The following is a 72,089-nucleotide window of genomic DNA, read 5'->3' on the forward strand; positions in this document are numbered from 1 at the left end:
GTCTAATACATAGTTACTTTTTTATTTCACTTCTTTTTAATTGTCTGAAATTCTTTAATGTTCTTGCTGACATGTCAGCAGATGTTGCCTCCTAGATGATGTGATGCAAGTAGCATGACATAATGCCTTCAAGGCTTCCAGTGCTCTTCGACTGCATAAACACAGAAACAACAGCTCAAATTTGTCAATGGTGAGGTGCTTCAGAGAAAACACAGTGTTATATTTTATTTATCTATAGTACAAGGAGCAAGATGTAAAATGTAACATCTTCATCTCCCTTTAAAAACAAACAAACTGAACATACCAATTGAAAACATCAATTACAATAACAAAAATCAATAAATTGATATAAAACTGTATAAAAATACAATAAAAATACAACTAAAAATCAAATTGGCACAAAATGTATAAAAATACAATTTATCAAAACAGATCGTTAGATTGTGGTGAAGAGAATCACTCTGAGAACCAGCAAAACTGGGCAAAGTTGCCAGACTGGGGTGTTTTGTTTCAAGTTTCCCAGTATGTGAAATTTTTAATAAATGATCAACTTTTGGAAGCTGAGTGAGTAAATACTCATAAAACTTCTTGCTAAGTACCTATTACAGACAGAGAGGTTTGACGTTCTTTTGAGCTTTTAGGAAAGAAAGCTATCCCAGATGTATGGATTTTCACATCATTTCTTATCTAATCCCAGCGTTTCCTAATCCACTATTTTGCATCCCTCTTCTCCTCTCTTCAGGAGCTAACTTGAGCAAATCCAGGCAGAGAGGATAAGGCTCTGCATAGTTCTTCTCTAATCTTTGTCTACTTGATGGAACTTGGGGATTCCTCAGTATCTTGTAAGTGGCTCTAGAATGCTGAAGGCACATGAAAGTTGATGGTATTGAAGCTAGCAGCAAAATATCATTTCCTGTGGCAGTGTCAAAACTTGCTTTGTTACTATTGAGCAAGCAAAAGGGGATTTCGTAAGAGTAAAAGATATTGAGATCATTCAACATATATATATATATATTTCCTGGACAGTATTGGTGATGTTGATGATAAAATGGCCTTAAAATGAGTTTTTTTATTTAGTATCAGTTAGTTGATACATTACGTAGATAGGAATGCAATTCGTTCTAGAATAGCACATTGACTCTTAATTAATATGTGGTGAGCTTGGAAAATGTTTGAACTCTTTTAATCTAATTATGTATTTCAGAAAAAAAGAAGGTATCATGGAGTGTTTTTTTTTTGTCAAAATAATCTGAAAAACATTCAGACTTCAGAGAACATTTTAGATATGTGGTAACTGCTGTCATTAGCTCTGTTACTATTCAATTGTGTTTTATCAGTACTCTTACATAATATTTAGCTAAAATGCCAGACCAAAGGTTATGCATAAAGAAATACAAGATTTGCTTAATAATTGTACATCAATTCAAAAGAAGAAAGGAAATAATGAATCTTTTAAAAAACTAAACATTTCAGTGCAGTTATAAATCCAAGTCTAATGTGTTTTACTCCAGTGCTGCCCAAAAATTATTTTCAAAGTCACAGCTCAGTATACTCTAAAAATAATTCACCTAACTATAATCATTCTTTTTGTGTCCTGTGAGATTAATTAATTAATAATGATAATGATACATGCTTCCACATTACTTTGCCTCTGATTAATGAAGTGTTTCACATGTATTCTTAAATTAAATCTCCTAATACCCTGAGAGATGGGTAAACATTATTATTTCAGCTACAACGTACAAAAGAGAAGTTAGGTATGGAAAGGTTAAGTAACTTCCCTAGCACAGGGTGAATAAGGATAAATATTAAGAAACTGAGAGTAATTCCCACCCCTAGCATCATGAAATGGGTTTAAAACCATGTGGTTTTAATAGCTTAATGCTATTTTTTATTTGGTTTTGCTCCCCTGGATTTTGGCCTTCAGTTGTTCCCTAATAGTTCTTTTCAAAGATTCCTCTCTACAACAATGGAGTGTAGAGACTTTTTTTTCTTAAAAGAGAGAGAAAGAGATAGATAAAATTCTCACATAAAAACTCATCCCCAGAGGCTTAGATTTCAAGCAGAGCAACAGATAATTTGAGTTTGAAACAAAAAACATGAAACAAACAAACAAAAAAATCCAGTGCAACAGAATCAAAAACAATTTTTTTTTATTATTTTTTTTTTCTTGGTTGGGACATAAAGGTGAGCTTTTACACTTATACACAGGTGCCTACAGGAGTCACTTGACTTTTGCAAGCTAATTATGCACACTGTGGTCTTTCTTGAGTTATCTGGAATTTCATGAAGGCTCAGAACCACTGAGCACCCAGGCCGTTTTTGAGGTGTGTACTTAAAGGGTTCTGGGCTAAACTTTAGGTTCCAATTTTGGAAAATCTTAACCTGCATCTCCTGACTTTTACTCTCTTGACTTACTGGCACATTTTTCTTCTTCACTCTTTTATTTATATTGCACTTGTCACCATAACAGATTAGGGCAAATTAAATTCCACAATAATTCACCAAAAGCTGTGAGTTCTATTTTAAGATTAAGAGCAGTTGGTTCATTATAATAAAATATTTCCATGTTAACTGTATAGTCTAGGAAATGATTAAATTATTTTTATAACAATATTAACACTTTTGACATACACAGCACAGAAACCATAAGTTAAAGAGAAGTTAAATAAAAAATGTTCTTCCTGAAGCTGTAGATGCTTTGTGAGACCTTTGTTTAAACAATCCTTCTTAACAGATTTTTTTTCAGATGTTCTGTCTAATTAAATTCACTTACCTCTTTTGCAGTGTAAACAAAACACATGTAAATTTAGCAGGTTCATGATAACACTTTTGGTAGAATTGCTCAGCTTGACAAAGTCCTTTGGCCTCAATATTCCCTTCAGCCCTTCTATTGTAAGTTCCTCTGAAATAAGGAGCAGATAGTTTAATATTTTGACCTCCAGCTAAAGTTTGAACAGAAACTGCATATGGGCTCAAGCACAATTAAGCACTAACAGAGTTGCCTTCATATAGCAGAAATAAATTGTCGTTTCATTGTAATCCTTCTGTTTTATACTTGAGAGAAAGGCCAAAAAGGGGTAAGAAATGATTGCTTCAATGACCATATAGATCAAATACAAACTTTAGCATGTAAGTAAGCACACATCTAAAGGATTGTGCTCGTTGATTTACTCTTGGGCCTAGCACTGTCATAAATATAAGGTCGATCACTTTTTCAGTGCCTGAACGAGCCATTACTTTTTACTTTATGAACTGTATACTCCATCTCTGTACTGTACAGGACTAAACCTCATTTTTCTGTTTCCTAAATAATTGATACACTGCCATTATCACAACAGAACTCTTCCAGAAAAGTATTTCCACTGCAGTCTCTCCACCACCAATTTGACCTGTGTTTGCAAAATAGTGAGGTAATCTTTAATCCATTGAGCCATTTTCCCTTTAAATCAATATTATTTAAAGGCAATATAGGCCAGGTGAAAGAATGACTGTCTGGTGATTTTAAAATATTATATATTATAATTACATTACTCTATATTTTAAATTATTATAATTTCTTTAAAAACACGTTTAACTTGATTTCATTCTGAAAAACATGCTGTGCATAATCATAATACAAAACAGAGTTCAACTCCTTTAATTAATATTTAAGTGGACTTTACTTAGAGATTTCATGGGTATCTTCTAGTGTTCGTTTTGTTTTTTGTTTGTTTGTTTGTTTGTTTGTTTTTTTCTGCATTTCAGGATCTTTAGGGAACTGAGTTATACTCCCAAGCCATCTATTTGTTTCTTGGATATATTTCTTAGGGTGGGCTTGGAGTGTTTTCTGTTTGTTTCTTTGCTTGTTTGTTTGTTCTGTAGGAACTGTGGCAGTGAATAGAAAGCTGTGTGAAATAGAAGTTCAATTGAAAACAAAGATTGTCAACCTTTAAATAGGGAAACAAAAAACTTGGGTGAGTGATGCATGCAGCACTCTGTTCTCATCTCTTTTCTCCTTCACATACAGTTTCTATTGATCGCTGTTTTCCCTTTTTTCTTCTCTCTCCATTCCTCTGCTTCCTTCTATGCTCTGTTTTCACATCTGCATTTGCTGAATTTACTACCTCCTTCAAGTGTGGTAGCCTACCAAGAGAGAGAGTGAAATATCATTGTACCTCTGTTTTACAAATTATTGTAATTTCATTGCACAGGGCTCAAACAGGCCTTCCTGTAATACCGTAATATCACTGTACAGCTTGCAAAATCATCTACTGTACTGGCGTGCATATGTAAACACAAAATATCTTTCTAAGATATGCAGAGATACATTCTTAATAATGACCTCAGACAGTAGGATTAAGGAATGTGACTTTAACCTCTGTGAGTGGAACCATAAGGGAAATTTTAAAACAGAAATTTTTTAGTGTCATTAAAAGTGCATTAAATATGTTCTTACTATCCATACTGATAAGAACTGATATCAGGGTTTAGCTCTTAACCATATATACATACATTTGTTTTTCTCTTTTCTGTTAAAGTTTCTGCACTAAAACTCAGTCTGTGGAAGGGTAATATACATAACAGCATCAATAACAATAATTCTTGAATTTTGCTAAAGGCCAAACCACTGTCAGAATAGGATTTCATATTATGCTTTCATCTTCCTTCAGATAAAAAACTATCCATTTAATTTCTGTAGTACATTTATTGTCATTTGTTATGGCTGTGCTGCAAGTACAGCTGATGCTGTTTAAGCATTATCTGTTAAAAGAGTAACCTAGTCAGCTAGAATGGGATATATGTGCATATGCTGATGAACTATTTTTTTGTGATTTAGCTGTAATTTATTTCACCCAACATAGAAGGGAAAGGTAGAATATAGGACAATCTTACGAATGTATCAGCAGTTAGAACTAGATTTACCAAAAGCTCAGATATTTCTAAATGCTTAAAAAAAAAAAAAAAAAAAAAAAAAAAAAAGTTTTAATATGTAGCCCTATTTTCTCTAGGAAGCGTAATACATATTTTTAACTGTTAATGTTCTTAGCATGGAGTTATGTACATCTGATTCAAGGTAATGTCACCGTCTTGGATGTTGTACAAACATGCAGGAAACATGTACTTCAATCCCATCTAACTAAATCTAAAAAAAGTCTAGAAACAGAGGCTGGAAAATTGACAGTTTAGTCAAGCATAACAATTGAGATATAACAAACACGACTGGGATGTGATGAAATCTTTTCTATTGCATTTTTCTTCTTTGAATAATTTAACAATTTCTTTAGTTAATCCTTGATCAAGAAGGGGGAAAACTGGTAATGGTAACACCAGATGGGCATACAGACACTATGAAAGGGACAAAAGAACAAAGTTTGGCAGCCCGAGATGGTCTGCTGCTATATTTCAGTCCAGCTGTAGTTGATGTGCACAGTGAATTTTTCTGTTCCTACTAGCATTTCTCTTCAGTGTTGCTAGAAAAACTCAAATTGTTTGAGATTCTGGTTTAGTAATGTGGATAAATAAAAAAGCTGCTTGCAGTCTACCAGCTTTTACCTTTCCCACAGTCTTTGTACGTAGGCAAGTAAAGCCACCTTCTAAAGTGTCTAGATAGTAAGGAAGCGTTTTAATGACTACTCACCATCATTATGGAAGAAATTTGAGCTACTTTATGACTTTATATAAACTACAAAGAGTTTTTTTGAGATGTTTTTTTGTGGACAGTGCAATTATTTCTTATTTTCATCTACTGTTGGCATTAAGAGAAATATTTCTACAACCTACAGCAGATGCTCCTTAGTCTTCAAACTTAATTAAGCTTCTCTCCACTACCAGAATACATCAAAAGCCATTCTGTGAAGCTCTTCTTATAGTATACCAAGGCAATGGCATGAAAGGATCATTTCAGAAGCATCAAGTATGGTAATAGTGGTCGGTTTAAATCATATTTTTTTTCAATTAATTTTCTTTTTCAAATCAAAATCTCTGTATAAGGCCAGAAGTGATTTGTGATCTGATTTGTCATCCTGAATTACACAAATTGTTTAAACAAGGAAAAACAAAACAAAACAAAACAACAACAAAAAAAAAAAAAAAAAAAACACTCAAAAGAAGAATCTGAAAACAAAGGAAAGACAGAAGGCTGAGATACATATAGGTGATATATAGGTGTATGTTAATTTTACTTCTTAAAAAACAACAACAACAACAAGAAAAAAAACTCTAGCAGTCACTTCCTCATCACAGAAACCAGGATAGGCCAGTATACTGCATTCTCAAAATATCTATCATACCTCTCTCAAATATGTACAGAATGTCAACCTTCAGATTTTCAGTGCAAACCCTCTAATCCAAAATTAATGCACAAATGTGCCATCAGAAAGCAATATTTTATCTAAACATAGAACCACAGGTGTGAACACCAAGATGGATTCATAGTATGACAATATCTTTGTGAGTTCCCTGGATAATTCCATATACTTGAGTACCAGAATTATTCTGTGTGTAAGATACACAGATGACATCTTCACTATCTGAACCCCAAAACTGAAATTTCTCAGTCCAGCAGAAATGATGATGATTCCTCTGTGAAACTGTCTCCAGAAGACTCTTAACATAATCTGACTTTTCAAAATAGCCTGAGAAATATCAAAATGGGAACCTGAAAACTTAAATATACAGCAAAATTGTAGATGAAACAAACAACAGATGAAATTTAAGGTGAATTATATCAGAAAAGGACTACTGCATACAGCAACTGCAGAATGAAATGGTAGTAATAGGCTGTCTTAACATCTGGCATTTCTAAACGAACCTTTAAAGAATGTGAAGGTTTGTTTTGATTTAATATTCATGCCACAAAAGGTGGCATGAATATTCACCTGTTCCACCACACCTCCTGTCCCAGTGCTCTGCCCCATACCTATGTGCCCAGTACCCCGCTGCAGCTCAAGCCAGGTGCGGGCTATCCCTGGCCCTGCCTCCTGAGTGGACTTCAGCCCTGCAGTGTGGGTAGCTTGTCTCCTGGATGTATCTGTGAGACATAAATCATATCCTTGTCTCCAGCACTGCCTTTTGGCCCCATCTGTTTGCACCTGGCTGCGCTTGGATGCTCCCTGGGTCTGGTCTACCACTGTTGGGGGTCTGTGTCATCCACAGCTCCCAGCCCACCTTCCTTACAGAGCAGCCAGCCCTCACTACACCCTGACAGTCTTAGAGGACTGTCAAAATGCTTGAAGGTATATCTTGCCAGAATCCTTTTTCTAGGTGTAGCCTCGAGGTATGGAAAAAGGAATTAACCCAGTCTATGAAGCCTTTGTATTTAGATTTTCAGTTTCATTCGTTTCTAAAACTAATCTTGGACTACTTCTTTCTTGATCTTAATTTGAAAAACAGTAAACCACTAAAAAAAAAAAAAAAAAAATCTGCTGAATTAGCAGCAGGTTTATTTTCAGCTGTACTTGCTTATTTTCAGTGCTAATTCTACAGAAGTCAGTATGTTGGCTTGCATGTGTGCACTAATCGTATGTATTTGATGGTACACAGTATACATGCCCTGAAGATGTGCAGTCTTACACATACATATTAAACTAGATTAAGTTCTTGTGTAAAATGTTAAGCATGTAAATGAGTGTTTAGAGTGCCTCTTGGTGGACCATAATATCCCTAGAAAATTATATTAGTGTGCCTGCCCATATTCTAGAAAATTTTGTCAGCATTTTTCTCTTTTTGTCTAGCTAATTCCTTTTAAACACTTTTTTTCATTTCTTTGTCCTGTCCAGAAGGAATTTCTCCCACACTGATTCTAAGTCTTCTTTTGTTTTACTAAGCTCTAAAACTTCATCATCTTCTCTGCTGTTCTTCAGTACTAACCTTTATATCTCTACATCTTTCAATACATGACATTAAATTTATTCTGTACAGGTAATTGAACTAAACCTGAATCTACACAGTTAGACTTTACACAGACAAGTTGAGAATAGGGAGGTGGAGGAACTGTATTTTTTAGTTTATTTATTTATTTTTTAAAGTATTTATTTATTTATTTTTGTTTGTTTGTTTTTGTTTAGTTTAGTTATGTTTTGTTTTCCATTGTAGTTTTCAGTTTAGGTTTCTCCAAAACAAATCAAAATTTGACTTTTACACCATAGAAACAAAGCTTTTCTGAAGATTATTGAAGATTTTCATATTTCCAAAGTCAAACATAAGTAAAACCCCTTTTACAGTAGCTTTCTTATAGTTCAGTTTGTAGGACCTATTGCTAGGCTGGTAGATCAGTTTCCTTAGCCTGTACCTGGTCTAAAGCAACAATAATAGCTGAATTTTTTAGCTCATTGTCTTCATTTTACATACACAGGTTTAGTCCATTGTTCATTTTACTAGACTTTTCTTTATATACAACAGACCTATCCCCATTAATATGTTCAGAAAGATTTCCTGTGCTAACAAAACATAAATTGAGCAAAGTTGTTTCCATCCTTCAGATAATGTCATGAACCCAATTAACCCTACCTGCAAAAAGGAGAAAAAAATCTATCTGAACATTAAATATTGTTTTATTTTGTTTCTGATTGGACACACTACTGCTGCTGGTTTTCAACAAGAAGGCATTGTTTAGTTTTAATTGTGTAGATATGCACAGGTACTGTAGGACTCCACAGGTACTGTAGGACTGCTTAGAAAAATCAGTATTTTCATTTCAGACTTTTATTCTAGTCGTTCTGTTTATAGAAAAATGATCCAGATGGCATCTTTCTCTAAAGATGAAGCTGTTTCCTTTCAGTCTCCTTCCCACTCATTTTTCTAATCATTGGAGTCATGTAATCTACTGCCAGGTTCTGGAAGAATCATGAAGTGGGACAATTTTTTTTTAAAAAATATACTGGGAAATCTACGTTGATATAAATAGATCAAATTATCTCCCCCCATAATAGAATAATATCTTTTTTTTTTTTTTTAATATCTTTTTTTAATGGCCTACCAATTATGATATCCCAAACACCTGAAAACAAAAGAACACAAAATGGCTTGTGGCAGCTGTAATATAAATTATAAATTTACTTCTGTACTTGAGGAATGGCCAGAAGGTTACAGTTACTAGTCAGGTGGAGAACAGGTTCCTTCATAACACAGGGGAAGTGGCTAGATGAATGCAATACCTATGCAGTACCTACCACACAGCCTTCTCACCGCTTGCTGCAAATCCTGACAACTTGGAAGGAATAATGCTTCACTAGGAAGGAGAAAATGTCACCCTAATTCTGTTCCTTCTTGTCTTCTCCAACAGAATGTGTATGTACTTCTGCAGGTATTTTTAAGATCATGATAAGAATATTTGGTCTATGTTTTTAGAATCACCAAAGTTTATGTTAAAAAAAAAAATAAAAAGATAAAGATAAATAAAATATATATTAAAGAGGCCATTTTCGTTCAGATTGGAAGGGCCTTCAGGAGGCCACTGTTTCAGCCTCCCACTCCAAGCAAGGTCTGCAGTGACACCAGAGGTAAGCTATGAGATTGGTATGTCTCTATCCAGATCATCCACTCATACTGAAAACAGGATGCATTGCCCTGTTGATCCTCTCAGAATTCCAGGACTGTGCTTCTTTTGACAAGTGAAGTTGTGTTAGTCAAAATTATTGTCCATGTTCTCTTGTCAAAAGGCTCTGGCACAACACTGTAGCTTTAAAGCAAGTACGCTGAAACTTTTCCAAATCCTACACAGGGTGCATAGAATTTCATGCCGTGATTTTCACATTTCCATTTTGATAGGTGGTTGTTTTGTGTTTGTTTGTTTGTTTTCTTTTTTTAAAAAAAAGTCCATCATGCATTCTGTAGCATGATGCATACATTTGCTCCAGTTTTACTTCAATGAAACAGTGACTATTACTGTGTCCATTAATTTTGAAAGCACAACACCCAGTACGGTTGGTATCTAAAATCCTTTTAGGTCTCAAATGTTAAAGTATTTTTAGGAAATCTAACCAGGTGAAATATCAGTAACTTAAGATTCATGAAAATGGAAAAGCTGACAAGGAGCTTTGATATGACACGAAGTGGAACTTCACTTACGCCCTTTCTGCTTTCAGCAAATATATCGTCGTTTCTAGCATCTTCAGTGCAGTGTGTGCCAATCAATGCCATTGATAACCAGTAGTATTTTAAATATAAAAGTTAAGGTCACCTCAGTGTGTATATGAAAATGAGTGATGTCTGTCAAGCAAGAGAAATCCTTCAAAATGTGGGCTGAATGTTGCTTGGCAACAGAACGCTTGTCTACTGCTGGAAGAGCCTGTGAGACTTACGCAGTAGTTAAAACAGTGCCACTTAAAAATAGGAGGGAAAGTACGGTGCTAACAGTAATCAGCATCTCAGTAATCATTATTTAAACAGCCCATACCCATCAGTTCCTACTGAAAAAACAAGACCTGGGAAAATACGGCTGCTTTAAGTCATAGTCTGCTCTCATTAAGACAGCAGCTGCACTCATGGACATTATCAGAACTTTATTTTTTATTTTTTAGGTTTTAGATTAATTTGGTAAATCAGTTTCTGAAAATAATTCAACCCACAAATATTTGCTCCATTCGGGTACAATACAGATAACTTGTTTGTTAACCAAATAATATAAAGATTAAAAAAAAAAAAAAAAAGAAAAAAAAAAAACTCTGGAAAATGTTTTCTTGTTGTTCAGCACTTTATGCAAGGTACATTTTAGAGTGCAAACCCACAAATTACATTTAATTTCCAGTCAGAGAGGAAAGATCTCTCTCCTTGGAGATCATGGGTCATTTCTTAAGGCCTTGAGCTGCTGGAATACTTTGTTAAGCTGAGAAGATGCTGGAGCACCCATAACTTGAATGTGCACTGGGAGGTTCTCTTACAGGTCCAAATCAGCCTGGCTGGTTTCCAAAAGAAACATTTTCAATGGGCTTTTTAATTAATTCTAAACTGACTTAGCTCGGAGAGCAGAGAGACTTAAGTACATATTTTTGTAAGACATTTTATCTACATTGCCTTCTAGAATTTCAGATAAAATTCTAGCCCTAGGGCATTGGGGTTACGACCTGGGTAGAACTGCTAAAATTACAATAGTTCTCCTAAAATGCATAATCTAAATTTATCTCCATAATAGTTTGTGTAGTTCTAACACCCTAGCTTAAAATAACTAAATACGATCCAACTTAATAAGCTAAGAAAATTCTGAGCAATTTCCCTCTTTAGAGTATTTTAATTTGGGTTAAAAAAATCAAAGTTGCTTTTGAGATAAGGCTGTGTATGGCTTTAGAGAAATGCTCTGTTACAGTCCTAAAAGATATCAAAAGATAATGCATTCCTATAGATGGGAAAAATATGCTTTGTATACCATGACATAAATTTCAGTGAGGTTATACCTCTACAATGTCACTGTTAATGGAGTCATGAGTGGTTACAGAATTTCTCTCTTTGAGTTTATTTAAGGAAATTTGCATTTCTTTGTATTTCGTCAATATTTCTTCCTACCCGTTTTCCATGTCTTAATAAGAAAAAAAAAAAAAAAACAAAAAACAACAACAAAAAAAACACCTAAACACCTTTTACATGCCTTTCTGGTGAACCAAGCAATTTAGGGCTGAAATGGAAAAGCCTGTCTTACCTAACACTACATCATAAACTCTTCTAGAGTGATACTCACTTAGGTGAAGTATTGCAATAGCTACGTACAGCAAGCTCACTAAAAACTGAAATTTTGATTTCAACTCTGAACTTCTTTCCTCTTATAGGTTTATATTAGCCACTGTTCAGTATTACTTTGATGTATCGTAGGTATTTTTGGTGCTTCAGTTAAGTGACCATATGTAAGTGCATGTATATACAGCAGAACTATCCAGTCACGGATTACACACATCAGTCACTCCAATGGCTTCACTTCCAGCATCAGTAGGGAAATGAAATCATCATAGGGAAAAGCAATAATCTGTGGATACAGCAAATGTTCTGCTCTAAATACAGAAGTTTCTTGCCACGTACACTAATCTCTTCTTTCATAGGAGGAATATTTTGCCTGTGTGTGTTACTTGCCCTCCTTGGGTCATTTTTCAGTCATTTCTAGCCCTGCACAAAGAGCCTCTGCCAGCAAGATATATATACCTTAAAAGCAGAAAGCAGTTATTTATTGGCTGATGCACACAGAGATATCAACGATTTAACAAGCTCCTAGACCAAGTGCTAATATGCAGTCTGGCATGATAAGACACCCACAGTCTCCGCTGGCCAGGCAGGCACCAGCCAGGATGAGAAGGGCCAGCCTCCACTGCCCCTGAAGCAGATCCTTTTTCACCGACTCTTTTTTTCCTCCAGGATTTTATACCATTTCATGCTGATGTTTTTCCTCTTGAAACCTTGAGCTACTAATGATCCAGTCCCAACAATCCTACTCTGTCTGCAGTTTTACCTTTCTTATCTTGCATACCTCTACTCTGCCGACTTCCTCTCAACTTAGCAGCTTCCCCGGAGGTCTGAGGCAAGGTTACGAAGCTGAGCCATATCCAAGCCAGACCTTCACAGGCAGCTGCACCCTGTGGAGAGTGCGGAGGCGGTTACAGAAGGGATCACAGAGAGAGATGGGTACAGGCACAATTCAGTTCATGACCAAAGACAGCAGCAAAAGCGGGCCTGACCTCAAAAAGCTGTTAAAACTGCATTGCTTTCCAAAGCCTGCTGACTGGTTTTATACCCTCCAAATCCTCAGACAATCACCGCCAACAGCACTCCCCACGCTGGTGTCATCTACCTTGCACACACACTGAATCCCTTTCAAATGTGAGGAAACGCCTCGCCCAGAGGCCCAAACACTGGGCTTTGGCGTCGCTGATCTCTTGTTTGATTCCATTATTCCTGTTTCAAATATTGCCATGTGCACTGCAGTACCAGAGATTAAAGTCTGTATGGGAAAACACAGTTTCATTCCTTTCCCTTCAGAGAAGAGAAAGAGGAAATATTTTTGTTCTCTACCCTCTGTATGGCTAAGAAAGATAGTTTGGAAGTAATGAGATCTTTCATCCTTTCACCTCTTTCACCTTGAATAGGAGACAGGGATAGGAACAAATGGATTTATTTTTTTTCTCTTTCTTTTGGCAGAGTGTCAGTCACCTCTGGGATGACAACATATCTAGGGCTGCTGCAAGCAGCATAAATACATAATTGTATTTCTGGTTAAATATCTTATAGCTAGTGAAGGGCCAATTGTTTATTAGCTCCTAGTGAGTTCCACAGTGCCCACCCTTAAAATCTCAAGAAAGCTTGACCACAAGGATTTTACTAGAGGGGAGGTAAGTGGGTCACATTCCCCAGAATATCAAGTTTAGAGAAATCCCATTGATTCCATTAGATAATTTTCATGCTGACTCACTGTAGGTGAAAAGTAAACATTACGTCCTAGGTACATGTGCCTGTCTGAGTTCTGGGAGTCACAATGCAGTCCAGAGACTGAGGGAACTTTGTACAACTATTGTGTAGTTAAATTATGTTCATTAGATAGGAAGCAATTTTGTTTGCTTGCAGGAGTATCTAAGATCACAAATGAACTACAACAAGAGACCAATTATCCCTCCATACCTTCTCCCTTCCCAATTTCAGCAAATGCCAGACACTTCAGACAAAGACAACTGTGCAGACGGTACTTTCCCAGAGGAAGACAGCAACTTCGGTTCACATTTTTAGCTCTTCTTATAGATAATCAAATAATTATTGTATTACGCTTTATTTTATGTCCATCCAATTAGGGTTAGTTTGGACATGAATAAGTGGTTATTGACCAAATCAATAGCCTCAGCAATGTTACACTGCACATAAAATGGTTACAAGAATAAAATCAGTTGTTATATTAACCACTGGCAAAGAATGGTCAGGCTGAGCACTGAACTAACATTGCTTCATTAGGTTATATTCAGATTAAGAAGAAGACAGGAACAAAAGGAAGTAATTTTTTTAAAAATTAGTCTTCCATTTCCTTTCCACACTTTAGATTAATTAGAATTTACCACTAAAAGAGCCAGACAGTACAATTAAGTTTTACAGCAACCATATTAAAGTTTTTAAAAACTGAGCTTCTACTTCCCCATAAATCCCAGGGGCAGTTACAATTAAATTAAGCTTTGTCATCTGAAATAACAGAATGAGATACATAATATGCCACACACTGTCTGGAACAGGAACCCAGCTAATCAAGAGAGTGACCTAGCATATTGCTACTTCAAAAATACAGCAGCAGTACAGCACTACATATATATCTGGAAACACTTCTCTACTGAGAGTGCGTTAATGTGGAAGTTATTTCATGTTTCTTCTCCCCGATAGCAGTACTGAGCTAGAGCAGAATGAACAAGGTGTGACAGATAAGTTATAAAACAGATTTCACCTGTTTTCCCCTTCCAGTTTTGGCTTGTCCGTGAAATGGTCAAGTTCTTCCCACAGGTATTAGGTGCTAAATAGAATCTGAATAATTTCCTTCCCCCGATTTTCTGTTTTGAGCTCATTGACCAAAATCCGTGTTGTGTTTTCAGTTGACAGCTCTTCTCTTCATGAACACAACTGTTAGAATATCACTACATTTCACAGAAAATAACTAAATGAATAACTTTAAACAGAAATATTTTAGAAACTTGGTATGTGATTTTGGCTCTGCTACTTTTCTGAGGGAACCTTTTGTTTAAATGCTGGGTCATTGATGAGAATACGTGAGACAAGTCTTTTTGTTTGCCTCTGTTTAATATATAGTGGCCTGTGGCCTCTCTGCACTAAATTCATAAGAGTGCTGAGTATATCTTGGCCTTTACAGCAGCAGGAAAATAGTTACAGGTAAGGATCAAGACAAAATGATGAGTCCAATGCAGCCACTAGGAAGCAGTGTAAGTTCAGCTCAAATCCTACTCACCTCTGGGAATTAGCTGACCTAGTGGTAGATCTTTGTGTTTTCCTTCATAAAGAAAGTGAGAAACCAGATTTTTCTTTCGAAATGTGATCAGAAAAAAATTATGGGGATAGCACAGTCCCCAACATCATTCATCACTTCCAAAGGTGAAAAGGTAGAGCTGCTTCTTCATCTGATGAGATATTTCATACCTCACAGGAGAGTAACCTACCTTTCTGGCTGAATTATTCAGAAGCAGAGAGGTTTCAGATGAGCACTCTCTTGTTATTCAATTAATGTTCAATTGATTAAGCTATTCAGTTAATATTAACTTAGGCACAGAGCGATCTGAATTAGATTTAGGCATGATATACCTGTGCTGACCTGCTTATCGCGAGCAATTCTGAGGTATGTCTCAGTATGCCCAGAAATAAAATTTAAAGCATCTGGACGAAGGTACAGTGACTTCTGCAAATCTGAAACAAAGCAACAGCTCTCGATTTGAAAATCATAAACAGGAGCTAGGAGAGACAATCAGAATCTTGAATAATCTCCCCCCAAAAAGTCAGGTGTTGTACGTGCTATTTAGGCAATGTTTAGACATTTATGTTCTGATCTGTTTGGTTGTATTTTTGTTTGTGCTTTTCTGTTTTGTGTTCTATGGTTTTGTTTTCTTTTGTTTTGTTTTCTTTTGTTTTGTTTTCTGAATCACTAACACATATTCTTGTGACCTTGGAATGTTTCTGCCAAATGCTTTCCAAGCTTTTAGCACTATGCAATTGCACATGTCTAGCGCTACTACAGCCCCCACTCAGCTGCCTTTCTAGGCACTTTTCTTTTGTCTCCAGGTTATCAGAAAATAAGCACTTGAACTCTGCATTTCTTGGTAACATCAGTTTGCTATGCATGTTCCAGAAACAGCTATCTCTTGGAGTTGCTTTTGCCACTAATACAAAACAATACTAGGGCACAGCAAAGGTAAGTTACTTGCCTAAGAGTAATGTAAATTTCCCCAGAAGTGCTTGCAAAAGGACATTTGCTTGCAATTTGGATCCTAATTATTTTACAGACTCTTGCACAGTAAGTTTCATAGACCTCTCACTGGATGAGTGAAATGACAGTGAAACACAGCAAAGATTCAGTGCACTTGGTTCCTCACAATGGCATTATAGCCCAGATAGAAGCAGATACCTGACTTGTTGCAAGTGGAGTGGTGAGAGAGATCTTACTACTACGTTACATATTTGTTCAATACCATAATTTCAAGCACAGTTTGGCCAAGGCAGCTCGCCATCTAATAAAACATCGGGAGAAAGCACTGATAATTGGTATTAAAATTTAAAGAAACAATATATCTCAATTCCAGTTTTGTCATTTCAGGATGAATACTTGACACTTCACAGAGTAGCGATTTTTATTTAAACAGTTAATATCCATCATCCCTGAAATTACATTTACTTCATGGCATCTGACATGTCTCTTGCTTTGTAGTAGCTGTTTTCATTTCTGTAGTCTCAACGATGGATGGCAATGTATGATCAGCAATACAGCACCTTCAAAAGTGCCATAACCATGCACTTAGGAACTCAATGAAAGATGATACCGTTTTCTAGTGGACAGAGTGCTTAACTCCATTAGTGTCATAGGTTGATTAAATCATCCTACATCACATTTCAAATGCACTGCAACCAATTAAGTCAGCCCATTGGTGCTCAATACATCTTTACTTTTCTATGGTCATGAGGTTTTTGTGAAATTTTTGGAGGTAGCCTGTATGTCAAATGACTTACTGTGTTATAGTTATGCCTAACACACATTGTCGAAATAAAAAGAATTAAAATATATTCATTCTGGTGCTTTTGGTATAGAAAATCACTGTAAAAGAAAGTCTTAATCGCTTTGGACGGTTATCCCTAACTACAGCAGGGAAGTAAAGGACTATGCAAACCAACCAACTGGAACAGAGAAAAAAAGCTACATTCATTTTTCAGCCAGGTCCCTATTGTGGCATCTTCTCCTTGTAACTTTAATATTTCACCTGAATGATTATATCACTAAGAAGACACTGAAAAGGATGAATTTGATCCCTAGTGTAACATCTATCTTGATCCATCTAGCCAGCACTTTTCAAAAACATTTCTGATTATTCAGTTGTTCAGTTTATTTCCCCATTTCTAACACCACACAGTTGCTACAGTACTATCAGAAAAATTTTTACTATGAGAAAAATTACTGAATGTTTTCATCAGTATCTCCAGGATTCATCACATGCTCACACAATGTTATTGATCACAAGTTCCTGACAGAAATAAAAAAGATCACACATGTACATGCCAGACAGCAAAGACAGAAGTATGGCAACAAAGACATGCTAGTTTAATGACAAATAAACAATCCCTACATTCAATGCTTGAATTTTACGTGGCGTAGAAATTTTTAGTTCTTCCTCTGTCTCTCATACGTCTTAATTTTGCAAGCATCAGTGAAGGATCAACTTCTAAAACTTATTGGGACTCTGTATCTATTCTGGTCAAAACAGGAAGAGTAGAAATTCTCTTTTATTCCCAGACTTAACTGTATTTTATTATCAGTTTTCCACCATTACTTCACCAGTTTTTGACAACTGCCTTGTAGGATCACTGGAATATATTGCATGCAGGCTTTTCATTCACAAAGTTATTTGATCTTTCTTTGACAGAAACTGGATGTTGTGTTGGTTGTATTGTCATTGCTTGCTTCACATAAATGCATTTGTTTTATCTTTGCTTTTTCATAAATAAAAGATTGATACGTATAAGGTGTACTGGGTTTGACTGGGATGGAGTTAATTTTCTTCATAGCAGCCCATATTGTAGCAGCCCACCCCACTTTTTTTTTAAATTTATGACTGAAACAGCATTGATAATACACAAACATCTTAGCTATTGCTGAGCAGTGCCTGCATAGCATCAAGACCTTCTCTATTTCTCAGTGGCCCCACAGCAAGGAGGCTGGGGGTGCACCAGAAGCTGGGAGAGGACACAGCTGGGACAACTGACCCAAACTGACCGAAGGACTAGCCCATGCCATGCAGTACCATGTTCAATGATAAAATCTGGGGAGGGACTGAGGAGGTGGCTGATGGGTGCTTAGCTTCTGGCTGAGGTCAACCCACCAGAAATGGCCTCAATCCAGAATATAACCCTTTATACCATAGACATGGTTCTGTATTTCAATGGAGATGTTTAGTAGAAAGATCTTATGCTTGGATTACATTAAAACCTACCAAAAACTCTGAAATTCTCAATTATGATGTGATAGCTATATCATTTTACACATTAAAAACAGAATTGAAAGGAACTAGGGAATATACAGGAAGGTGACATAAGCATGGATTAGATACCTAATATTGTCAAAGTGAAATCTTATCATCCTTAAAGTTAATGATAACATTCAAATGGAAATGATGGAAGCCAGTATTTCAGCTATGTTGTTTTCCATCTCTAAATCTTATAATTTGCTCAAATATTACTAGAAGCAGACAAAAAGGGGAAAAAATCTCATGTATTGATGCTAATTCTTGTGTCCTAGAATAGTCAGTACAAGTGTCTCAATTTTCAAGATGCACACTGTAGCCTTGGCAATATTGGGATTTAGCAACACAATATTTAATGATACTGCCTGATGTACAAGAAAACACAGAAGTTCCTGATGAACATAGCAGTCAGAACAGAACTAGCATCAAAAAAAGGACACTTTCACGTTGTCTTTAAGTAGTACTGTGCTACTAGTGTCTAAGTAGGTCTTCATGGCAGCTGAGAATGCTAGAAAGTAGTTTCTTTGGTTGCAGAGGTAAGGCTTCATTCAACCTGCCCATTTCCCCCATGGTTTTCCTAGTTTTATAACTGGAGGTGCACAAAATTAATGTGCTGCAAAGGTAGTGATGGTTTCATGGAGACTTCTTTAGTTTATTATTTATAGCTTGCACTGTGGGCCAGGAGAGGGAAGGAAAGAGAGAACTTGCATACTAAAATCAATACAAATAATAATAGCCTCTTACAAGAGAAGCCTCAGGGGCTGAATATCTCTGGGTTCCTTTTTTTACATAAATGATCTCAGTGGATTATTGTTTCAATGTTTTGAGCTGTCAGTCACAGTCAGCTAGCAGCTCTCTTTTTGTCCCATGGAAATCTTCTCACTTCTATGTGCCAAAATAAAACAAAACTACATAGCAGCAGGTAGCCCATGATGGCTTCGCTGAGTGTCTTCAGCAGAACAGCACTGCAACAAAATCAGTAATCCATGCTGTTCATAGGTTCTTTTTCAGATACACACCCTGTCAATCACTGCCGAAGTGGCCAAATGTGTTCCCAAATTATATCCAAGCTTTCTCATACCAGAACAACTTGGGGCTGTGGCTCAATTATTTGTGGTGTTTTATTTTCACTTATTTTTAGCAAGCAAAACACACTGCAAAACAAAAATATTCATTTGGGCCATAGGAACATTCATATTTGATAACATTACTGCCAGTTTAATAGGAATGTGCATTAGGCTTCTGCAGAATTCTGAATACCTTGATATTAGGTAAACCAAAGATATTCAGGTATCTCATAACGTACGCATATAATAACAATATTCAGTGCCTATATTTTTCTACAGACATTTTATTTTGCCCGAGTAATCTACTTATTTGTGTTATTTTACTTAATATTGTACTATATACAGAGGAGAAATGACATTTTATCATCATGCATTTATTTTCTTATTAGTCATCTTTAAGTAAAATATTCAATGACAATATATTCAAACGGTTTTAAAAAGTTTATAGTTACTATCATTGTATAATTACAGTCTGGAGGTATAAAATCTTGCATAAAGTAAATAATCTCTTTAAAAAATAGACCTTGATTACTCCAGTAACTGACTTTTTCATTGCTTATAGCAAACATATTAGTCTGAATTTTTATATTTTTATAGTACTATGCTACTAAAACAATATTATTATTTTGCAACAAGAGGCATATTTTCATTGGACCCCTTTTGAGTATTTGTTCCCTTTCATATTTAGATAATTTAGGAACATTTGAGGAAAATTATTTAAGATGTCTGCATTTTCTGGATCTTAGAAGCTAAGCAGTTGGCATTTTGACTCATTTCTGACAAGTAAAAAGTTGTTTTCTCTCCAGCGAACTTTTAACGGAAACTATTCCGCTTATGACCGAAGTTGTGGGCCATGTGCAGCAGTGGCAGTTTTAGAAACCTACCTCAGCAGAAAATGGACAGAAAAGGTTTCGACCCACACTAGAAACTTCGCTGAAAGACAATGAAGGCAAGCCTCTCTGTATCACTTGTGAGTACTCACAGAATGTTATTTCTTTAAGACCACAGGAGCTAGAGAAATGGAGGAATTCATTGCCAGAAGCTACACAGTGAAACTAAAAAGTATGGAATAGACCAGACTATCAAAAACATTTTTGAACTTTTGCTAGATCTTTGAAACTATATTAATGCCTAACTTCCATTGCAAGCAGTACCTTAAATGTCTTAAAGAAGCAGAGGTCCTCTTTCTTGAAAGGGTCCATGCTTAGTTCTAGGAGAAAAAAAATAATGATACTAATAAAACACACACACACACACACACAGAAACTTCTTATCGTTATTATGTGACAGATTATGCTGATTGATGTTTAGGTTCAGTGTTTGCTGTGGCAGAAGTACACATGACTTTTAAAATGCAATTATGCTTTTTCCGTCTACATTGTTATAATAGCTAATTACACAATATCTGTTTTTACTTGATATTTGATGTTTCTTCCATTTACTGGATTCTTCTTCTCATGCAGCATAATCCTTGGTAGATTTAGTAGTCACGTTAGACATTCTATATTGTTTATACTAATCCAATCACAATTACTAATGTTATCACAAACGTTTTCTCTCCACTACAGTTTGTAATTTATGGTTATATACTATATCAAATTATTGATATTTATGTATTTGCTTGCATTTATGAGAAATTCTATTTTTCACGTTCTGTACAATGCTGTGGAGGTTGTTTGCATAAAGCACTGAAAGGTAATGTTGTTTTTCTCTGACTTAATGGTAATTTTTAAAGCTAGTAAAATAGCACTAATTCTCAGAGATGTTTTCAGCCAAGCTAAAACTAATGACTATTACTGTAACGTAATTGCTTTTATTTATTTATATTTTTTTTTACAAACCAATTGCTTTTCTTTTCATTTAAAGCCTCTTGTAACATCTTTACAAACAACAGATTTTTATTCTTTCAGGGCCTTTTTTAAATCTTTAAACAAAATGGGATAGTAATTTACCTTGTAGAATAAAGAATAACAAAACCTTTTTTATTACAACATTAGCTCTAACCAGTAAGTTAGCACAACTATGTCTTCAACTGTCATCTAATTTTCTATATCTGTAACACTTTGGGCTTTCCAGATGAGAATTTAGGGGTAAGATACACCACTTACAATTACATCCTTAATAACCAGGATGGCTCAGCTGGTGTAGAGCAGTTTCCAGTTTATCACTTGCACACATGATCTGTACAGAACACACTCACACCAGTCAGGGCCTCCAGTCTCTATCCAGCTCCATGGACTTGGGGAGCCAGTACACTCATTATGGGGAGTTTCACATCCTGGCTGGCATTCAGCAGTCTCACCTCTGGCTCAGCCTTTGGTACACTTGGAAATCTGTGGGCACATCTTCGATCAACCAGAGCTACTGCTTTTGTTATTTGCAGGCTCTGACTTAGATGGTTGACTTAAGTTGCCAGTGGCATTGCTGGTTACATCAGCCCAGGACAATCCCTTTGATTTTTCCTATACTTAAAGCCAACTAGCTGTTCTTGCTGAGGCTAGTATCACCTTCTAGCTTACTACCTCAAATGCATTATAGGGATATAAGCTGTGAAAAAGTTCACTCATACTTCTTTATTTCTGTGTATACCTAAAGCAACAGGAATGAGCAGATGTAGTTGAGAGCTTTTGGGCACACCTCCCCTGTAACCACTAACCGTGCTTGGTTTGTGTTCCCATGGCATACCAGTATCACCGAATGAATAAAGAGGTGAGCAGTTATAGTCATGGTATCACTGACCTGGCAGTGCTTTTTAGCTGAGTTCACCTTGTGGAAAGGCTGTGGCCAAACTGGGGAATTATCTGAATAGTTTGAACTTATAAAACCATTGGCCTTGAAATTTGACAGTATGCTGGTACCTGTGTAGAAACATAAATATTTATTATAACTGCTTGTTTCCCAGTCTGTGTCTTTCAAAAATTAAGGCTTTATTGGAATTCCTGGATATAAGTTAGTTCATATGTCTTTAAAAGAAATAGCAAATAACAAAGCTTGCTAAATATATGAAGTAAAATGGGTGCCATGCTAATTACACTCACTGGCAGAGTTAGGCTCTTCTGAGTTCTCAGCTATTTAGGATGTAGTCCCTCCTGTGTGGGCTTCTCCTTCAGCCTGCACACACAGCCCTGCTGTTGCCTGGCTGCTCCAGGTCTGGGGATCACAAAGGCAGCACACACAGTCAGGGCTGCAGCCTAACGCTTAATGATGAAACATGCGCACACCGATATTTTTTGGTGGGGAAAAAAAAAAAAATCTATATAATTGTAATATATTTTCTGCATCAACAACCTTTACTTTTCCATTTTTGGCATTCAATGAATGTAAAACACTTGTTGCTTAGGACCCTTCATACTCTCTTGGTGACAGCACAAACAATAATCATGTGCCAATTTACACTCTAGCAGAAGAAAGAGGAGAATGTTTGCTCCCTAAGAGCAAATAACTTCAGAGAGAGTGTATTTTAATTTAAAGTAGGGTGCAAAATAATTTTTAAATCTTAAAGTCTTTGAGATTTGTGTACTTCCATTTTTGTTAGAGAGAAAAACAAAATGACTGGAACTCTTTAAATGAGGCCACTCTGCGCTCCTAACTAATAATAAAGTGAGTAGCATTCTTACTTAGTTAATATTATCTGTTTTCTAAACAGATAGTATATCTCTAAATAGTACAAAGGCACTATTTGTGCCTCTAACCAGCCTGACTCACTATCTCTGTCCTACTTTTACTCCATGGGTTATTTCAGATAAGATGATAAACTTTTGAGTCTTGATCTCCACAAAACACACAACACAATGAATCTCTAATCCTAACTACAGCTGTTTAATATTACGTATAAATATTACACTAGTTTTAAACTGATATATTTAGTACAACCAAGGGCAGCTTAGGACTCTGTATATAATGTCTCTTTATTTTCATTTATTATTCTTAATCCTTAAAATGCTTTATATAGGAAAAAAAAAGCCTTACCTGAGCTTTCCTAAACCAATATTTATTATGATAGGTACTGTGATTATAGACAACTGAATTCAGGGACCTAAGTTGTCCCTTCCAGCTTACTGTTACTATGATTTTGATTATCGGTGTATAATTCCAAATGATTAATATTTGAATCCTGTGTGCTGGAGGAACTACTCTGTACTTCACAGGTAGTAGTGTCTATCCTCAAATGGTGTACATATGGTGTACAATAATTTTATACCCTTCACCTTTGTGGTTTTTGTTTTTAAACACCATTTCCTAGAAAAATCTTTAAGATTTTTTAGTTTTAACATGTATTCTCAATTACCTTATAATTTTTACTCTCATTAAAATTTTCTGTCCTTAATTTAAAAATGCATAAACAACGAGAATGTTTGTCTAATCATGATCTAAGATGGATGATTTCATACAAAAATAAAAAAAAAAAAAAAAAAAGAATAAATAATAGGATATGGTTTTCTGAGCAGGATAAATATAAAACAGAAAACCTTAGAAATATGGCTATAAGGTGGGATTGGATGTCTCTACATAACATTCCAATAGTCTTGCCATTTTTATTTTATGCTAATTCACTGCAACTCAAAAAAGTTTAGTTTTGTTGCTGCATCTTATCTCCAAGTGTCAATAGTATCCATATGTAATTTGAGCCAGTCTGTGAAGTTAGGCACTGAATTCTTTCTAAATGATAAAATGTCACTTACCATGACATCAGAAGGCTGCTAACAAAGAACCTGTATAACAGTTCTTTCTTATGTAGCTCTCATCTTTTGTGAGTTACTGAATTCAGAGGAAGATGAATTCTAGAAGGAGGCACTGGAATTTGCAGCACTTGAGAAAAAAAAAAAAAATCCATTCAGACAGTTGTTTAGATTTCAATACAGTCTGTTTGCTCAACCTTGCAAAAGTTTGCAGTTCACCCATGCTCTTTTTAGAAAGCTGCAGACATGCTATTTAATTTTTTTTGTTAAACCCCTACCAAGACTTCGTCAACATATTTTTATGATACCCTGTGTAACATGTTGAACTTAAAGATGATAAATGGCAGTAATGAGCTACTATATTTCCTGAATTAATTTTTTCCTGTGCTCTTACTTCTTCTTATTTAGCACACTGTACATTGTATAGGAAGTGCCACTGTTATCAGAAGATCGTCTAAATCACATAACACTGTTTTTTCCAGGAAAAAAATTCAAACTCAGTCCTTTGTTTGAAAAATCTTTCAGCTTATTAGTTAATACATAATTGCAACAGTTTTAAAACAATTGTGATCTAAAGCATCTTTCCATTTTAATTCAGAACATAATACAAAGTGTGCACAGCATTCTAATACATGCCATTTAGCATGATCTTTACAGTTTCTTGAGCCATGCAGTCTTAAGAGTAACAATCTTTGTTGACTAATCATCACTTGTTAGTATTGTTTCTGTGATCCCTACCCACTCAGGTTACAGCAGCAAACACTTAGGTGTGTATAGCTTTTCCTGAAAATGTTGCAAATGTTAGCAAAGTTACACTTACCCAATAATAAAGACAATTCAATTAAAAGAAAAAAAAATAATAATAATAAAAAAGCACATTTGAAAAAAATCAGAATGCAGTGGATATACCTGAAAAGACAAAACAATAATTCAGTGGAATTAGCGTTCACTATCTGTAATGACTTACCATGAAGACCTTACTTTACCTTGAAGGAGGCCTACCTTTCTAATTAAGATAGAATATTATATGCAAACGTCTTTGAAATTCTGTCTTGTGTCCCCTCAGGCTGTATCATCATAAAATCTTGTGGTCTCTCTTGCAAAAACAATGGTGCTGATGAGATAACGTTCAGTTTTGCTCAGGTAGCAGAGAGCCGGGCTAGTGAATCAATACACGAGCTCACGTCTCAGTCCTGCAACTGATATTGCTATTACTACAACTTGTCTTTTTTTCTTCCCTCCAAATGAACATAGTCAGTGAATACTAACTACAAATTCATTTTTCTGTGTAAGAATTAAGTGAAAATAAAACATACAATAGCTTACATTTGGTATTAACTAGATTGCCAGATGTGAATGTAGGAAACTTTGAACATCAATGTAGAAAAACATAGACAACTAGGGGAAAAAAAAGTGGGATTGAACTGTACCTGAAACTTCTGTAACTGATACAGAAGGAAATTAAAATATATATATATTAAAAAACAAAACAAAACTTAAAAACAGGGAGGAGTGTTGTGCAAATATCCCACCAATAATTGTTATCCTCAGTTTTCAGATGTTATTATGGACCAATATCACACCTGTTGTTTTCCTCACTTTCTCCCCCAAACCGCCTTTCTTTCTTATTCCACCCCGGCTTCTTTTTTATTATTATTATTCTTGTTATTTTTGTCAAATATTTATCCTGTATAATTCATTAAAAAGTTAATTGGATTTTGTCTACTCTCCGCAATAAAAATATTTACAATTTACCTCTTTATTAAAATACCTCTTTTTTCTTTTTTTCTTCCCAAATTAATGAAGCGCAGTTACCAACTTTGAGGGTATTGATAACAAAACCTTGTCCATTATGCCAGCGTTTATTTTATTAGTTTTTAAAGTTATAGTTGTTTGTAACTGCACATTATTCAGGTAGAAAGAAGTAAGGAGGAAGGAAGTTTGAACACAGGTAGGGAAGAACTTTGGAAAACTGGTTTGTCTCATAGAAGGCGAGTGATAAGTTGGTGATACCCAACAATTTCTCAAGTTTATGAGCTGATGAGTACAATACTTATAGATGCATACATACATAGTGATTGGTTGAGACAAACAAAGATTTCCAAATGATTGTTTGCAACTTCCTTCGTCTGCTCATTTTCAGGAAGGGTCTCGATTAAGTACTTACATGCAATTGAAATGCAAAATATTAACCAATTTATGCAATTACTTCAAACAAGTAATTTTTCCTGAATAATTCTAAAGAGAATAAGTATGCAGATACTGGGAGTCAAGATATATATTTTTTTAATGTTTCCCTTTTTGAGCAATCTTTACTGCCAGAGGTTAAGATTTACAGTTCACTAAATATCACTAAATATCACCAAATATCACTAAGTTTAGACAAGTGTAAGGAAAACAGAATGTTAAAGTTACCTTGATATAATAATGACTAAACAGACAAATCTTACTCTGACTTCAGATAGGAAGGGGTTTGTTCTTGGCCTCAATTTTACCATGCATGTAATCTAGCAGTATCAAACATTTCTATCTATTGCAAGAAGAGTTAAAATTAAGTTTCAGTGATAAATTGCATTTCAAGAAAGATTTTAAATCTGAAGAAAAAAGTATCTCAGGGCATTAACAAAATGTTTGGACTAATCCCAATTATTTTACTCTTTATGTTCCTAAAAAGGCATTAAATTTTTACTCAAAGTGTTTGGTTTAGAGTCATTAAAATAATTTAACAGTAAATATGCAACATAAAAACAGCATATTTTTTAATGTGATAATACAGCTAGGATATGAAATAAGAATGAGAAATGACCACAGCTGAAGTTCTGGCTACAGTCAGGGAAGAAAAAAAAAAAAAAAAAAAAAAAACACACACACACACCTCAGCTGTAAGGGAAGGAAGACAGATGTAGTAAACCCATATGAGAACATAGTGCCTTCAGCTGCTTAAAGGGCAAATATCAATACCTCTGTCTTGTGGAAGTTTAGATTTCATTTTACTCTTTGCATTGAACATGATGAGTCTTCTCGTAAAGAGAAATCAGTAAGACTACCCTTTTCTCAGATATTTTGCTTATCTAAGCTTACTAGATGTTTAGTACCTTTTTTTTCCCTTGATAAACTATGTTCTAAGGAGAAAGCGTTTCATGTTCTTGTCGTGTCATGCTTACACATTTGAAACACTGAAGAAAATATTAATATATATTCATTTTCATGCAACAAAATAAGTCTGTTCTTGAAAGTCTATAGGATGTCCTAAAAGACAAGGACTGTATCAGGCCAATAGTTCTGTTTCAGTAAGTCATAAGCACTAAACTTTTTAACCAGTTGTTTATATGCAAAAGAACTTTATCCAGTTGTATCCATCAACAAAATATGTCAAGCTCTAAAAGTAAAAGACAGCTGCTACCTATTCAGAGTAACAACATATGAGGTTTTTAGAAGGAAAAGAAAAAATTAGCGAAATGAAAACAGTCAAATTTGCTTATAAAAGACACTAATAAGCATAATATAAAAATCATATTAGAGAAATCCAATATAGACTTAAAATGACATTTTTCAAATGTGAAATTAATCAGGACTTTATGGCTAGCACTTCCAATTTTTATTAAATGTTTCAAGTAATCTTACAGCAAGACGTCATCTTGATTTCAGCTGGATATTTAAGCAGAACTCTTCTTTAAGACTTCTCCTGTCCTAATGGCTTGCATGCATAGTAACTCAGAAATGTTATTGTCTTGTTGAAATTTATTCAATTTCTTGAAACACCATTCTTCTCTTACTTTATTTCCTTTTGTTTTCTTACATTCTATAGGAATCAGTTTGTATTTCCTTTTGTGAAGATTCTAGTTCGCAGAGCAATAGCCATTCTGAATGCTAGAGTCTTCTACCCATTGCACCAATTACTGCTTATTACTCAAGTAAGCAAAATGAAGATAAATTGTTCTCATCTCAGGATGGCATGATATACAAGAAATGATCTTCTTTCTCTTTAGAACTAAGCTTTTAATCATTTCTTATTAATAAAATTCTGTAAATTATACACATAATCAAAAAAGCTTCACAGGTAATTTAGAAGATGAGGTGAGTTTTCCTTATGAGCGTAAAGCTTTAGTAGTTTATTTATACCCTATATTGTCAAAGGTAGTAAAGGAACCAGGGACAATAAGGTGTTCTAACTTGGGCACTGATAAAGAATGAATTTTCAATGGCATTTTTACTAAAAGTTAGTGCTTTAAAAGTTTATGGGAAGTCAGATTGCTTAGCATATCAGGGTACTGTATATCCTTAATACATTCATGGAGACTTCTTGAAGGGCACTTTCAGTGCATTGACCGGTATACATAATACAGCTTTTTGTTCTTGACATAGTCTAGAGCCCTGTGAGTATTTTTACAGTACATTATTTTTTTTTTAAACCAATAAATTACTCATCTGAACTATTGAAGTATAAACATGATGACTTTTTGTCAGGCTTGACTGTGATACTATTACAATGAATTATGGATTTTAGTGGTTATCTGCTTTTGATGTGGTGCAATAAATCATGATCATTTATGATTGGTTCTGAAGTTGATATTGGTTTTTCATATAGTCTGTTCTGCATCTGCTAGGTTCTTCAGAGTTTTAAAGATGTCAGAGTATTTCAGGATAACATCACACTGATTTAAAATTATTTGAAAAGCAGAGGCAATATAAATAAAAGAAACTGAAACATTTTCAGACCTCTCTTCTATTCCATATAGAATTACATATTAAAAAAAAAAAAAAAAGCGAGCTAAAAATTCATATTTTTTTGTTAAAGGATGAGAAAGTGGGAGTTTAAAAAAAAAAAAAAAAAAAAAAAAAGAATTGGCCTATGTGTAAGTTGTCAGACATTGGCAGTTGATCCATCTAACAGCAGTGTTAATCTTACCTTCTTTACATCCAATCTGTCAATTTTTCCTGTATCCTCTATATTATCCAGAAATGGAAGCACTGGACTAGGAGCTGAGCCAGTCCCCCAGTGAAACTACAATTTTACACTAATTCTATTTAATCCTCATTAATTATTCTCCTGTTATCAACATTTGAATGTAGAACTTTTTTTCTCCTGACCTTTTATACTATTTCTGTTTGGCAGGATGCATCTTTCTTTGCTTGCTTTTCTTCTCCCTCATTTGTCTACCTTCTCCTGTATTATACTGTTCTCTGTTATTTATTACTTCAGAGAAAGAAAAGCCTAGACCCAGTAACAATGAAGTTAGACTTAAGGGATTCATATGGTCACTCCATTTGATGAATATATATCTCTCTCGATCTTAATCCAACAGTCAAATAGACGTAATAAAAACCATTGAGTAACATTTTTTATGAACTAAAATAATACTTTTTATTTTATATTTTTTTTCCTCCCAGATTGAATAAATTCTTGTATTTATTTGAAGTTACATGGGGCACGTAGGACAGAGAAGGAGTGAATTCTTTCCCTTAGGGAAGATTTGCACAGGCACAAAAGAAAATAATTTTCTCCTTGTCTGTCATCTAAGAATTTGCTAGAAAACTCACTATTTTTCAGCAGTATCCATCACAGGTGTTTTTTGATCCTCTTCTTTTCAGATAGTACTGGGTGACTAAGTCACCATAACAGTCTCATTGCATTCATCTTTGTTCAGCACAGCTAAGTGCACTGAATGTAGATTAGAAGTTTTTTGGGGGGTACAATTTATCTCTGCTTTACTCTTAATATGCTTTACCATCATCTATCCTTGGAAACACGCTACCTGCAATTTCTGCAATGCAGGATTCTTTAAGGAAGGAAAAAGATGGGCTTCTTCTCTCTTAACAAGCCTCTTTTCCATTTCCTAATTTCATATTAATTATTGCCCTAATAACCAGAAGCATTTTTTACACTCCATTGAATGTATAGGTTGTAGACGTGTCTGGGTTCAAGACAGAAAACAAGATCCTCCTAAACCTTTTTCATACGCATTTTTTCTACTGTTTTTGTTAAGAGATTTTTGGTTAGAAAATTGTATGCTGGTATCTTTTTGAACTTTTATCAAAAAGAAAAACCTCAGTTCTTACCTTTCTTTTTTCTCCTTATTCTAAAATCGTTCACTTACTGTGTTCTTCTAGAATTTTATTAAAGCAGATCAGGAAAATTCTCTTTTAACAAGGAAATTACAGTTTATCACAAGGATCCAACTAGGTCAGAAATAGGTGTTAAACAACAAATGCCTATTTTCCTTTGTTACACATTAACACTTCTTTCTTAGTATTACATTGTTAGAACAGGCGTTCCCAGTGTTGTCTCAACTTCCCTTACTTTTGTAAGCCAATAAGGCTACTTGGCCACTTCCCCCCTAAAACCAAGCAAAGGACAACTTCTACAGCAAGGAGAAGAATAGCACTGGTACAGCTATGTACCAGGTTTGGCTGGGAGTTAGAGACTGAGCAAGGAAAAAAAGCACTTGCAGAACTCACACACATTATTTTAACTGCAAGTTAGCAAATTAAAAGACCATTTTCTACCTGGTACATCTTTTCTAGGGAGGATCAAACATAGGAAAAGAAGTACTAGTACAGTTAAGCACATTCTCCATTCTAACTCATTCCACTGCTGCCTACTTAGCACAAAAAACACCAAGAAAACAGAACACAATGAAAGGAAAACTCATGCGAGCAGACGCTCAGTCTCATCAGGAGAGTCAATATTACCATTGTCTCCAAGCTGCAACTGATAACCGACTGCACTGCTTGTTAAGCTAAAACCACCTAGCTGCAGGAAATAATCACTGCTGAGAAATAGCTGCAGCTCTGAGGTTGTGCTTCCTAGAGAGCCTGGTGTTTGCTCCTTCCCAGCTGGAGCACGAGCCTCACCAGAGACCCAGCTGCTGTATGTCAGACACAGGCTAAGAAGCCAAGTCAAGCACTCAGTGGGAGTGGATGAGCCTACTGTAATTATTGGCAAGCTATTCAACCTCTCACCTCTGTGGGCTTGAAGTCAGTTAGCAGTTCAACACCCCTAGGTTCAAGCCTGGGGAATGTAATGTTTCTTTTAAAGAAGAGCCCAAACTGCCACTGAGCAGTTTGGTTGTGGTTTAGCTTACTCTGCAATAATTTCTCCTACAGAGCCTGCAAAGTGTTATTTTACTAGTTTGATTGGAACCAAGCAGGACCAATCTTTAACTGGTAGCTTCTGGTAACTTTAACTTCACGGTGTTTCCTTAGTATGACTTTGTCTCTTAACTCAGCCTCCAGAATTTAACTCTTCATTGTCAGGCAGATATGTCACGTAGGTGATTATAAATGTAAATTATATTTATAAAACAAAATAAGCACTTTTAGATTCTCTTCATAGTGCTGTCCAACTTACCTCAATTTTTTTGTAGTGAAGGGACTGGTTTGAAGAATTAGCTGCCTTATAAAAATGCGAAGCTAGAAGGTACTTGGACTCCAAGTTTCATTAAAAAAATCCTGTAAAACAGTTTACAGTGCCCCTGTTTCTTCATCCATATACAACAAATGCTGCAACAATTTCCCCAAAGTAGCACTCACACATGTGACTTGATTTGGCTCAAGATTTAATTAGATTAAATATTTAAAGCTGACAATAAACTCCTGTCAATACTTCCTTAGAAAGCTGAGATTTTATATTATGGTTTGTATTACCAGGACCTCTGGTTCCCAACCTGAGCCTTCCTGATGTGCGTTGCCAAATGCACAGCATCTGTACCTCTAACGGCCTCCAACAAACATTACCATCAAAAATTGCTTGCAGCTCACATCTGAGATCCAGTGTGGGTTAGGAAAAGAGCTGAAAGAGATTTTTTAGCATTCTGTTGGCACTTGCAAAATATAACACATCTAAATCATGATATTCCCTTTGGAAGAAAACATGTATATTATTTCACAGTTTACAGGGACTATTGCAATACCTCAAATTAGAGTTTAAAACTAGAAGAGCCATGGCCATGGGCATCCTCATTTCACACAGTGCTAAAAGATGTTTACTACCTCCTAAATAAATACAAATAATGAGATTTGTATAATATGTAACTTTCGTATGCTGCTCTGAATTTTGTTCTTGTTTGCTAGCAGGTAGCCTAAGGAATGCAAGCGTGCCAAATGTACTTCATCTCCAGCTGCTGGCTGCTTTTACCAGCTTTTCTTTTTCTCTATCTGACTGGAAATTAAAACAAACAAAATAAACTAACAAACAAGAAAAAAAAAAAAAAAAAAACCTTAATCCCATATGAGGGCACAGAACACATCATGATGATTGCATAGTTAGTTATGCTACACATAATATGGAAACAAATGAAATAACCCGTGACTAAATGAATTACTGGGTCAACATATCTTAAGGCCAGTAGGGGCCCTCTATGGCTCTACAGACTCACATTAAGAGCCTGGGCCAAGATTTCAGGTCCTTGTTGTGCCTACAAAACTGATGTATGTGGGAAAGGTTGTTTTTCCTTCTTTAAAAAAGAGCTGCTCTTGCTTTTGGAAAAATGTCAAAACCTGAAAGCACACCTAAGCAAAGAAACATAAACATGAGCCAAAACAGCAGCAGCTTGCCTTCTAAGGATCTATTAGATGTCAATTAAAGTCTGTAACGTATGGCCAGTTCTTCAATGGGCCCTGCTGATTTCAGAGATGTGTATATATTCCCAATCACGCCTGATGTGGAAGCTTAATTTTGCAAACTGCAGCCTGAAGATAAGCTCATTTTGTGTGTGCAGTGAAAAGATAATATCAAACACATCCTGGAAACCATAAGGTGAAAAATATACAATATAATACAGACAATAAAATCTACTATTTTATGTCACTTTAAAAAAATCTCTATAGGTATATATATATGGCAAGAATGATAAACTCTAAATACTCCAGATATGTATACAAACATTAATCTCTGAGGGGTTCAGAAGAAGTTTGAAAACTCAGAGACATTGCAGAATGCATTAATCTCCATTGTTAAAGTAATCATAGCCATGAATTTCCTGGCAAAATCTTCCTAACTCACTAGGCAACACCTGCCACTCTAGAAACAACTTGATGCTGAGTTCAGGAGTGCTAAAGCTAGAAGCAGATAGTCTATGCTTTTTGTGCAAACCATCAGTTCTGAGATGTTTTCACTGATCACCTCTTCTGGTGGCTTCCATGGCAATTGGTTCAAGTAGGGTGACTAAAAACTAGGCAACAATTTCAGAATAATTAATCTCTCTCAGTACCAAACAGTAATGATACATTATGAACAAGAGGACATGTTCCTTGTCCATGAGTTCTTCTGGGACTCATGAAATAGAAAATGTTTCCTAAATGAACAGAGAATAATGACTGCAAGCAGAGGAAGAAATAGGAAAGAAGTACTGTGTTAGGAATGCAGCATGGCAGCAACAGCAGCAAGTGAAGTTACAGTAATACTGCTTCTTTTTTACTACTAATACCATGTTCTATTAGAATAGAATTCCACCTCCAACCTATTTTTCATAAAAAAAAAAAAAAAAAGCATTTCAAAACTTTTAGTGTTATATTTATACCAGTGAGGGCCCAAATCCTAGATACATTGAGACACTGAATTCCCAGGGGCCAGGTTATGTACCTATCCAGGAGTTTAGTACATTTAATAATTTGTGCACAAATTCACACAAGCAAAAAAGCAATAATGGCTTTCACATACGTGGCTATTTTCCCCTGAGGAAATATATATTTTTTTTTTTTTTTGAAAAATCATGGAACAAGTAGTAAATAAGATAGTAGGTAAGCTCTTAGTCACTTACTGGATTTTTTTTTTAACTTGTCTTTTACTTCCACACCAGGAATCCAGTGTGTGCTAGTACTCACACATTTGAGCTGATAGCTGTTATATTTAGTAAAACATTCTTGTGATTCATTACTTATGTTCTCAAACACCCTTAGAGATAAATTCCAGTGAAGCTCAAAGATTCATCTGAATGGTTGCTGAAATGACATTTGATAGTTTAGGAATGTGTTGTAGGTGTCTAGACAAATCTGATGGTATGTTACTATAATGCCCTTACAAAACTGGTAAGATACACTATTGCTAGTAAGATGAAAAACTTTAATCAAATATCTTCAATAATCAATAATCTTCAGAGGAAGAAAAGTAACCAAAGTGTGACAAGTCAAACTCATTTGCTGGAAAACCTGACTAAAAAAACTGTTGTCCATGGAGGACTGGCAAGATGTGCTAAACCCCAAGCCATGAGAAGCCTTATCAGAAGCAGCTGATTTGATACAAAACAAGTTCTTTATATTCAGTGTTTTCAGTGTAAAGTGGTATGAAAAAGTTAATGTAATATCTTTGCTCGCTTTGTCTTTTTCAAAGCTTTTCTGCCTTTCTATGAAATGTTTGTCTCTAGCTAGTAACTTCTATGGGTAGGCTCTGTAATTGTATCAAATATGTTCATCTGAAGGACTGTAGAGACTTTTTAATAGGCCCCAGGTTCACAATAAGTTTTATGTCTTCATTGCCCAGGATAACCTCTGCATGTGCTCTTCCAAACATGCATGTCAGACCTTGTTTATACAGATACAGACCTTACTTTCTGTCATCATAAATATGGATAAGCATATGACTCAGTTCACTCTTCGAACAAATGTTCTCATTACTTCCTGCATCTGTGGATGAATCACTGCCCTCGCTATTCCTTTACGTTGGACACTGAAGACTGGAATAGCTTTTAGCGTGGTTAATGATCTCAGAATATGGAAAGAAGATGGAATTTTTGCAGAATTGTGGATTTAAAATTTGCTGAATTGTGATCCTGAACAAGGCAAAGAAACATGAGGGATGAATATGATGGCAGCCTCAGGGCTATATCATAAGAAATCACAGTACACATTTTATGCAGGTCTATTTCTGTATATATGTAGATTTAATATCATCACAAAATACTTACATATCAACAAAACAATAATGATAAATTACATAATATATGCTATTTTTAATGTTGGCATGATAATTTGAAACTAATTTGAAACATTTAGGGGCAGATTGGGCTTGGGGTATGTTTAAGTGGAGTCAGTCTCTTTCTGAATTTTGATCTGCTAAAACAGAACTATTTTTAGCACTTTATAAACCCAGCCTTTATCGAGTACTTGCCCAATTGACAACTGTATGAGGAGTATTTGCATATATAACCATACACCTAGCTACAATTGCATTTCTGTTTTGAGCACATCAGCAGAACAATTTTAAAAAAATATGTTTTTAAATACTTAATGGAGAACTGTGTTCTTTTCCTATTGGAAATCTATTGTGTAATTTTTTTAGTGTTATTCATTCCCTCCTTCCTTTTAGATGTCTTCACATCGTCTACCTGTGGCACAAGAAAGGTATTTTAGATTAGTTTAAAATGCTTCTGTTGGCTGATAATCTCCATTCCCAGAAATGCACCTTAAAGAAGCACTGTTGGTTGAATATTTATACCAAGTAAAGACCAGTTCTACAGTGCTTCGGATCCTATCTTTCAGAGCCAAATAAAAATAATGATCTATGGTTCGTGTGAATTCATGAATAAACCAGTGTTGAATTATTTTGCGAATCATTCTGCTTAAAATCAATTGGAAGTTTAGTGTACAGAGCAATCTTGTTAAACCCAGCTCTCCAAGATCAATATTTCACCATTTATCAGCACTAGGTGATATGCTCCAAAGGATGGAACATGCCTCAAATGGCACAAAGTCTGCTGAGCAACAATGAAATTGTAGCTGGATAATCATAACTAGATATCTTGGGACCATCTGTCCCGTTTATATATTTTTTAAAAAGGATGGTGCCATAAAGTTATTAGTCTGCACCAGCTATGGGGTATTAGTTTTATAATATTAATATTTGTTTCTTAACAATATTTTTTTTTCCCACTGTTCATCTCTAATGCTACTTTGTGACAATTCATTGTGTATCTGCATACAAATTATTTATAGACATACCTGAATCGAACCAGTCATAACAAAATCAATTAATAATCACTAGTCATGATTACCGCTAAAGAAGTTCCATTTTAATTCATATTGCATTAAGCTGACATATGTGGGTACTTCATATGAAGTACTTCTGTTTAATAGTGAAAACTAATCCTTTGATTTTGAGCAAGGTGGTCCCTTTTGCCAGCAATTACTTCAGAAATTACCAGTTTTCTTTTATTGAACATGTTGTTATTCAACAAGAAAATTCAAGTTAACAAGTCAATAAAAGTGGTAGATATTTAGAAGTTCAAGTAGTCCTTTACAGGAAACAAACAAACAAACAACAACAACAACAACAACTTGCGATTTTACCAGCAAAGTATTATCTTTGAGACAAAAGAAAGGCATTTTGATATTACCTGATATTATGTTACTTTACAGTACATGTTTACCATGCCTGGTAGAGTGGCTTTTTAATATTTTTTGATTATCATTATTATTTAAGACTTCAGCCAAAAGCATAACCTTTAAATTAAGGAAACCATCAATCTGCTGGCATAGATATATTCCTTGACAGAAGTGTCTACTTGAGTAAGGTGCTGTATCAGTTAGAAATCTATTGCAAGGAGAGCTACTAGCCAAAGAGATAATTTAGCAATCGGAATATCTAAACAAGTTGAAGTGTAACTCTGGTACACTGAACATATTTAATATTTCTAGAACTAGACAGTCAAATGCATAAATTAATTCTGTTCAGAAATTAAATTGCCTGAAAAACTTCCAGATGCTCTCTCATGAGTGATAAAGAGTGTTGCATTCCTTTTGTTTCAACTCAAAAAAGTAAAAGTAGCTATCTGTGAGTATTTATGGAGAATACTGTTGCTCTGGAGACAGACTGAAAGTACAAGGATCGATTTTGTATTGATGTATTCAGATGACGTCTAGTAACTACCCTTTCTTTCAATGGCAATATAATAATCTGCTTCCACTGAGAACATTTGAATTTTATCATGAAATTTAGTCTAAACATGAGATTACAAATGTGGTTGCATCTAGTTATGTTGTGTAGATGAAGTGTAGATAATCATAATATTTTACATAAATGCATAGATGGAAAAAATTAAGCTTAGGCAGAACGGAATATTTCAGAGGTTGTAGAATCTGGACAGGAAAATGCCTCCTTTGAATCTCTGGTTGTAAAAGAAAAAAAAATTTGTAACTAAAATCAGGCAGAAAAGACAGTAAGAAAATTTAGAATAAATATATTTATCTGCAATAAAACAACTCCAAAAAATAACAAGATAAGCAACTCAAAATGTCGTTATTCTTAGGAAAGTATCTTATTTTTGAAAAATATTTTTGAAAATATTTTAGAGGAAGAGAGGAGTGGTGGGTTTTTTTGTTTGCTTGTTTTTCATATTAATTATAGTCCAAAACAAGAACAAAAAATATTTATGAGTTATTTTGTTCAAAAAATTATGTTACGGAATGCCTTAATGTTTCAGTAAGAACTGTGCAATTAAAGTGCAGTTTTCAAAAGGGATCAAAACTGACCTTTTCCTATAAAACAAACTGTTTTAATTAATTTGAATTAAAAAACCCTAGGTGGTTACCCCAAAAGAGATAATGCATTGCAAATCTTAAAACATGAACTTGCTTCTAGATTATTTTCTTAGGAAATAAATTGCTTTTACTTTGAACTTATAACTAGCTCACTAATGATGAAAGTAAAAGGTGATGGTAACTGGGAAATGAGAATAGACCTAAAACTGAAAATGTTCCAGTCAAATAATAGCACACACAGTGATTTATCTGCGTACCTTCTGAAAGATAAATCTCATTTTTTGAAAACACTGTTGGCTAAATGAGACTCTTTCTTCACAGATTCACAGATGGTTAAGGTTGGACAGACCATCTGGAGGTCATTTGGTTCAACCTCCCTCCCCTCCATGCTCAAGCAGGGCCACCCAGAGCAGGCTGCCCAGGACCACGTCCAGGTGGCATTTGAAGATCTCCAAGGAGGGAGACTCCACAGCCTCTCCGGGCAACCTGTGCCAGTCCTCAGTCCCTCAGTCACCCTCACAATGAAAAAGTGTTTCCTGGTCTCCAGAGGGAACTTCCTTGTTTGTGCCCACTGCCTCTTGTCCTCTTTCACTGGGCACCACTGAAAAGGGCCTGGCTCCTTCCTCTTTGTAACCTCCCTCCAGATATTTATAGACATTGATATGTGAACATCAGTGATCATAATTTGTACTTGTATTGTAAATAGGCCTAAAACGTTTGGGTAACAAATCCTGATCTGAGCTTTTAATACGGATATAATAATAGATAAATTATTCTGAAAAAAAAATCTGAGGCACCATCTTCACAGATTGTAGACTATGCTACTAGTTGTTCTCTCCTTAGCAAGAGAGGAATGTGTATTTCCTATATATGGAAATACTGCAATTGAGAAGACTTAAGTAATTAGTGGGACACAAGTTAGATGGCAGAACGGTATCAAAGATCATGGCTGTAATAAAATCACCTTCCATAGGCTTAATAGTGCATAAATGTATCACACGATCATAAGAATGGTGAGGGCATCAGCACAGGATGGCACAAAATCTGTCAATAGCTCTAATGAGCTCAGCACAGGTGCTGTTAAGTTGCATATTGTTGAAGTAAAAAAGGGATAGTTAAAACTATTTAACTTTTTGACATTCAAGCTGTTAAAGATGATTAAATGTAGTGTAGCAGTAGCTATAGGGCATGTAAAGATCATAAAAAGATGAAAGAGACATGGCGTGATAACCCAACAGTGCATCAGCAGTAATGGCAGAACAGTAATAGTCTACATATTCTTCATACAGCTCCCTTGCTGCTCAAAATCCTCTCTGTCATGGACTAGATTAATGAAACTGAGAAGAACTTTATAAAGGTAGCACTTTGCTGCTAAAAACTGTTAACTATCTAATCTTTCCATGACACTAATGCTACCTTTTCACACGGTGGATTTTTTCCTAGAAGAATTCTTCATTTTCTGTGTACTTACACAGACCTTGATTGTTATAAATTACTTGTGCTGTATACCTGTAATTTCATTTAATCCTTGCTCCATGTTCATTCATCAGTTGACATTGAAAACAAACAAACCCTCCCCCCCCAACAACAACAACAAAACATGCACACACACACACACAGAGAGACATGAAAATCATGCAAAGGAAGAAAAACAGGGCTGGATTCTGACATCTTTCTTCCTCTAACTAGAAAATTACAGCCTGAATTAATTTGAATTTTCTGGATAACTATGCCCTCCTTATAGTTTATCTTTAAACAAGAACAATATTTTCCTGATAGATTGCTTGAAAACTGTGACATTTAAAAAACAACAACAGCAACAAAAACGTTATTGGTAGAAAATCATTCATTCATCTTTACTTTTCGCTACTACAAACACCTACCCTTTCTTGCACTGGGCTGTTGCTGATTTCTGCTCTGCAGCAGCCAGCTCCCTAGTTCAAGACTAAAGACTTGTCGCAGCCAGAAAAAATTATAAACAAGTAAAGAAATGCAACTGTTCATGTCATAAGGAATGGGTAATAAATGATTTAACAGTATGCACACTTCACGTAGATCATCTGGATACAGGAAAATATCAGTAAAATTCTCTATAATAACAATGCCCGAAGTACCAAGATGCAATCCTCTGTGTACTCTGTCATGTTTTTCAGGATATGTGGCTGTTAAACATATAGGCAATTACTTGTAGTGGAACTGCTCACGAAGCATGTACCACCGTGTAATGTGTACAAACCCATGTATGCTCCAAGGCATTTTGTTACGTGGATGAACCCAACTGAAGTGTTTGCTGCCACGTACTGTTTCTGATACCCAAACCATTAAAAGTAAATTTGTCTCACATTTCTAAATTGTTTTCATTTAAATTTTCTAGTTGCACTCTTGAAATACCCAAGGCAATTATTTTCCAATATGAACCAAATAATAATAAGAACAATAATAATAATAATAAAGAATCTCACATAGTCCTGAGTGATTTCATGGATTTGAGCTTCACCTGGGAGTAACACTCTTACCCACAGTTCCTGCTGACTACTGAAATCAAGGTTATAAACCACAAGAAGTAGCCAATAAAACAACCAAACAGACAAACAGAACAACCAGCACAACCAAACAAACAAACCAGCACAGGAGCAACAAAAGTGTAGTGGATGGCGCACTAGAATTTCATAGTATTAACCATACCTCCTTTAAACACTAAGAATTCTAATATCTGTTATAAAGTCGAACTATTTCATAAATTTAAAGTTCTGTAATACTTCCTCAAAATTTATATATGTTCATGGACTCTTACATGAGTAGTCCTTTGGACAACAGTGGAATTACTAGTTTAAAGGCACTGAGGAATCCAAGATTTGCAATGCGAGCCATAAATTCTTGTAATACTAAATCTCACTAAATACATAAGGCATTTAAGGGATTGACCTTAAGAATAAAAATAGAGAACCAGAACTGTCTTCATGAAGAACTGAATGTCAGCATTTTGGTTTCACTTAATACTCTCCCGGAGTCAGCATCTTTTCTACCATTTTTTTTCTATTGAGATTGTATCTATTAGATGCTTCTTCACTTCACATGCTCTGTCCAACCTCCTCTACTCTGGTATTCGACTCCCTTATAAAAGCCCTGATTACATAGGTATTTTCTTAGGGAATTAAATCAGTTGATTCTTCACTAGGACCCAGCAATATTGTAAATCACTGCCAGCTTTAGCAACAGAGACAGGAAGCATTGTGATTCAGTGAGGTGCACTGCTGAAGCCCTGGAGGGACTGCAGTCTTCCACTGATTTGTCCAAGTCCTTGCCACATCTCTCTTCCTCCATAATAGCACATTCCTTTAAGCATCTAATAGTACTGCATATGAAAGTGCTTTGTTTTCTCAAGAAACCTTAAGCACCTCATTGTATCAGTGCTACTGTATCAGGAGATACTGTCTTGGAGCTTCTGCATTATCACTTTCTCCAGTTTAGCAGGATAAACATAAATTACTGAATGTTTCATTCCATTTTCAGAAACAATACTTCTGGCTCACAAATCTGTATTAAATATATTCCCAAAAGATGTTGCCAGGATTTCTTCTCAGAGTCACACAAATTCTTCATTGCCACGGATAACACACTCCATGCCTGTATTTTTGAGTTTTGAGACTGATAGAAACAATCTACACAGAAAAAAAGATAAAAAAGTGTCCATGGAAGATAGCAATGTAGGAACAAGGACATCAGAATAGCTCTAAGAGACATTGCGCTTTGCGCTGTATAAGGATAAATAGATTTACAAAATTTAAGAGTATTCACTTAGCCAGTCATTATAGGAAAATGACTATTTCCCCCATTTTCAATTTCATAAATTTATCACGGAGAACCAATTCTCTGCTTATCTAAACCCTATCTTTAACCCTTATCTAAAACAACCAGGGCTAGTTCTGAGTAATGGAAACCTGTGAAACCCTTCAAGTAACATGGTCAGCAGGTTTTAAATATAGAATTATTCATCTGTAGTGAGCGTCTGGTCAGGCAGGCTTCTCAATGAGTTGTGTCAGCCAATAGTGATATAAAGGGTACATTATCCAGAAATCAAAAAAAAAAAAAAATAGTCTAAACTCAATACGTATAAATGGCAACCGTATTTTAAATTCCAGACCTAGCTGTGTACATAACCGTGCCACTGTAAACATAAAAATGTACTTTCAAACTTAGAGTGGTTATTGATGTTTGCTTTTTATGAGAAATTAAATTTTCCATAAACATTTAAATGTGTCTTGTACACATTAGATTAGGTGGGTTGCACAGCTCCTGGATGGGATTTTGGGTGCAAATAAGAAAGAATAGCACAGCAGCATCATGTTTCAGTACTTGAAGTGCAGGATATCCAAATTTCGGACTTTGTTCAAAATCATGTAGACTGGGGACTCGAAGCAGACTCTCTAACATTTGAGAAAAGACTTTATCCAATAGGCTACTGCAGAATTCAGTGTTTTGTGGGAGAGGGGGCAAATATTTTGGAAAGATCTTGAGTTTCACTTTGCATTAGATTAAAAGAAAAATGAAACTGAGAGGAGGTTTTCCACTCCAAAAAAAAAAAAAAAAAAAAAAAAAAAAAAAAAAAAAAGGACTTTTTTTCCCAGCCAGTATTATTTCTAATTCAGAAGAAATGTATTTTGAAACATAATTGAGTCTGAGGTGCACACATGTAATTCTAAGAATATATTAATCATTATTTGTCCAAATAAAGTTGTCATAAGCACTTTCAAATTTGATTACTGCTCCTAGACATCCATCTCTTGATATGGAAAAAGGTGGGATGGTCAATAGCTGTTAGCCCATTCCTAATACTAAATTTTAGGAATGCTTTGGGACATAAAATCCTTTCAATGTACCAATATTAAAATATTACAGAAGTACTATATATAAGTTTAAGGATGTGCTGAGTTTTACACTGAAGAAGATATATAATGACTTTTTAAAATTAATTTATCAACAAAGTACATCCTTTGAAAAATTACAGCTTTATTAAGTACACACCCATGTTTTTCAGATAATTTACAAAATAAAAAATATAATTAGTCTTTGGTAATTTAATTTAAAGATATTTAGTATTGTTTTGAATCATTTTTAGTCCCTAATGATCTTTGTAATAGAATAACCTGATCTTTCAAAGCGAATGCTCACGGGAAGTCTGTGCTATGGTAAGATCTCTTTCTCTCTCCATCCCCAAGTCTTTCCAACTCTCTGCATTTATGTTACAATTGCTGCTAATCCAGGTTTTCTTCTGAATATATATAAAACATTTTTTGAAAGAATAGAGAGCGAACTGTCCACAAAATTGCATTAGTACTAATCGATAAAAACAGTAGGTTAGGAATTCACATATATGTTTTCTTCCCTCCAAGGATAACTATTTGCATATCGCATAATTGCAATCAGCTGGAAATAATGTACTGTTTTTTTCAACTGATATTGAAACCTGAAATTCTGGACTTAGCAGTATTTTACATCAGTGGATTATTTTTTTTTCTTCTATTCTATATTTTATTAAAAAAAAAAAAATCATTGTGAAGTAAGCTGCAATGAATTTTTAGTTTAGTAAAAACAAGATCTGAGCTTGCCAAGGTAAAGGCTATCAGCTGCAGAACGTGGAATCTGGCCAGAATTAAACAATGACTATTATTTTCATAAATTTTTCATGTGTCATGGATGATAATGTCACCCTCTTTTCTTACAACTCTAAAGTTAACATTTTAGTTACAGTTTAGTTTTTAGATTTATGTTCTTGCTAACTTTTAACATGAAAACCTGTAGTTTATGCTCCTTTCTACAAAAAATTAAGCAGTAGGTTGACAAGCTAAGCAGATAAACAGAAGCCTATTTGGACTGTGAAACTTTTACTATAGCTGTTGTGCTAAATTTGCTTTATTGCATTTTAAATTTAGAAGGCTATCAATGCATAGCCAAGAGATACTGTCCTGCATTTCAAATGCATGTGCTGAGCAGTATGAATCTTGATTATTCTTAGAAATCTAGGCTCTAAGACTGGACCTACTTTTAGGCCTTTTGTCTGAGAACAAATATACATAACATATGAAAAATTCAGAGCAAACTGTTACTATTTCATCAGCTGCCACAATGGTAAAGTATTATAGATATTTCACACAGGAGGACATGCTGCTGCTGTGTGCTAACTGCTGATTACAGTGAGTTCTCCATTTGTTTTGTTTAGATAGAAATACTGGTTTTGGTGTCAAAGGAGTTGTGTATGTGTTCACCTGAGGTGTTGGCTAGGCATTGCCATGCACGAGGAAAACTACACTGTTCTTTCACATTCTAGGGGGGGTGAAATTAAAATGCCATGAAATGTAAAGACCTTGAAGAATATGTGTTGCAGCTTCATTTGACAAGGGAGATTTGTCAAGTCATCAATCGTACTGATTAACCTAATGACCACACTGTACCACTTTTTATCCCTCCTTTTGAAGAATTTATTTTAAGTAGCATTTTAAACGATTGTTAAAGAGTTTGTGCTGAGGTAAATGAAAAAAATATATATTATTCAAGAACTAACTTTTTAAACATATTTCTTGATGTTATTGTTACGCTCTTCAGAATTGAGTACTGTATGAGTTTGCACTTAAACTGCAGCAAGTGCACTCAGGCTGGCATAGTACAAAACTTAAATATGAGATATAGGAAGATATAAAAAGGTGGTGTTTTTAAAAATGGAAAGCAGACACCATAGAGCTTATTTATATTAGGCAATTATGCTTCTTATTACCTCTTCCTTTTGGTGCCAGATTGGCTGTTACTCTACAGAGAATACATGTAAGCACTGTATTTTCAGAATTGCCAGTTTGTTTTCAGGAATAATGTCAAGGTACATAGAGTTTGAGCAAGTGATGTTATAATTCAGCTGCTCAAAAAAAAAAAAAAATGAAATATTTTATCCCCGTTAGACCTCAACACATTTATGCAAAAAATAGCCCTTTATTCCACTACTATGACTCCTGTCAGTTACCTTCGTGTTTAAGACTGCAGGAAAATTACAATTGCATCGAGCCAGCAGCTACCCAGAAGCTGTCTTCCAACACCCAGCTGACACATACGTTAATGCCGGTACTAACTAGTCATCCCACAGACCCTGCCAAGGACTCCTGTTCAGAATTTTGAATACCTATTTTTAGAGACATAGCAGTGACAGACGATATAGGTCACTTCAGAATCCAAGTGTAAAGTCATCTTGCTAGTGTTTTAAAATCTGGTGACCTCAAGGGTGGTGGATGTTCCTGAACTAAAGCCAGCATTTCTTTTTTCTTCTGGGCTTGTTTTTGTGCTGACATGTACCCACATTTCTTGCAGGCTGGGGAATCTGAATTGATACAAATGTTGTAAATCTGCATAGTGGGTCATCATAGCTGCTACAGCTGTAATGTGCAGCCACTTTTCGGTAACCCATGCACCCTTCAGCAATTACAGCAGCAATCATGACAATAAACAGAAAGAATTCACTTCAGAAGGGTGCCCAGAAGTTTTGGCTTCTGTCATTAAATGGCTTCCCAACAGGGAGAGGTCCCTAAAATATAAGGTCCAGGGTCAATAAAGTATATAGGTATCTACTATTCATTTCAAATGGAGTTAGTTGCCTAAGGTATTTAACAGGCATCTGTGAAAATGAATGAGTTCCTTACTGTTAAGTGAGCTACTCAATCTATGCTAGTTCATGAAGGGTCGTTCCTGAGAGGCAGAGCATGTCTGTGGATTAGAGAAATGAGAATTAATGCAATTCTACTTAGTTCCAGTTTATCGCATCTCAAACTTCTTCCAAGTTTTAAGAGTATATTTTCATCCAGCAAACGTACAGAACAATCATATAATTACTTAAAAGGTTATAGCTTTAAGGGGTCTCTCAGCCTCAAGATCCCTTTCTGTCAGAGACAACAGAATACCTTCTAGTAAATATTTTACTTGCACGTTACATACAATTTTATTTTATTTGTGTGTGTGTGTGTCATGAACAAAGCACAATCTTAATTTCTCAAAAGAAATCTTAATTCTCTTGTTTACATTTCTGTCACTCAAAGAAAAAAGTTTTGTCTTCCTGCTCTATTTTGTGTTAAGAACAAATTACAATAACAAATACAGCTCCCCACTGATTTTTTCCCTCACTGTTTCCTCAATTCTTTCGTACTTAAAATGCTTGTCAGTACTTTTAACTGTTCCTTGTATCTCCAGCAAGAGTGGCCTTAGGCTGTAGTTTGACAAAGACACCCAAGATACTTCCATCACTTCATAGATGGCAGCTGTCACCTTCCCAATGCTCCTTTTTTTAGGAAAAGCGTGCTGCTATTTGGTCTTCCTCTATCTGTCATATAACCAGAATGCTTCAACATGGTAGTATTACACAGTGCAACTCTTTCACAGCTTAGAAATAACATCAAGAGTTAGTCTTACAATCAGGCAAACCTTGTTACTTAGGTTTCTAGTACATTTTATAAAAATGCTACATTTTAACTACACAAGGACTAACACAGCACAAGATACATAAAGTGTGCAAAAAATGCTGTTTAAAAGGAAATGGAAAATGGCACTGGTATAGCAGCAGGAAGAGGGCATATAAATATTACCTCTTTTTCCTCATAGTCATCTTTATCTGGGTATCTGCATTCTTCACTACATCATCAAATCTGGAAAAGGGAAAGGGAAACGGAAAAGGAAAAAAGGGAAAGGGAAAGGGAAAGGAAAAGGGAAAGGGAAAGGAAAAGGAAAAGGAAAGAAGGAGGATTTCTTGAAAATAATTTGCTCTAGACACCTAATCCAACATTAACAATTTTAGACTTATGGCAATTTATCTACCTGAGGCAATGATCAATAATGGTCCATTACAGTTTTTGAAGGAAAGAATCTGAAAAAAAAAAAAAAAAAAAAAAAAAAAAGTTATCATTCTTAGTAAAACAGTTCTCTAGATCAAAATGAGGGAGCTTGTGTGAAAACAAGAATATAGACCTAACTTACATCTTTTCCTGCTGCTTGTGAGATATCCCAAACTGGTTATGGTTGGAGATAGGATGTTGCTCTTAAAACAGTAGTGCCTTATAAATCTTCTCTTTGTTTTCTCTCTTTCCCACCACTGTACTAAATGATGGGATATTTAGCAGTATAATTCTTTGGGATACACCTCAAACCTAAAAGCATTACAGAGGTAAACATCTTTAGACTCTGTCCACAGCTGTTTCATGGAAGAAAGAAGGATTCTGTTATTTATACTTTCAATATTAGAAGTAAATTTATGACTGTTTATGTTTTAATGCCAGAGACATCTTTTTTTTATTATTATTATTATTTCAGAACTTCATATTTGTCAGCACAAACCCTGAAGGCGATTTTGTTATTGACAAACAGATGCATTAAGCTCCTTAAGCTTCCTTTCATCTCCTGAGTGATCATATCAACCAAAGATAACTGTTTCACCCATGCTGTCCTAAAATATCAAAAGCCTTTACTGTTTCAGTTTAACTTAAGAGTTCAACATTCTAATTGCTTCCGACCCAAATCTTATTTTAATTGAAGACCAAAGCTGAAGAACAGTCCTCTGAGATTCTGAGATGCCTGACTACAAATGATTCTGCCTCCCCTCTTGGTTCTCTGTATTCAGGATCAAGATACAGTCACTGTTACCACTGCTTTTTCATTTAGTAATATCGAGATATTATTTGAGCCTTAGTGCAAGGAGGGTTTTATTAAACTCTTCCCACAATAACTGGTGGAAGGAGGATGTGAGAGTTTAGGGGAGGAAGAGAGTAAGTTTCCACACAGCAGATGGAACAAATTGAAAATGAAAACCTGTTCAAAGCCTCTAAAATTAAAAAAAAAAAAAAAAAAAAAAAAAAAAAAAAGTATATATGATAAATCACATGATGTTATTTTGTAGCAGTCTGATGATTTCCTAATACTTGCTCTTCAGCTGGAGTCACAGTCACTTGATGTAAATGTGGCCCAGCATCAAAAGGGCCATCAAAGGGCACAATTCTGACAGGGAGGTGCAGAGCAGCAGCCCCGTGGCAGGGCAGCTGCTGTAGGACCTGTTTCCCATCGAGGGAAGACAAAGCCAAATCATGACAACAACCTGGACAGATAAGCATCAGTTGTGCTGCAGGGAACTGGAGTCAGCAGTGAAGTGGAGGAAGAGGAGTCGGTAAATCCAAATCCGCTTAGACCGGTGTATACAGACTTGTGTATACAAAGCAGAGTGAAGTGGAGAGGCATCAGTGCGGACAGCATTAGCTCACCCTTCAACATGGCTAGGGTGTAAAGCAAGCTTCAGAATTATGCAACATTCAGAATCCCCCTCCACATTTCCCCTTGTTTATTCCTAGGCTCAAATGCATTGTGGATTTGCCATTAAATGCCATATAAAGCATCGTATAAGCACATTGCACTGTGCTTCAGTCTGTTACTGCTCTGTTCCTACTTGTCTTCCATTCAGTGCTTCAGCTCTATTTGTCACATGAATTCTGTAAATTACATAAATCCAATTAACCTCTACATTGTAGTATGCATCTAGCAATCATCAATGAATACTGAGTAAGAATTATGTATGCACTCAGATAATACATACTCGTATACCAGGTACTGGTATAACACAAGGTCAAAGCCTCTAATCCATCAGTGATCTCAAAAAAAAGGCCCCACGTTTGCAAGAGTGGGCTACATTTAATTTTACTGAGTTCATCATCTCAGATTCAACTTAAAGAAGCAGCATGAAAATGTCTTAGCAGCAGAGCTCTGATGTTACTGAGTACTTTATTACAGCTATCTTCCTTATCAGAAAAGTTCTTTATAATGCTTCTCCAAAACCTCCAAAAATTGTTTTAAATTTTGGTTCATTGGCTTAGAAAAGTTTGTGCTTAGCTAGACAGGTCTCTATCACATTTTGTAAAACAGTTATAGGACAGTGCAACAGACTTAGAGGACTGTCTAGAAAAAAAGAAAAAAAAAAAGAAAAAAAAAAAAAAAAGAGTAAACAGAATCCACAATAAGAAATCCGTATTTGTGTATCTGTGCATTTGGTAAGCATAATGGCAGACTTGTTGATTTGGTACTATGGGGTATGAGTAAAATCAAAGTCTTGCCAGTAAAGTCTTTGCACATAACAGATTATACTAATTATCTTGTAGGTCCAATTATAAATTCTAAGTATTAACTCTTGTTCATCCCAGGTGGGAAAGATAAAACCTTTTATAAAGAGAGAAGCAAGAATAAGTAGGTTCCACAGAGGAGAAGCATTGGATTTGTAACTCTTATTATGTGCCTACAGCTCTGCATCCTCAAGTGGCTCTATACCCCCATGTAACTGAAAAAATTGCTTAATGACATCATTCTATCAGTAATGGTTTTCAATAGACACACTGTACTTCTGTGGATGTCAGTATGATATGATGCCATCAACACTGTGTACTGCTGCAAAACCAACCCCTCAGCTGTCATTAAAAAAAAAAAAAAAAAAAAAAAAAAAATGGAAAACCATCCCATTGAATGGCTTCAGATTCTTTTCATTTTTTTTCCCCTTCCAAACTATGATGGATCATATGCTACAAACAGACTGAAAAAAAACAATGATTTAATTCCTTATTCCTTTTACTCCAAAAAGCATAGGGCTCTATTACCTGAACTACCACATACTTTCCTCAATTCCATCAAGCTACTCGCACTTAAAACACACAAACGAGCAGATAGTAGGCACAATCTCTGGACAAGATCCTTGGCTTCCAGCTATATGGGGGAGGTATTAAACTCATGCCAATTTAGTGCAGCTCGCGCTTCAGCTCATTGCCAGTTTCAGAGTCTGGAGACGAAATGCATGCCTTGTGGCTTCTGTTTTCTGTCTCCAGGTCATGTATTTGCCAAGAACTTGGATCACCTTCATTTACTATCTTGTGCCTGTTAACTTCCTCTTTTAAACCTTTAATTGGCTTTGGTCTTTAAACCTCGCAAAGCTATTTAAAATATGTGGTGTGAGCCCTCTTTTGAAGTGATCAGAAGCAAGAAAAAGAAGCTTTGTTTGGTAGGGTAGTAAAGTGGCTTGAGTGACCCAGTGTGGTTTTCTTAGCTCCGATACTGGTAGAATGGAAAGTAGAAAGAGGAGAACAAGGAGGGTAAGAAAAGGGAATATTCAGAAGCGGAGAACAAAGATGAAGTTATAGCTGTAAGAGTGAGGGATTTTACATGGTGTAGAAGAGGGGGACGTATCTTTACAGACCTGTAATATTATGCATCTAAATATTCCTCACTTACAAAACTAGTCCTTTCAATTGGCCTTGCTGACCTGCCCCATGGCTTTCATTTCTCATGCTATCTGTATCTTTAATTAGATACACTGAGGCTGAGGGCTTAAGCTTTTAAAGGATTAGACACTTATATAGATAATGATGGCAACCACGGTTGCATTAGATAAGATTAAATGCTTTTGCTGAAGAGGCACAAGCTTCATATTTTATGGAACAAGTTCAACTGACAGAAAGAAGAAAACTTCCCAAAAGGCAAATTATTTCATAATTGTTCACTAAGGGGATTCTTTTGCCTTCTTTAAAGTGTGACGCTAGACTGCATCACAGATAAAATACCAGACTCCATGGATCCATCTATGTTTTAGAGCCTGTATTCAAAACACGAACCAGGAATATTTTAACTAACACTAACTTATTGCAGTACTTGATATCTCAAAACTTTATGACTCTTTTTTTTTCTTTTTTTTTTCTGCACTACAGCTAATTAAGTCTGTAAGATCCACTGCCTGAAGCCTATTACTATTTCATTGCACAACAGTGTTACACAGGTAGTAATAATTAAAAAGTATAGTGATGATGTTAAAGCACATAGATGGTAATTCTACCCATAAACATGAGTATATAATTTGAGTTTTTAAATATATTTATCATAATAAAAGGAATTAGTAGTAATTGTAGTGCATTTAAAGTGGAATTAATGTACATGTTAATTACATTAGTCATGTTAATTTTTGAAAAAACTGTAAAGGTCACCTAATTTTTCTCCTTCTTCCTCCTCCTGAAAACTTTCTTTTCCCGCATGTCATCAGCTGTTAGGTGGTTGCTTATCACGATGTTCAGACTTTATTGTTACATAGTGCTTACCCTTCTGTTTTTTTCATCTACTGTGTTTGGACTGAATCGATAATATAAAGATACATGAATAGAGCATTTCATGGATCTGTGTACTGGACTAAGCAGGGTCCCAAGTGGAACAGTTTTTGCTTCCAAATCTCCAGTATGTAGTCATGAAAACCATAATGAGGCAATGTGTCACTTGGTATACCTTTGACTGAGAAGAGGTAGATTGTTTTCTTGTCTTCAGCAAAGGGAAATATATCTATCTCTGCAAGTAAGCAAGCATCAGTTACCCGAACCATCTGATTTCTCTCTATTTTGAAGAGGTCTGAACTCAGGAAAGAAAAGTAATGCAATGGAAATGTTATATTCCAGTAAGAAATATGTTGAAGGCTACATCATCCTTAAAAGACCACTTTTGAAAATTTATATGGAAATATATTTATTGATAATCCCTTAAAATAGGTTTATCAGGCTTTCTCTTGTAGCATATTAAATCCAGGAGCAGAACTAGTGCCCAGATGGTCCAGGGGTCCAAGGATGGAGCAACTCTCTATACTAAGTTTTGTTTGAGGACTGCAGTTGAGTTTAACTATTAACGATAGGAGGCTAGCCTTCCCTTGTACAGGCCAAAGAAGAGAGGGGGAGCTTTTGGAGGCGCACTGCATCCAAGCCATGCACCCTGTTGATCCCAAACCTGACCCAGCCCTTAGGCTTGACTCTGGTCTTTTGGCTGATCCTAATTACTGTCCCTTGGTCTGAACCTGGTCTTTTGGCTGATCCTAATTACTGTCCCTTGGACCTGCTCTTCTCACCTTGCTCAGGTACCATCATCTTTGCTGGTAAGGCCACTCCTCTGCCTGCCTTCTTATCAGGCTCAGCTCACGGCACCACTTCTCTTTGGAGCAGCATGCCCTTGATGGTTCCTGACAGATAAATGAAAATAATAATAATAAATAGTCAAGAGATTGCATATTCTGAAGGCACTTGCTTAATGGATAAGTCTCCCAGCCCAACCTAATGCTTAAAATCTGCAAATCTTAACTGAAAAGGAAATAAAACTTAAGTTCCTTTGCCATGTAATTGCACTTATCACAGGCTAGCAAGCAAGTTCACCCTTTTTCCCCTTCTTTTCTGTGTACCAGGAGATCTTTAATTATTTTCTGTAAAGTATAACGGTTTCAGTGAGCAAGGTTAAGAGAGTCCTATAACCTTGTTATCATAGGAGTTAGAATTGGCATAGAAGATAGGATTGGCAAATTCAAATCACTTCAGGCAGATATAAGAAACTACAAGTGAATTATCTAACTACCTTTAGCTAAAATGGGAAGGCATTTCTCCTGTATCTTGGGATTAGTCTATTAGATGTTCTTTAAAAATACCTACTGGATTTGAGTCTGCAGACAGAAAGCCCAAAGCTCTACTTATATTCGTAGTAAAATGTATTTTAACAAAGCCTGACAATGTTTCAGGCTTATGTAGTCATAGGCATGCACAGAACCAGTATTGCACTGGTTAGACAATTTTGTCAGTAAAAAAAAAAAAAAAAAAAAAAAATACATGGTAATGGACTTCCAGCATCTCCAGGCTAAGGCAGCAATTGAAGAGGATTTGTGGATTTTTCACATGTGAATTTACACATTTCTAGGGAAAGGCAGAAATTAATTAATGCACTTCTATTTCTGATACACTTCACAGAATTGCACAAGATGCCTGCTGAAGTGTAACAGAGTTCTGCAGAAAGAAACTTTTTTTTTTTTTTTTTTTTTTCTTTTGATTCATTTGTGTTATTCTGTAGAAATATCTGGACAAAAAACTTACCTTTGAAAATGAAAACTGAGCTTTTCACAGAAGCAGTTGGTAGCATTAACACTGCAAGACTGATTAAAAAAAAAAAAAAAAAAAAAATAAAAACATGAACTGGAGGTAAAAAAAATAGTATTCACCAAAACTAACCACATTTCTAAAATTATTTTTGGTGACCATGATGAAGTGTAGTACTGCTGACAGAAACAGCAAGGTGATATTTTAGGTAGGTAGACTTTTATTATGCAAGTTGAGGTTTTGTCAGTTAAGCATACTTAATATTAGCATGACTGTTACATCAAGTAGCAATGCTTCTTATCCAATTATGTTGCAGTGTACAACCATATTTGCTTCTGCCAGGGCATGTGCTTCAAATAGCACAAACTAGGTATTTCTGTTCACAGTGGGAAAAAGGGGTTTTAGGAAATTAATGTTTTCTTTAAAAACAAAAACGAAGGATCTCTTTCTGTACATGCCCTTTCTAGCCCAGTCCTTGGATAAGTTCAGATGAGTTTTGTCTTTGCATATTATTCCTGCTCCTTTTTATTTCCTTGTAGCCCATGGTCCTGCATTCCCAGGCCAGCCACATGTATGAGGTTTTCTGCAACTACTAATGCTGAGTTTCTAACACAAAGAAGAACAGCACAGAGGAGGAAGGTTCTTAAGTGCATTGAGTTTTGCTGAACATTGGTTTGCTTTGGAGCAAAAGGCTAGGCTTGAGGTTCGAAGAGATTACATACAATCAATCTCAAATTAAGGCCATAAGGGTACTAGGCAGCGAGCTGGAAGAAAGATTGGCAGGCTGAATGAAAGAGGGAATTAAAACAGCTTCTCAGTAAAAGTGAATTGCTACTTTGTGTTGAATAGTTAAGTAATAGAGAAATGTGAAAGAAAACTAGAAAAAGGTGAGCCCAGAGTTCAAAGATCATCCAGAGCTAGGGTCCCTCTTTCTCTCAGCTGATAGGAATACATTCTCTCTGACAAATAGCAACTTCAGGCTTCTACCAGTCATGAATTGGGAAACAAAAGTTGACTTTTCTCACAGCTCTGTCACACACAGCTTTCCCAGTTTCCAAAGAATTGACTTCAACAGATGATTAGAGAAAGGAAGACTAGGAATTGTAAAGAACAGCATTGGATTCACAGCAAATAATTTTCATTCTTCCCTTCTTCATACCGTGCAATATCCTATGGTTTCCCTGTGAAAAAAGAGCTGCTTCTCTTTTACACTTTTCTCACCAAAATCTTTATATGTTCAGTAGAATGTTTTTCTGATTATACTTCTGCCTTTCACAGTGATCAAAACAAATGTAAATAGAGAAGAACAGGTTTCTATTAGCAACTTCTCTCTCTCTTTTCTTTTGAGAAGGGGATCCAGCCTGTTATTCAAATGTATCACTAAAGCCAAACCAATACCAAATAAATTTGCAGGGGAGTCTGACAACTGTAAGTGTAAGGAATTCTGTTTTGGATTTCATATGAATCCAACAATAATAGCAAGTCTTTGCATGTTGGTCTGTCAAGGGACTTGGTATGTAGTACTCCGAAAAATCATGTGCATCTATCAAGTCAATACTATTTTTTTCAGCTGCAGAACTGCCTTAGAGATCCCCTATCTACCTAGCAGTCAGATCTGCCTATTCAGTATGTCTGAAATAGTAAAATAATCTGTATCAGCCAACAGTTCTAATCTCTTAACTAACAGCTAACCAATTTGAGCTAACCAACCTTTTAAAGTTCTATCTTTATGAAGCTAGATACTGCCGTGATTAGCAATGATCTATTTATTGAGTACAAGCAATGCTCCATTCTACTTATGGGAGCTCACCAAAGAAAGCTGCGTTGCAAAGAAGTAAATAGAAAGTGTTTACAGAAAGACATGGATGCTAGAATGACTTTAAAAATGAAATAGTGACAGACAAAACAGAAGAAAACAGCATCAAACCACTGCTCATGTCCTTTCAAGCAAATTTTGATAGAGAGTCTTCAATAAATATTTTATATACAGATTAAAAATACAAGGCCATTGTATGGTTGTTTTTAAATCTAGAATTGTCTCCTGTGAGACAGGTAAATGCACTGGGCTACACCAGAGCTAAATTCAGAGTGGTATAGTAGGCTTTTTAAAAATTACCACAGTGTACATGTTTGATTGTGATATGTTTCTTTGTATATATATGTATACACACATACAAAAATAATAATTATAAATAAAAATGAAATTGGGTTCTTTTTTATCCCATGCTGGAGAACAGTAGACTATTTTAATGACTAAAAAAAAAATCACAGCTAACTCTACTTTAGTATTTATGAAAACAGTTGTGCCTCTTTGCCTCTTATATTTTACAAGACCATCATCCTTCTGTCTAGAAAAATAAATAAATAAATAAACCTGCAGTTCTGTGCTTGGAACCTGAGCTAGCCAAAATATATGACAAACAGAGATCACTGCTGTTCAAAGGAGATTAGGATAATTAATTTCAAACTTAAAATCAGGAGTTTTGCTGATAAAATTCTGGATCTTTTTCTTTGAATCTTCTGTATGTCTCTGAATTGGTGTGTATTGGCAAGTTATTAAGGCTTTTCTGTGAGTCATCCTACTCTTTAAGGAAATCTCTCTGGGATAAACATATAGGATCCGATTATCTTTCACGGAACATATGGATGTTCATTATGGATGTTCATCTGGATGTAATATGTCATTACATCCAGAAAAGAATAATTGTGATAAAACATAGAGGCTGTGCAGAGCCAAGTCACAATAGTTACGCAATGCCAAGAATACAGGTTTTTGTTGAACCCTCTTTGTTTCCATTTAGTGCATGCCATGTGACATGGTTCTACGTTCATACGTTGGCTATTCTGAGCTGTCCAAATATCACAGGACCTGGACTTTGTGCTAGGGGAACACAGCCTATGTGTAACTATAAATATTTCTTTTCTCTACAGGGTTTGTTTTCCCACAGTCTGCCTGTTGGTAGAACTTTTTTCTACCCTGCTCTTTCCATTGCTGGTAATTCCCTCTCTCTTTTAATGCCTAGATCACTTGTAGTCTGTTCCAAGTGTTGTCTTCATCCCCACTTCCAGTCCTGCACACTTTTTTTTTTTTCCTTTTTTTCCGACAGATATCTTTATTTTATCTATTAATATTCTCCACTTTAACTCCTCATTTTTCTCCTCTCACCTAGAAGGAAAAGCCTTTAAAACACAACTGAAATCTACCTCATTTTGGTACCAACATTGTTTCCAGGATGGTCTCCTAGCAGAGGGAGTGTTATTTATCTGTGTTTTTTTTGTTGTTGTTGTTGTTTGTTCTTTCTGCTTTCTCATTGGGTTTGGAGACAGTCATTCAGCACCTGCATACCTGCATGGTTTACATAATGGGCAGATGTGTTTTGTACAGGGAAAACCCTAACTGAATTTAGCTGTGAGAGTCCAATGACTCCCCCTTGATGCAGTGAGGTTCAGGCAAGAGCATGTTTTCACAACAGTGGGGAAAGACGCTTTTCAGGCCATATGCGAGTCAAAACTATTTTATGCCTAGACAAACCAATATTTCTGTTCCCTATAGTCCCTGGAAGCAAAAGATGAGTCATTTCAGCACATGAGAATGATTTTCCACATAGTTTCACCTGCAGAGACCTTTGTCTTCACCTTCTGAATGTTTCTGACCAAGTATGTCAAGTGTAGTAGAAATACAACCAATTGAAAAAAAAATCTTATAAGGGTATGTTAAGAAGCAACCTTGAAAGTAATCAATAAATGCTTCCTCAGTCACCTTTGGTATCCCATATCTGCAGATAATTTCCATGCAGAAGACAGCTTTGACAATCTGCCCTGAACTCCTTCTCTAATCCATCATCACTTTGCCACTTATGTATAGTTTAAAATATTCACTTCCTACCAATAAAAGTCAGAGAACACATCATAAAGGTTTATATATTGATATAGAGATTGATAATGATTGGCAGGCTTAAGCGTTTTCATTATAGTAATCCTTATTTCAGTCACAAACCTTTAACAATTTTTTTCCACTTGTCCCAGTGTAAACTATTGAGCTTGAACAATTCTCTTTATATTACACTATTCATGAGCATGAAGGAATCTGAAATTGTGGGTGCCTTCACCTCCAGTGAAAATGAATTGCTATCAACGTGCAGAAGCCCAGCAAACAAGACTCCCTCTTGAAAGAAAAATACTGTTCTGCTCAGTTAGAAACAACTACTTGTGTTAACAGAATAGCTGAAATAGAACTAATGCTTAATTTTCAATAGACAGCTATTGACCTTCCACAGTATTTGATCTTCAGAATAAAAAAAAAAAAAACCTTCATCTCTGATTACATATGCCTTCAACAGTAGAAACATTATCTAATCAAACAGAACATTTTGCAAAAAACTACTTGCCTGAAGAATAATACCCTCAAAATCCCGCTGTTGGAATAAACAGTTAACTTAATTACTGTATTACTTTTTGTTGTAGTCATTTTCACTTTCACAGATATTAGAAAAATGCAAGAACAAATAAAAACAAAATGAAATTATCATATTTTGCACTGATTGTAAGTCTTTTTCTATCCTTTTAATTTTCTCAGTGTTTCTCCAATATTAATCAATGAAATATTATGGAGTAGGCATTGTGATATTTACCAGTACACTGCACATAAATCATTGAAGTGAGGTTTCACTGGTTGTATTTCAGAGTTCTCTGAAGTCAAGAGCGAAAGTTGTTAATTTTGATGGGAGCAGAACTGATCCCATGCTCAGTGACTTGCATCAGAAAACTATCAAGATTGTACCACAACACTGCTACCTTGTGGCATGACATAGAGTAAAATCATTATTGCTTTTGTGACATGCCTCTGATTTCAGTAACGGGGATGCCATATGTCACAAAATGCTAACGCCTCACCTTATATTTGAATGTACTATTTCCTTTCCATTGTAAGTCTTTACTTGACAATTAGTGGAAAGCTATACCCATTTTACTCAGGTTAAGACTACAAAGTTTTAAAAGATGATGCCAAATTACTTTTCCATTAAAGTTTCAATTCATAAAGTATTCATTCTTAGAGATGCTAATTATCTTGCAAAAAATTTTAATGCTGATGTTAGGGAAATGGATATAGTTTTCCATTAATAACCTGAACGGGTTTGGAACTGGTTTGTATATGACAGATAAAAATACCCTTCCCTACTCCACTATATTTATGTCTCATTAGTTTATGGACCTAAAGCCCTCCAGGGATTGTCACTCACAAATCCACCTAATGTTTATGAGCTCTAGATTTTGCATTTGGATCTCTAATTTAGCCAACAGATATGGAAAATCATATAGATAGAAAACTCCCTAGTGACTACAAAGCTGTAGGTTTTAATAGAGAGAGCAGAAATAGTATAATGTGTAATATAAGCATTATGCTTAGCACATTAATGGTAAGCTAAATGTATCACCTAGGAGGAAAGACATTAACTCTATTTCAGATAAATATAATACTATCCCTTCCAGAACTGTTGGCTTCTAATGATAGACAGTTTAATATGGTTGTGTGTTAATGCCATCCAGTTTCTGTTGAAGAAGGTTTTTAATGGAGCATTTTCAACACAAGCATAGGCAAGTGAGGATCAGCTATTTTCTGAACCAGTAGCTCTAAACTTTGCGGACCGATGGGTCATTTCTCCAGAGTTCTCACAGGCCACCACATGTTCTTCATCAGTACTCTTTCTTTTAATTATTATTATTTTTTTTAATACTGTACAGTCTTGTCATAAATATACAGCAATTGCAGGGTTCAACAATACAACTCCCGGAATTCAAAGCTGCATAGGACAGTGCAAACACTGTTTAGTTATTATTACTATTCTCTGAAGTTTCTGTTAAATATGCATAAAAATAATCATTCTTTCTTCTTGCACATGCCTCAGCTGACAGATACTAACACACATAGAGAATTAGCCTCCTTCTTACTGGTTACATTGGGCATATAGCCTCAGAACAACTACTGAGGTACCTGTTAAGTAAAATATAAAAATGCTTTCCTCATCCAAAGAGAGCTGTGGCCTAAAAGAATATATATGCTTAAAATGAAAGGCTTGTAAAACTGAACTGGAAATGTGGGATTTTCCTGAAAGAAAAGATTTAGGAAAGAATAACGAGATATGTGCTAGATATTTAACAAGACTTACTAAACAGGTGGATTGTCAACAGCAGTGTCTTATCAGTGGCTGGTAAATGAAAATTCTTGATAGACTCTACAATTCAGAATTTTGATTAAACAAATAATACACAAATTTATACTTACATGAATCTATTCTGGCAAGAGGAATTTAGTGAGATAGTTCTGTCTCGACACCCTTCTTACTTTGGTATTAACAGTGTATCAATTTTTAATTTTCATATAAAATAAAATCAAACTAAATAGAATGACCTCAGAGATTATTTTTTTTTGACAGAATGTTTTTTACTCAATATTTTCTCAATCAAGATCTTCTTTCCTTTCATATATGTTTAATACCATAATGTTTTATTACTCTTTCCTTTACCCCACAAAGCACATCCTGGATGGCTGAATACCTGAATAGATATATCCTAGATGACTAAAGTTCTCTTTTTCTTAGAAGGATTAAAATTTTATTGGGATTATTTTATTCACCTAGAAATTTTGAGGTGAAAATGGTATGCCTGGTAAATAGCAATGTATCACTTGTGCTCACAGTTCAGCCCTGTGAACTTGAAGATAGATACTTACATTATTGTTCTGCCTGCTCTGTGTTAAGATGAATTCAAATATAATATTCCTGCCCTGATAAATACATTCTGAGTTACATAACATGCATAATATACACATCTATACCATAATTCTTTGAAACTAATACTGCAGCCAGTGGATTAGGTATTTTATAAAAGTAATATTTGTAATAAAACTTGTCAGCACTAGCAACCTAGGAGCAGATGGGGTGTTGTAGAGAGCATATAATGATGAGTCATTGCAGTAAGTACACGTGGATCCTTCAGATCTTCCTTCAGTTTAGTTCTTTCTTTGGTTTAAACAGTGATTACCTGGCTACATAATTATTTAAAAACCCAAGCAAAAGTGATGTCAGCTTATATCCGCTAAGCAGATATAAGCAAGCTTTATCTTCTGAAAGCAGGTTCTTTCCTGCAATGCCACTTACTGATGTGAAATTAAATACCCACAGTTAAAATGTTTCACCTGATATGCTCTCTATTGTTAAGTTGGCAAATGATCCTTGACTGATAAAATAAATTTCGGAAATATATCAGCAGGAAGAGAGGAAGACAATATAATGATTAAAATACTGAACTGAGTCTGAAAATCTAGGACTGCTATTCCTGAACTCCCTACTTGTCCGTAAGCAGGCGTCTCTCTCTCCATCTCGGTTGCTCTGACACGGAAGTAAGGCCCATACTGCTTGATGTCACAGACGCATGGTGAAGAAAAAAAACAACACATGAATAATTGATAGATGCTTTAACCTTCAATAAATTATACTTTGCTGTGTTGATCCCACTGTATCTCCTGATACAAATAAATAAATCAGTTCCCTTTAATTAACTGCAATTACTTTTCTAGATGAAAACAGCAGGAGCCGTATTTCAAACTACTGCAGCAAGTAAGAGTTCACTTGTGCTCTACATCCAAACCACCACCCTTCCTGGGGCTTGTTTTTAGCTTCTGTAACAGTGGAAAGTTTCCTGTTGATCCTCAGCTCCATCAAGAAGCTGCTATGGATGCTCTTCCAGACTGCTCCTCATCTGCTGCCAGCCTGCAGGAGGTTCAGCCAGGTATTTAAAAGTAAAAGCAAACAGAAATAAGGGGAACCCACGGACTGTTAACAATCCAGCCCTTGGTTTAGATTACCTTAGTCTTGATCAGTTTTCAACTCAAGCACACTGGCAGTTTCCCAATGCAATTTATACAGCCCCAAATATCTAAAGAAGTCACTTAAACAAGACAAACTATAACTGGTATGAAAATTTGAATGATATATTCTTTTTTTGAAGGAAGGGAAAGACTCTAAACGTCAGGGTTTTGCAGATGCTTGTTTCACTTCAAGAGATTTGTGCGCTTCCTATTTCGGGGTAGTGTTCATGGCAGCTGTTTACAGTGTGAAATCTTTCATATTTTTTTTTTCAGATGAAACACCACTAAATTATTTCCCCACTTCATTGTTACAAGCCAGTTTAACAACAGGTTTGAATTTATTATATAGATTTTCAAGACTGAGCTTGTTTTATGTGTGAAAATAAACAAGAAGTATGAATGCCACTTACCATTTTTCACATTTTATATACAAGGCATTAATCAAACTAAATGAAAAAGATTAAACTCACTACTAGTTTGATAACACTGATTTTGCTGGATTTAGACGAAAAAGCAGTTTGCTCCCAAATTACTACAGTGTTAAATTTTCCTGTTTCTGATTGATTCCCTATGTCGCAGTCTGTTTATCTCAATGTATGAGCATACCACTGAATTAAATGGTAAGTCAATCACAGATGAGAGATTTTTATCTGAAGACACGAGGAATATTCGTGACCTTACTGTGGTAGCAACGTACAAGAAGGAATACATATACCTGGAGTCAAATGCAAGAGGTTTAAGTAAATTGGCTCAAATTATGAAAGACAGTGTCCAAATAAGATAATTTAAGTTACAAATTTATACCTGTCTAGGGAAATATTTTTAAGAAATATATTTGATTATTTGACTAAGAAGAATTATGTGTTTAAGAAATATTGTTATGAACCAACGTCCTGCTCAGGTCAGCAGGACCATTCATCTTAGTCATACAAATGAATGGGTAGGAGAACAGGGGCCAAAGTTAGATCAGGTTTGATTTTAACATGCTTATTTATCATTGAATTATTTTAAATCAGCAGAAACTCAAACATGAAAATAATCTCAGACATGAATTAAATCTCTTCCACTGCTATTATACGTAAAAAAAAAAAAGCTTTTGAAATTCACTTGAAACCCCCTGAAAGTTTTCACCAAAAAGCAAGGTTGAGAAAATAAGGAAATTAAAATTCTATCCTTACCAACAGTTGCTTTCCAAATACTCTACCTAAATCTGCTAGTATTTTTGTTTTGAAGCATACTTTTTCCTCCTGGCTAATGAACAAGCATATTGTTATCATGTGTTTCTGTTATCAAGGCTTTTGCCACAAAAAAAATCATCCCACTATCCTACTTCATTTGATCCCTGACCTCACAATATATCCCCTTTTATTATGGGATAATGAGCCTACTTAAGTATGAAGAGTTACCAGCTTTCCAAGGTGAAATAATCAAGGATATTGCACTTAATATCTACACCTGTAAATTACTTGCAATTTCATATACAGGATGCCTATAAAATAATGCAGTACAAATAGACACTAAAAGATTGTTCCTGTTTTATAGGAAAACTTCACAATCAAAATGACATGTACAGAACTAAGAAAAAAAAACTGGACTCACAAAGTTAGTGGCATAGCAGTTAAATCATCATGTTAATACCATATTAAAATGTTTATGCATTTATTTTTGCATTAGTCCACTTCAGGAGGAACAGGAAAAGGAGAAGTTAAGCTGAGGAGGGAGGAGAATAAAAGACGAAGGTGGGGGATGAAACTGAAGTCAATTATCTGTGTGGAGGGGAACTGAAGGCGATGGATCTGAGAAAGCAGTATCAGCTGGCACAGGGCACAGAAAATCTAGTTAAAGCTGTTGAGAATTCAGAGTGAATCCTTCACAGGGTGCTCAAGGCTACTGCCTCTGGCTGACAGGCCAGTTTCTGCTCAGAAGACTAACTATCAACTGGCTCTAAAGCTCTTAAAACCTCTCCTATATATCTCTGGATCCGTAAACAGTGTGGTCAAGTGGAGAAAACACAGCCCCAGAATACAAAGATCAGCACTAAGTTGTTGGACAGTGACTGAAGAACATGGACACAGTTCCTCATAATCATGTCTCACTTACCTATCTTTGAAGAGAGAACCTGGTACTGTATCACCCGACTCATATGGAAAAAAAGAAATCTAGTTAAATGATATTACTACATGCAAAAGCCAAAATAAAATCCAAAAGAGCACCAAAATTAAGAGAATGAGAATACAAAAAAGCTTTTTCATTTTCCAAATTAGAAAAAAAAAAAAAAAAAAAAAAAGTCTGATTAATTTGCACAATAATCATCCAGAATCAGCTTCAGAACTCTGCCTCAAGGACTGAATGTAAGGCCATATGAGACTGATACTTATGCAGCACAGCTGCCAAAACACCAGGCATTGATATTACCAAAATTATGAGAGTCTTAAAAAAATACTGGAATAATAACAATAACAATAAGCTAAAATAGATATTTATGTAGAATGGGGTGCATCCTACTGCTAATTTCTTAAGCAAATATCCCATCTCCCTACAGAAAGGCACGTTTAACTTCATTTGTTGATTGATTTCATTAGTACCTGGCAGCTACAAGGTCACAGAGAACTCAATGTAAGGGTGGGATTTCTATTTTTCTGGGAATTCAAACCAACTCCAACATAAGGTCATGTGTAGTTGTCTATAAAAACAGTGCTCCCCTGCTGTCATTAAAATGTGCATACATTAATTTTTCTTCCATGGTAAAGAATTTTTTGGAATAGCAATTTTACAGAGAAAATCTGCATTCTGGGACTTTTTGCATCTGTTCCCTACACATGTAAGATACTGTGTATGTGTTTGCAGAACTGCTTGGAAAATAAGCATTAGCAGAATGTTATTGTGACTAATTTCTATTCTCTGAAGAGAAACCAATGACAGTAGCACCAGAAGAGAAGGGGCAGACCACCACACATAATTCGATGCACTCTAGTTCACAAATCTCAGCTGCTCATCCTCAGCCAGGCAGTCCAAACTGGGTGAATGCTTAAGCTTTGTCACAGATCAAAGCCAAAAGAATGATATAGTGGAATTCTCCAGGGTGATTCAGAGCAATGTACATTCATGGTCTCCAAAACAATTGCGAATCCTTCAATATTGCTTATAGTTTCCCTCTATTATACTGTTAATCTCCACTGTGTTTGAGCTTTAAGCTTTGCCTAAAAGCTCTCATTCCAATAAGCCTCACTTATTTACAAAACCTGAAACTATGCTGTTAAAAAATGTATATGCAGGCAACCAGGAAAAAGTGTGATTTTCCCATAATGGCATAGCATTGTGTTTGAAACTAGTATATTACTGCAAAAATGTTTCAGCATCTCCATGCTGGAATGCAAAACAATGGTTAATTATTCAAATTGACCATTGCAAAAAGTGATTGTATGTTTAAAGAGCTACCTTGTAAAGTTCTGCTTTATTTTTGGGTGTGGACTTCATTCTGTATCTTCCTATAAGGAATTTATATGGGTGAAACCTATGATAGTCCAGCTGTTCACCCTTATTTGTAGGAATACTCCATCTAACTTACTGTAGCAAAATATAATCATAACGGTTTATCAAACTTCTTAATCAAACAGTAAAAAATATAAATTTCTTAAATGTAAAAAAAATGTGCATAATTACTTTTTATCAATTGCCATTGTTTTCCAGACTGCAAATGCAAAATATAGTATACACAGAATTTACTTTTTATTCATACAATAAAATCTGCAGAAACAACTTAGAGATTGCTTGCAGAGAGATGTCTCTTTTGTAGAAATAAACCTAAAAAGACCTCTTTGTTCAAGCTGCTTTGAGTATTTTTACTAGTAGGCCTTTGTATTTACTAATAGGAAAATTTCCATACAAAAGCACCAGTAGAGCTGATCACAGCTAAACACAGATTAAGAGCTTTATATTTAAGTATTTCAGGGTGTAATATCAATTTCTTTAAAACTGCCTTTATATTTGGATTTGATAATAATGTTCACATTTCCTGTTCTCTTCTGCTCCATGGTAAGAATCTGATGAGGCATTCTTGCTTGGTGCCTTGGACAATTCATATACTGAGCACAATCCATCCTTCCAGGGGGATACTGGAGTTTCTACATCCCTTTCAAATACTAAGTTTTGTGTTTGTCCAAGTAGCAATTTCAAAACTCTTACTCTATTCAAAACTCTTACTCTATTCAGCTAATGGAGATGTGTTCTTTGCTGTACATAATGGTTGAGTTTAGAAACTGAGAAATGAAATTTCAGTTTATGAGGAGATATGTTACAATTTCAGACAGAGAAGTCAGCTATAGCAAAAAGATACCATCCTATTTCAAAAAATTATGTGTGTGATACATAAAAGTCCATTAGAATGTTTGATTCTTCCTTTTCTCCCTTTGACAGATGCAGTTTTCATCGAGAAAATGATCCCCTGAAGAAAAGAGATGGAGATGAATCCAGTGATTCAAGAAGGTTTAGGAAATGTCTTGTGCAATGGGAGTAATTCATATAGATAGGTCCTTAAGGAGAAATCTTTAAAAACATCCATATGTTTAGAAAGACATTATAAACACCTGTTTTAAGGAAAGTTGGAGACTTAGGAGTTTTTTAAAGTTACAGCTTATATTATTGTCAAGAGAAGTCCAGATCATTTCAGGTCACTCCTTATCTCTACTGCCACATTTAGCATCCACTCTGAGCCAGGCTATATGAGTAGGGAAATTTATTTCTGTAGTTAAAAGAGAAAGCCTGATCTTCACAGGAGAAAAAATAGTTCACTTGTGTTTGGTGTTTTCTTCCCTCTGTCTTCGTGTGTAACCTTACTCGCAGTTAAGTTAAGCTTTAAGGCACTCTAGATCATAGAATCATAGAGTCATAGAGTGGATTGGGTTGGAAGGGATCCTAAAGACCATCCAGTTCCAAACCCCCTGCCACAGGCAGGGATGCCACCCACTAGATCAGGCTGTCCAGGACCTCATCCAACCTGGTCTTGAACACTTACAGGAATGGGGTGTCCACAGCCTCTCTGGGCAACCTGTTCCAGTGCCTCACCACCCTCTGAGTGAACAATTTCCTCCTAAACTCTAATCTAAATCTCCCCTCTTTTAGTTTAAAACCATCCCACCTTGTCCTGTCATTACCTAATTTAGCAGAGTCACTATCCACCTTTTTTATAAGCCCCCTTTAAGTACTGAAAAGCCACAAAGAGGTCTTCTTTAGGCTGAACAGCCCCAGCTCTCTCAGCCTTTCTTCCTAGGAGAGGTACTCCAGCCCCTTGATCAACTTCATGGCCCTCCTCTGTTAGAACAGGTCCACATCATTCTTGTGCTGGGGGCTCCAGACCTGGATGCAACACTCCAACTGGGGCCTCACAAGGGCAGAGTAGAGTGGGACAATCACCTCCCTCCACCTGCTGGACACTCCTCTGGTGATGCAGCCCAGGATGCAGTTGGCCTTCTGGGCTCCAAGCGCGCACTGCTGGGTCATCCATCAGAACCCCCAAGTCCTTATCTGCAGGGCTGTTCTCAATTAATTCTTCTCTCAGTCTGTACACATGTCCAGGATTGCCCCAGCCCAGGTGCAGCACCCTGCACTTGGACTTGTTGAACCTCATTAGGTTCACCTGGGCCCACTTCTTCAGCTTGTCTAGGTCCCTTTGGATGGCATCCCTTCCTTCTATTGTATCAACCACACCACTGAGCTTGGTGTCATCTGCAAACTTGCTGAGGATGCATTCAATCCCATGGTCTATACCGCTGATAAAGATATTAAACAGCACCAGGCCCAGGACAGACCCCTGAGGTCCACTTGTCACCTGCCTCTACTTGGACATAGAGTTACTGACTACCACTCTCTGGGTGTGACCTTCAAGCCAATTCCTTATCCACTGAATGGTCCACCCGTCAAATACATATCTCTCCAATTTGGAGACCAGGATGTCATATGGAACCATGTCAAAGGCCTTGCAGAAGTCCAGGTAGATGACATCAGTCGGTCTTCCTTTGTCAACTGATGCAGTCACTCCGTCATAGAACGCCACCATATTGTCAGGCATGATTTGCCCTTGGTGAAGCCATGCTGGCTGTCTCGGATCACCTCTTTGTCTTGCATGTACCTTGACATTGCTTCCAGGAAGATCTTTTCCATGATCTTCCCAGGCACAGTGGTGAGGCTCACCAGCCTATAGTTCCCTGGTTCTCCTTTCTACCCTTGTTAAAAATGGGAGTGATATTTCTCTCTTTCCAGTCACTCAGGACTTCACCCGTCTGCCAGGACTTTTCAAATATTAGAGAGAGGCTTGGCAACTACATCTGCCAATTCCTTGAGGATCCTGGGATGCATGTCATCAGGCTCCATAGACTTGTACATGTTTAGTTTCATCAGGTGATCTCGAATTTGCTCTTCACTTACAGTGGGTGGGACTTTGCTCCCCCAGCCTCCATCTACAGGTTCAGGGAAACAAAAGACTTTGGAAGCCTAACTGACATGAAGACGGAGGCAAAGCTGTTGAGTACCTCAGCCTTCTCCATGTCTGTTGTTAACAGTTCTCCCTTCTCACCTGTCAGAGGGGGTACACTCTCCTTGGTCTTTCTTTTCTGACCAATGCACCTATAGCATCTTCTCCTGTTATTCTTTACATCCCTTGCCAAGCTCAGTTCCATCCGTGCCTTGGCTTTCCTGATCCCATCCCTGAACACCCGGACAATATCCCTGTGCTCTTCCCAGGCCCCATGTCCCTGCTTCCACTGCCTGTGCATTTCCTCAGTTTGAACAGCAGGGCCTTGCTCAGCCATCCCGGCTGTCTGCCCTCCCCGCCCGTTTACTTACACAGGGGGATGGAGAGTTCTTGTTTGATCTTGATTGATCAAGAGATCAATCCCCTTGTGAATATATATGTACTACTGCCTTACATACGTTAGTGCACTCAATAGCTGAGATACAGTATATACTTGCATGGAACCTATAATTCAGTCTAACTCCCACAAAGATCAATAACAGTGAAAAATTTAAGTACACTTTACTTCAAGTCTTATGAGTTACTTTCTGACTTCAGTGAAATCTTACGAAGTTTCACCCAAAATTGACTCAATCTAAGATAACCACTACATCATCCGCCAACCGCAGCACCTTTTCTTCCTGAAATCATGTTACATCAGGATTTTTAATGTCAGTTTCTATGCAGAACATGAAAAGAAAAATAAATTATACAGTGAAAGAAAGAAAAAATACAATTATAAATTTACACAAAAACAAGTGGATATTTTAGATAAACAGGGTTAGTAATGCAAGCATTTCTTCAGCACACCATGATTTTATCTTTTATCCTTATTTTATTCTTACTCTTTAAAGGAAATTCTTCACATTGTCTGTAGACAGAATTTCTAACATTTTAATTTTTCAAAAAACAGCTAAGACAAACATCTGGCAGGAACAGATTAGGTAAGACTGACCTTGATTTGGCAGAAGATGAGAGATGCATTGGCTGAATAGCCACTTGATGTCCCTACTCATTCTATTTTTCTGTGATTTCTATGAAAAAAAAATGTGAAGCAAACATTAAACAACTGCTTGCAGTCATAATACTACTTCTCTACATCTTCTGAAAAGCAGCTGTTCTAGTATTTGAATTACCATCATAAGGCACATGTTTTCAAGAAAATGTAATAAAAAAGTCATCAAAAGTCACCCATAGCACAAAGGTTTTCTCTGGGAAAACCTGTTCCCATTACTTAAGATATATTACTCTTCAGTGTGTGTATATTAAGGTGTTTATATTCATTGAATGCAAAATCTGTTTCTAATTCTGTGCCCAAAATACATTAAGAGAATGCTAAATTTGCAAATACAACATTAACTCTGCTTTCTTGACTATTTGCACATAACTGTAGGCTGAATTTCAAATTGTTTTTAAAGGGACACTCTTCTAACTTCCACAGAGACAGAGTAATCCACTCAAGCTGGGACTCCAAGCAACAGTTGTTGCACCCCTTGTTATGTTTCTCGAGGAGTAGAATAAAGTGATAAATAACTTATATCTTGAAACATCTCATTGATTATTCACCTTTAACAGTTTTCTTGCCAGAATATTCTATTCTATTTAAATAAAATGTTGATAATATGATTATAAAATGTTAATAATATGATTAATCCTAAGATAGAATTCGTTTTCTTAACCAAAACCATAATTTAACAGCCAGTGGTGATCTTATTGAACTGAAAGAAATTCTTTGAAAAGTACCGCTAATGCTTGATTGTCAGATTCAGAGATCCGTATCTCACAGAGAAAGATTTTCAGGTGTTGAAGTTAATATCAACTTCTTTTTCAGGTACTCCAGTGCTGAAGCTAGCCAATCTAGAAGTTGACATCAAATTCCAGTAAATGGTGAGAAGCTTTAAATCTGTGACCTCATGGAATTTAGGATCTTAGGAGGAAAGCTCACAGCACCAATTTCTGTCTCTGAGTGATTCATAGGAAATAGAGAAGAAAGAACTCACCAGTTCTGCTCCGTGTGCCCACAACTTTCAGCGTAAGGTAAACTTTAAGCAAATTGGTTCTCTGTTTGCAAGGTTTTTTTTTCTTTTTTTTCTTACAGAACTAGCAACAACCTGAGGGGATGTCACAAAAAGAAAATTAGAAGACAGTGTCTTTTCAAACATGGAGTACAGGAACAGGGAAGAGACAAAGAGGGAAGGAGAAAGGAGATGCTAGTATTCATTTTATTGTGCAAAAAAACCTTTCTACTGTACAATATAATAAGAAATATTTAAAACATCATCATTGATAAATAGGTCTAAATAAAATGTTTCACTTTGTCAGTAGAGAATATAAGATCTGCTACATCAGATGTGGTAAGCAGTTTGTTTATGTCAGAGAGATCATAAAACCAACAAGTAGCTGCTTTGTTTTGAATTTACTCCACAAAGATTTAATTTTTGATAATTCACTACAGCTAATGGCTGTCCTAGTAATAAGTAAATAATAGGTAATAATAGGTAATAATAATAATAATAATACAATTAATATAGAATTCATTTGTTGAATGAACCAAAAAGTGATCAATGAACAATGAGAATTGCCCAGGATTTTTCCTTCAGGATTTTCCAACATTATCTTGCATACTTGGTAAGATATAAAACAAATAGTGCACTTCATGTTCTTCTTCCACAGCACTTGAAACTTCAAATCTGCTCATTGCAATGAATCTGAGGTTCTGAGCAGGCAGAAATGCAAACTTTGCAGATCACTAGACAAGATTTTGTTACCAGTATTATTTAAGATCATATAAAAATAGCAAAGCAGAGTTCTCTTGGCAGACATTTGCATTATTTCATGAACTTTAATAATTTTCATTATAGCTGAAATGCATATTTACAAAGCAATCACTTCATTTCTGTACACAGAGCATAACTTCTGGTACTTTACAAAAACATAAAAAGCACAGGACTGCTCAGTGTGGGTTTCTACTTCACACATACCAGCTTTCTACTTCAAGTTCTATCTGTGGTGGACTATAACACTAAATCTGCAAAAACTGTGTTTCACTATGAAAAGTATTTTCCTTCACTTAATTTAAACCAGTAATCACCTGAACTGTTATGCGAAATGTCACCAGGGATAACAAAGACCTTAATTTCTGAGTAAACAAGAGCCATGCCAGAAGTATTCCAAAGATGAAATAATATGTGAGTAAAAACAAGAAATTGAAAGTAAGTTCTTGGGCAATGATGTGTTTCTGGGTCCAATTTACAGTATATCTTTTGATTATATTAAAACTTTTATTGAATGAAATTAGGTACTGCAGAGTATGGCATGGCAGTGAAAAGTGATGTGCCTTATTTCAGATATGTTAAATGGAATGAACTCTGTTTTTGTAAGGACGAATGATCTATGTTCAGTTATGCAGCGTTTCAGGCTAATCTTCAGTGGCACTGATTAAGTAATTGCACTGTAAAAGAGCCCATGTTCTGCTTCTGACTCTAAATGAAATTTTCTTCATAGACTGAGAGAAAGTTTTTCCAAGAGCCTGAAACCTCTCCTAATGATTTTTTCCATAGAGGTCACTTGAAAAGTTTTTGTCCTTGAAAAGGTAACAAAGCCAATATTTTTCTTATTTAAAAAAATTGATTGTGCTCTCCAGCACTTTAGCTATCAGTGCTTTTTTGTGTCATGTTAAAAGGCTCTCATGGAAATTCTAATTCATCCAGTACAATACAAATAGCGTATAATCTATTATTTCTGCCAAAGGGTATTTTGATTCTACTGAATGATGCCAGTAGTCTTTTAAACATTTAGCAACTTTCTGGATATATTGTGCCACAAAGTGTTAATGATGATTATAGATAAGCTTAAAATAGCACATAAAGGAAATGGCAAAAATACATTAAAATCTGTTGTATGATTTGAGGATAATGGGAAAAACTAAAAGCCATAACTATGCTTATGTTTTTCATACAGCAACAGGAAATGGCAGAGAGTCACACAGTCTCACTGGAGATTCAAAATAAATGTGTCAAAATGGGGAGAAAGGCACAGACAAAATAATTTTGAAAGGCAAAACACTCTAGATAACAATCATGGTAAAGTCAGACAACTGTGAACCCCAGTTTCAGGTGTTAGAATAGCTGAAAGCAACTATTGTTGTGCCTATAATAAAGGCACTTCCACATATAGACTCTTGATGCTTAATGGTGATTATTAGGATGGTAGATAGAGGAAGAGAAAGAGCAGACAGTTAGCAGTCCTTCAGCTACCTGGCCTTTAACAAGCCACTGGTTCTTCGGTGTGTCGATAATCAGAACAGCATTGCAGGTACATATTCCAACACAACAGGGTAGCCTCCACAAAAAGAGAAGTAATCAGAAGCTGATTTGACTCAATAGACCAAATCCTTTCCTGTTACTTCAAACCACTGGTCTTTTGCGAGCAACGCAATACACTAGAAATGCACATTCCCTCTGCCAAGTGAATGTGGCCTACCTGCAGAACAACTTTTCCAACTGTTACCTCAGAAATAAAGAAGTACAAACCTCCTACCAAAAAGAGTACAGCTTTGTTTTTTTTCCAGAACAGAATATTACCTGACTTCCTTCTTCCAGCGTGAAAAGAAATAAAGCAATTTCAGTCTTGTTTAAGATAATGATAGATGGGGAGGGAAGTGAAGCAGTTTGTTTTACCAGTGGTATAATTAAGATAATACAACTTCACTAAACTCAGACCAGAATGCTATTTAAGCTTTCTAGGAAGACTGATATTCTGTTGTGTTCAGTGGAACTGCCTACTTGTGAGCTTGAACTTGTATTTTTACCTGCTAAATTGAATGCGGAAGTTTAACTCTTGAGTAACTCACATAATAGAAAATTTGCAAATACCTAAGCAAGAGTAACTTTTCAGATAATAGATATAAGTTACAGAGTTTTGATTTGGGATGGATATGCCACAAGCTTGCATGTGAGCATATACCTTCATTGTCAGCTGAAATAGAGACATTATGAAGTGTGGTATGTTTACTGGCAGTTGTCCTGAGCACTATAATTCAGTGTGAGGAACAATTAATCTAATTACAGCTAGATATGTCTAATGTTGTACGATACATCAAAACTCTTCAGCTTTTATTTACAAAACCTAACAATGAGGGCAAAAGCCAGTGCAATCAAAAAGCAGCCCACATGTTACAGCATACATGGAGCAAGCCATAAAGCCAGCTCTCCATATTTCCCATGATAAGAAAGGGTTCTCTTGGATAGGCTTAGATAAAATACTTCACATTATTCAGAAATATCCCATATTTTAAAAATACTGAATATATCCTTGTCCTTTATTCATTTGGTTATATATTTAAAGTCAATTTTGTATACATGTACAATCATGTGTGTATGTATATGAT

The 72,089-nt window shown here is 35.7% G+C and overlaps 2 long non-coding RNA genes across 4 annotated transcripts in view; both read right to left on the reverse strand.

The window, feature by feature from the left end:
• Positions 1 to 19,267: 19,267 nt before the first annotated feature.
• Positions 19,268 to 30,918, reverse strand: LOC118166660. Of its 3 annotated transcripts, none has more exons than XR_004750649.1 (7): positions 30,874 to 30,918; positions 23,914 to 24,040; positions 22,270 to 22,381; positions 21,971 to 22,089; positions 20,386 to 20,441; positions 20,214 to 20,242; positions 19,268 to 20,111 (listed from the first exon to the last, which is right to left on the reverse strand). It is a non-coding gene; the product is annotated as an uncharacterized LOC118166660 (long non-coding RNA). The 3 variants fall into 3 exon arrangements; XR_004750648.1 differs by lacking the exon at positions 30,874 to 30,918 and adding an exon at positions 30,604 to 30,799; XR_004750650.1 differs by lacking the exon at positions 30,874 to 30,918 and adding an exon at positions 26,872 to 26,931.
• A 28,137-nt stretch (positions 30,919 to 59,055) lies between these two features.
• LOC118166888 overlaps positions 59,056 to 72,089 on the reverse strand; it is a 16,481-nt gene continuing 3,447 nt past the window's right edge. Inside the window, exons 2-3 of the long non-coding RNA XR_004750783.1 lie at positions 68,701 to 68,811; positions 59,056 to 59,104 (exon numbers count right to left, since the gene is read on the reverse strand). This is a non-coding gene — a long non-coding RNA (uncharacterized LOC118166888). The remainder of the gene's footprint in view (positions 59,105 to 68,700; positions 68,812 to 72,089) is intronic.

Source organism: Oxyura jamaicensis, chromosome 4, assembly GCF_011077185.1.
Source record: "Oxyura jamaicensis isolate SHBP4307 breed ruddy duck chromosome 4, BPBGC_Ojam_1.0, whole genome shotgun sequence".
Classification (NCBI taxonomy): domain Eukaryota; kingdom Metazoa; phylum Chordata; class Aves; order Anseriformes; family Anatidae; genus Oxyura; species Oxyura jamaicensis.